At 35.4% G+C, this 72089-nt stretch overlaps 1 long non-coding RNA gene across 4 annotated transcripts; it reads left to right on the top strand.

Moving 5' to 3' along the window:
* Positions 1-44741: 44741 nt before the first annotated feature.
* LOC141378069 (uncharacterized) lies at positions 44742-45387 on the top strand. 4 transcript variants are annotated; one of them, XR_012391684.1, is made up of 3 exons: positions 44742-44925; positions 45084-45151; positions 45283-45387. It is a non-coding gene; the product is annotated as an uncharacterized lncRNA (long non-coding RNA). The 4 variants fall into 4 exon arrangements; XR_012391685.1 differs by having other exon boundaries at positions 44742-44981; XR_012391681.1 differs by lacking the exon at positions 45283-45387 and having other exon boundaries at positions 45084-45154.
* Positions 45388-72089: the final 26702 nt, after the last annotated feature.

The raw sequence follows: 72089 nt of genomic DNA, 5'->3' as shown, positions 1-72089 counted from the left end.
ATGTTTAACAGTGCATGAAATGTTGTCTAAAACAAAAAGAATGATGCATTTTAGTGGCTGGATCTGGTTTTATCACTTTCTGAATTCAACGTTGAAAATGAGCCGTTCAGAGCCAGCAGAGGTCAAAATAAGCAGTAATGCAAACTCAGTCAGAGACATAGATTTTCACTTGCAACTTGCTTTAACATGTTTAACAGTGCATGAAATGTTGTCTAAAACAAAAAGAATGATGCATTTTAGTGGCTGGATCTGGTTTTATCACATTCTGAATTGAACGTTAAAAATGAGCTGTTCTCAGCCAGCAGAGGTCAAAATAAGCAGTAATGTAAACTCAGTCAGAGACATAGATTTTCACTTGCAACTTTCCTAAACATATTTAACAGTGCATGAAATGTTGTTTAAAACAAAAAGAAAATGCTTTTTAGTGGCTGGATCTGGTTTTATCACATTCTGAATTGAACGTTGAAAATGAGCTTTTCAGAGCCAGCAGAGGTCAAAATAAGCAGTAATGCAAACTCAATCATAGACATAGATTTTCACTTGCAACTTTCTTAAACATGTTTAACAGTGCATAAATTGTTGTCTAAAACAAAAAGAATGATGCATTTTAGTGGCTGGATCTGGTTTTATCACTTTCTGAATTCAACGTTAAAAATGAGCTGTTCTCAGCCAGCAGAGGTCAAAATAAGCAGTAATGCAAACTCAGTCATAGACATAGATTTTCACTTGCAACTTGCTTTAACATGTTTAACAGTGCATGAAATGTTGTCTAAAACAAAAAGAAAATGCTTTTTAGTGGCTGGATCTGGTTTTATCACATTCTGAATTCAACGTTGAAAATGAGCTGTTCTCAGCCAGCAGAGGTCAAAATAAGCAGTAATGCAAACTCAGTCAGAGACATAGATTTTCACTTGCAACTTGCTTTAACATGTTTAACAGTGCATGAATTGTTGTCTAAAACAAAAAGAATGATGCATTTTAGTGGCTGGATCTGGTTTTATCACTTTCTGAATTCAACGTTAAAAATGAGCTGTTCTCAGCCAGCAGAGGTCAAAATAAGCAGTAATGCAAACTCTGTCAGAGACATAGATTTTCACTTGCAACTTGCTTTAACATGTTTAACAGTGCATGAAATGTTGTCTAAAACAAAAAGAATGATGCATTTTAGTGGCTGGATCTGGTTTTATCACTTTTTGAATTCAACGTTGAAAATGAGCCGTTCAGAGCCAGCAGAGGTCAAAATAAGCAGTAATGCAAACTCAATCAGAGACATAGATTTTCACTTGCAACTTGCTTTAACATGTTTAACAGTGCATGAAATGTTGTCTAAAACAAAAAGAATGATGCATTTTAGTGGCTGGATCTGGTTTTATCACAGTCTGAATTGAACGTTGAAAATGAGCTGTTCTCAGCCAGCAGAGGTCAAAATAAGCAGTAATGTAAACTCAGTCAGAGACATAGATTTTCAGTTGCAACTTTCCTAAACATGTTTAACAGTGCATGAAATGTTGTCTAAAACAAAAAGAATGATGCATTTTAGTGGCTGGATCTGGTTTTATCACATTCTGAATTGAACGTTGAAAATGAGCTGTTCTCAGGCAGCAGAGGTCAAAATAAGCAGTAATGCAAACTCAGTCAGAGACATAGATTTTCACTTGCAACTTGCTTTAACATGTTTAACAGTGCATGAAATGTTGTCTAAAACAAAAAGAATGATGCATTTTAGTGGCTGGATCTGGTTTTATCACTTTCTAAATTCAACGTTGAAAATGAGCCGTTCAGAGCCAGCAGAGGTCAAAATAAGCAGTAATGCAAACTCAGTCAGAGACATAGATTTTCACTTGCAACTTGCTTTAACATGTTTAACAGTGCATGAAATGTTGTCTAAAACAAAAAGAATGATGCATTTTAGTGGCTGGATCTGGTTTTATCACTTTCTGAATTCAACGTTAAAAATGAGCTGTTCTCAGCCAGCAGAGGTCAAAATAAGCAGTAATGCAAACTCAGTCATAGACATAGATTTTCACTTGCAACTTGCTTTAACATGTTTAACAGTGCATGAAATGTTGTCTAAAACAAAAAGAAAATGCTTTTTAGTGGCTGGATCTGGTTTTATCACATTCTGAATTCAACGTTGAAAATGAGCTGTTCTCAGCCAGCAGAGGTCAAAATAAGCAGTAATGCAAACTCAGTCAGAGACATAGATTTTCACTTGCAACTTGCTTTAACATGTTTAACAGTGCATGAATTGTTGTCTAAAACAAAAAGAATGATGCATTTTAGTGGCTGGATCTGGTTTTATCACTTTCTGAATTCAACGTTAAAAATGAGCTGTTCTCAGCCAGCAGAGGTCAAAATAAGCAGTAATGCAAACTCTGTCAGAGACATAGATTTTCACTTGCAACTTGCTTTAACATGTTTAACAGTGCATGAAATGTTGTCTAAAACAAAAAGAATGATGCATTTTAGTGGCTGGATCTGGTTTTATCACTTTTTGAATTCAACGTTGAAAATGAGCCGTTCAGAGCCAGCAGAGGTCAAAATAAGCAGTAATGCAAACTCAATCAGAGACATAGATTTTCACTTGCAACTTGCTTTAACATGTTTAACAGTGCATGAAATGTTGTCTAAAACAAAAAGAATGATGCATTTTAGTGGCTGGATCTGGTTTTATCACAGTCTGAATTGAACGTTGAAAATGAGCTGTTCTCAGCCAGCAGAGGTCAAAATAAGCAGTAATGTAAACTCAGTCAGAGACATAGATTTTCAGTTGCAACTTTCCTAAACATGTTTAACAGTGCATGAAATGTTGTCTAAAACAAAAAGAATGATGCATTTTAGTGGCTGGATCTGGTTTTATCACATTCTGAATTGAACGTTGAAAATGAGCTGTTCTCAGGCAGCAGAGGTCAAAATAAGCAGTAATGCAAACTCAGTCAGAGACATAGATTTTCACTTGCAACTTGCTTTAACATGTTTAACAGTGCATGAAATGTTGTCTAAAACAAAAAGAATGATGCATTTTAGTGGCTGGATCTGGTTTTATCACTTTCTAAATTCAACGTTGAAAATGAGCCGTTCAGAGCCAGCAGAGGTCAAAATAAGCAGTAATGCAAACTCAGTCAGAGACATAGATTTTCACTTGCAACTTGCTTTAACATGTTTAACAGTGCATGAAATGTTGTCTAAAACAAAAAGAATGATGCATTTTAGTGGCTGGATCTGGTTTTATCACATTCTGAATTGAACGTTGAAAATGAGCTGTTCTCAGCCAGCAGAGGTCAAAATAAGCAGTAATGTAAACTCAGTCAGAGACATAGATTTTCACTTGCAACTTTCCTAAACATATTTAACAGTGCATGAAATGTTGTTTAAAACAAAAAGAAAATGCTTTTTAGTGGCTGGATCTGGTTTTATCACATTCTGAATTGAACGTTGAAAATGAGCTTTTCAGAGCCAGCAGAGGTCAAAATAAGCAGTAATGCAAACTCAATCATAGACATAGATTTTCACTTGCAACTTTCTTAAACATATTTAACAGTGCATGAAATGTTGTCTAAAACAAAAAGAAAATGCTTTTTAGTGGCTGGATCTGGTTTTATCACATTCTGAATTGAACGTTGAAAATGAGCTTTTCAGAGCCAGCAGAGGTCAAAATAAGCAGTAATGCAAACTCAGTCATAGACATAGATTTTCACTTGCAACTTGCTTTAACATGTTTAACAGTGCATGAAATGTTGTCTAAAACAAAAAGAAAATGCTTTTTAGTGGCTGGATCTGGTTTTATCACATTCTGAATTGAACGTTGAAAATGAGCTTTTCAGAGCCAGCAGAGGTCAAAATAAGCAGTAATGCAAACTCAGTCAGAGACATAGATTTTCACTTGCAACTTTCTTAAACATATTTAACAGTGCATGAAATGTTGTCTAAAACAAAATGAAAATGCTTTTTAGTGGCTGGATCTGGTTTTATCACATTCTGAATTGAACGTTGAAAATGAGCTGTTCTCAGGCAGCAGAGGTCAAAATAAGCAGTAATGCAAACTCAGTCAGAGACATAGATTTTCACTTGCAACTTGCTTTAACATGTTTAACAGTGCATGAAATGTTGTCTAAAACAAAAAGAATGATGCATTTTAGTGGCTGGATCTGGTTCTATCACTTTCTGAATTCAACGGTGAAAATGAGCCGTTCAGATCCAGCAGAGGTCAAAATAAGCAGTAATGCAAACTCAGTCAGAGACATAGATTTTCACTTGCAACTTGCTTTAACATGTTTAACAGTGCATGAAATGTTGTCTAAAACAAAAAGAATGATGCATTTTAGTGGCTGGATCTGGTTTTATCACATTCTGAATTGAACGTTGAAAATGAGCTGTTCTCAGCCAGCAGAGGTCAAAATAAGCAGTAATGTAAACTCAGTCAGAGACATAGATTTTCACTTGCAACTTTCCTAAACATGTTTAACAGTGCATGAAATGTTGTCTAAAACAAAAAGAATGATGCATTTTAGTGGCTGGATCTGGTTTTATCACATTCTGAATTGAACGTTGAAAATGAGCTGTTCTCAGCCAGCAGAGGTCAAAATAAGCAGTAATGCAAACTCAGTCCGAGACATAGATTTTCACTTGCAACTTGCTTTAACATGTTTAACAGTGCATGAATTGTTGTCTAAAACAAAAAGAATGATGCATTTTAGTGGCTGGATCTGGTTTTATCACTTTCTGAATTCAACGTTGAAAATGAGCCGTTCAGAGCCAGCAGAGGTCAAAATAAGCAGTAATGCAAACTCAGTCAGAGACATAGATTTTCACTTGCAACTTGCTTTAACATGTTTAACAGTGCATGAAATGTTGTCTAAAACAAAAAGAATGATGCATTTTAGTGGCTGGATCTGGTTTTATCACATTCTGAATTGAACGTTGAAAATGAGCTGTTCTCAGCCAGCAGAGGTCAAAATAAGCAGTAATGTAAACTCAGTCAGAGACATAGATTTTCACTTGCAACTTTCCTAAACATATTTAACAGTGCATGAAATGTTGTTTAAAACAAAAAGAAAATGCTTTTTAGTGGCTGGATCTGGTTTTATCACATTCTGAATTGAACGTTGAAAATGAGCTTTTCAGAGCCAGCAGAGGTCAAAATAAGCAGTAATGCAAACTCAATCATAGACATAGATTTTCACTTGCAACTTTCTTAAACATATTTAACAGTGCATGAAATGTTGTCTAAAACAAAAAGAAAATGCTTTTTAGTGGCTGGATCTGGTTTTATCACATTCTGAATTGAACGTTGAAAATGAACTTTTCAGAGCCAGCAGAGGTCAAAATAAGCAGTAATGCAAACTCAGTCATAGACATAGATTTTCACTTGCAACTTTCTTAAACATATTTAACAGTGCATGAAATGTTGTCTAAAACAAAAAGAAAATGCTTTTTAGTGGCTGGATCTGGTTTTATCACATTCTGAATTGAACGTTGAAAATGAGCTTTTCAGAGCCAGCAGAGGTCAAAATAAGCAGTAATGTAAACTCAGTCATAGACATAGATTTTCACTTGCAACTTGCTTTAACATGTTTAACAGTGCATGAAATGTTGTCTAAAACAAAAAGAAAATGCTTTTTAGTGGCTGGATCTGGTTTTATCACATTCTGAATTGAACGTTGAAAATGAGCTTTTCAGAGCCAGCAGAGGTCAAAATAAGCAGTAATGCAAACTCAGTCAGAGACATAGATTTTCACTTGCAACTTTCTTAAACATATTTAACAGTGCATGAAATGTTGTCTAAAACAAAAAGAAAATGCTTTTTAGTGGCTGGATCTGGTTTTATCACATTCTGAATTGAACGTTGAAAATGAGCTGTTCTCAGGCAGCAGAGGTCAAAATAAGCAGTAATGCAAACTAAGTCAGACACATAGATTTTCACTTGCAACTTGCTTTAACATGTTTAACAGTGCATGAAATGTTGTCTAAAACAAAAAGAAAATGCTTTTTAGTTGCTGCATCTGTTTTTATCACATTCTTAATTGAACGTTGAAAATGAGCTTTTCAGAGCCAGCAGAGGTCAAAATAAGCAGTAATGCAAACTCAGTCATAGACATAGATTTTCACTTGCAACTTGCTTTAACATGTTTAACAGTGCATGAAATGTTGTCTAAAACAAAAAGAATGATGCAGTTTAGTCTCTGGATCTGGTTTTATCACTTTCTGAATTGAACGTTGAAAATGAGCTGTTCTCAGCCAGCAGAGGTCAAAATAAGCAGTAATGCAAACTCAGTCAGAGACATAGATTTTCACTTGCAACTTGCTTTAACATGTTTAACAGTGCATGAAATGTTGTCTAAAACAAAAAGAATGATGCATTTTAGTGGCTGGATCTGGTTTTATCACATTCTGAATTGAACGTTGAAAATGAGCTTTTCAGAGCCAGCAGAGGTCAATATAAGCAGTAATGCAAACTCAGTCAGAGACATAGATTTTCACTGGCAACTTTCTTAAACATATTTAACAGTGCATGAAATGTTGTCTAAAACAAAAAGAATTATGCTTTTTAGTGGCTGGATCTGTTTTTATCACTTTCTGTATTGGACCTTTAAAATGAGCTTTTCTCAGCCAGCAGAGAGTTCAAAATAAGCAGTAATGCAAACTCAGTCAGAGACATAGATTTTCACTTGCAAATTGTTTAAACATGTTTAACAGTGCATGAAATGTTGTCTAAAACAAAAAGAATTATGCTTTTTAGTGGCTGGATCTGTTTTTATCACTTTCTGTATTGGACGTTGAAAATGAGCTTTTCTCAGCCAGCAGAGAGGTCAAAATAAGTAGTAATGCAAGCTCAGTCAGAGACACAGATTTTCACTTGCAAATTGCTTAAACATGTTTAACAGTGCATGAAATGTTGTCTAAAACAAAAAGAATGATGCTTTGTAGTGGCTGGATCTGTTTTTATCACTTTCTGTATTGGACGTTGAAAATGAGCTTTTCTCAGCCAGCAGAGAGGTCAAAATAAGTAGTAATGCAAGCTCAGTCAGAGACATAGATTTTCACTTGCAACTTGCTTTAACATGTTTAACAGTGCATGAAATTTTGTCAAAAATAAAAAAAAATGCTTTTTAGTGGCTGAAGATGTTGTTATTACTTTCTGTATTGGACGTGGAATATGAGCTTTTCTCAGGCAGCAGAGAGGTCAAAATAAGCAGTAATGCAAACTCAGTCAGAGACATAGATTTTCACTTGCAACTTTCCTAAACATATTTAACAGTGCATGAAATGTTGTCTAAAACAAAATGCTTTTTAGTGGCTGGATCTGTTTTTATCACATTCTGAATTGAACGTTGAAAATGAGCTTTTCAGAGCCAGCAGAGGTCAAAATAAGCAGTAATGCAAACTCAGTCATAGACATAGATTTTCACTTGCAACTTGCTTTAACATGTTTATCAGTGCATGAAATGTTGTCTAAAACAAAAAGAATGATGCATTTTAGTGGCTGGATCTGGTTTTATCACTTTCTGAATTGAACGTTGAAAATGAGCTGTTCTCAGCCAGCAGAGGTCAAAATAAGCAGTAATGCAAACTCAGTCAGAGACATAGATTTTCACTTGCAACTTGCTTTAACATGTTTAACAGTGCATGAAATGTTGTCTAAAACAAAAAGAATAATGCATTTTAGTGGCTGGATCTGGTTTTATCACATTCTGAATTGAACGTTGAAAATGAGCTTTTCAGAGCCAGCAGAGGTCAAAATAAGCAGTAATGCAAACTCAGTCATAGACATAGATTTTCACTTGCAACTTTCTTAAACATATTTAACAGTGCATGAAATGTTGTCTAAAACAAAAAGAATGATGCATTTTAGTGGCTGGATCTGGTTTTATCACATTCTGAATTGAACGTTGAAAATGAGCTTTTCAGAGCCAGCAGAGGTCAAAATAAGCAGTAATGCAAACTCAGTCATAGACATATATTTTCACTCGCAACTTGTTTTAACATGTTTAACAGTGCATGAAATGTTGTCTAAAACAAAAAGAATTATGCATTTTAGTGGCTGGATCTGGTTTTATCACTTTCTGAATTCAACGTTGAAAATGAGCTGTTCTCAGCCAGCAGAGGTCAAAATAAGCAGTAATGCAAACTCAGTCATAGACATAGATTTTCACTTGCAACTTGCTTTAACATGTTTAACAGTGCATAAAATGTTGTCTAAAACAAAAAGAATAATGCATTTTAGTGGCTGGATCTGGTTTTATCACTTTCTGAATTCAACGTTAAAAATGAGCTGTTCTCAGCCAGCAGAGGTCAAAATAAGCAGTAATGCAAACTCAGTCATAGACATAGATTTTCACTTGCAACTTGCTTTAACATGTTTAACAGTGCATGAAATGTTGTCTAAAACAAAAAGAAAATGCTTTTTAGTGGCTGGATCTGGTTTCATCACATTCTGAATTGAACGTTGAAAATGAGCTGTTCTCAGCCAGCAGAGGTCAAAATAAGCAGTAATGCAAACTCAGTCAGAGACATAGATTTTCACTTGCAACTTGCTTTAACATGTTTAACAGTGCATGAATTGTTGTCTAAAACAAAAAGAATGATGCATTTTAGTGGCTGGATCTGGTTTTATCACTTTCTGAATTCAACGTTAAAAATGAGCTGTTCTCAGCCAGCAGAGGTCAAAATAAGCAGTAATGCAAACTCTGTCAGAGACATAGATTTTCACTTGCAACTTGCTTTAACATGTTTAACAGTGCATGAAATGTTGTCTAAAACAAAAAGAATGATGCATTTTAGTGGCTGGATCTGGTTTTATCACTTTCTGAATTCAACGTTGAAAATGAGCCGTTCAGAGCCAGCAGAGGTCAAAATAAGCAGTAATGCAAACTCAGTCAGAGACATAGATTTTCACTTGCAACTTTCCTAAACATATTTAACAGTGCATGAAATGTTGTTTAAAACAAAAAGAAAATGCTTTTTAGTGGCTGGATCTGGTTTTATCACATTCTGAATTGAACGTTGAAAATGAGCTTTTCAGAGTCAGCAGAGGTCAAAATAAGCAGTAATGCAAACTCAGTCATAGACATAGATTTTCACTTGCAACTTTCTTAAACATATTTAACAGTGCATGAAATGTTGTCTAAAACAAAAAGAAAATTCTTTTTAGTGGCTGGATCTGGTTTTATCACATTCTGAATTGAACGTTGAAAATGAGCTTTTCAGAGCCAGCAGAGGTCAAAATAAGCAGTAATGTAAACTCAGTCATAGACATAGATTTTCACTTGCAACTTGCTTTAACATGTTTAACAGTGCATGAAATGTTGTCTAAAACAAAAAAAAATGCTTTTTAGTGGCTGGATCTGGTTTTATCACATTCTGAATTGAACGTTGAAAATGAGCTGTTCTCAGCCAGCAGAGGTCAAAATAAGCAGTAATGCAAACTCAGTCAGAGACAGAGATTTTCACTTGCAACTTGCTTTAACATGTTTAACAGTGCATGAATTGTTGTCTAAAACAAAAAGAATGATGCATTTTAGTGGCTGGATCTGTTTTTATCACTTTCTGAATTCAACGTTAAAAATGAGCTGTTCTCAGCCAGCAGAGGTCAAAATAAGCAGTTTTGCAAACTCTGTCAGAGACATAGATTTTCACTTGCAACTTGCTTTAACATGTTTAACAGTGCATGAAATGTTGTCTAAAACAAAAAGAATGATGCATTTTAGTGGCTGGATCTGGTTTTATCACTTTCTGAATTCAACGTTGAAAATGAGCTGTTCTCGGCCAGCAGAGGTCAAAAAAAGCAGTAATGCAAACTCAGTCAGAGACATAGATTTTCACTTGCAACTTGCTTTAACATGTTTAACATTGCATGAATTGTTGTCTAAAACAAAAAGAATGATGCATTTTAGTGGCTGGATCTGGTTTTATCACTTTCTGAATTCAACGTTGAAAATGAGCCGTTCAGAGCCAGCAGAGGTCAAAATAAGCAGTAATGCAAACTCAGTCAGAGACATAGATTTTCACTTGCAACTTGCTTTAACATGTTTAACAGTGCATGAAATGTTGTCTAAAACAAAAAGAATGATGCATTTTAGTGGCTGGATCTGGTTTTATCACATTCTGAATTGAACGTTGAAAATGAGCTGTTCTCAGCCAGCAGAGGTCAAAATAAGCAGTAATGTAAACTCAGTCAGAGACATAGATTTTCACTTGCAACTTTCCTAAACATATTTAACAGTGCATGAAATGTTGTTTAAAACAAAAAGAAAATGCTTTTTAGTGGCTGGATCTGGTTTTATCACATTCTGAATTGAACGTTGAAAATGAGCTTTTCAGAGCCAGCAGAGGTCAAAATAAGCAGTAATGCAAACTCAGTCATAGACATAGATTTTCACTTGCAACTTGCTTTAACATGTTTAACAGTGCATGAAATGTTGTCTAAAACAAAAAGAAAATGCTTTTTAGTGGCTGGATCTGGTTTTATCACATTCTGAATTGAACGTTGAAAATGAGCTTTTCAGAGCCAGCAGAGGTCAAAATAAGCAGTAATGCAAACTCAGTCATAGACATAGATTTTCACTTGCAACTTGCTTTAACATGTTTAACAGTGCATGAAATGTTGTCTAAAACAAAAAGAAAATGCTTTTTAGTGGCTGGATCTGGTTTTATCACATTCTGAATTGAACGTTGAAAATGAGCTTTTCAGAGCCAGCAGAGGTCAAAATAAGCAGTAATGCAAACTCAGTCAGAGACATAGATTTTCACTTGCAACTTTCTTAAACATATTTAACAGTGCATGAAATGTTGTCTAAAACAAAAAGAAAATGCTTTTTAGTGGCTGGATCTGGTTTTATCACATTCTGAATTGAACGTTGAAAATGAGCTGTTCTCAGCCAGCAGAGGTCAAAATAAGCAGTAATGCAAACTCAGTCAGACACATAGATTTTCACTTGCAACTTGCTTTAACATGTTTAGCAGTGCATGAATTGTTGCCTAAAACAAAAAGAATGATGCATTTTAGTGGCTGGATCTGGTTTTATCACATTCTGAATTGAACGTTGAAAATGAGCTGTTCTCAGCCAGCAGAGGTCAAAATAAGCAGTAATGCAAACTCAGTCAGAGACATAGATTTTCACTTGCAACTTGCTTTGACATGTTTAACAGTGCATGAAATGTTGTCTAAAACAAAAAGAATGATGCATTTTAGTAGCTGGATCTGGTTTTATCACATTCTGAATTGAACGTTGAAAATGAGCTTTTCAGAGCCAGCAGAGGTCAAAATAATCAGTAATGCAAACTCAGTCAGAGACATAGATTTTCACTTGCAACTTGCTTTAACATGTTTAACAGTGCATGAAATGTTGTCTAAAACAAAAAGAAAATGCTTTTTAGTGGCTGGATCTGGTTTTATCACATTCTGAATTGAACGTTGAAAATGAGCTTTTCAGAGCCAGCAGAGGTCAAAATAAGCAGTAATGCAAACTCAGTCAGAGACATAGATTTTCACTTGCAACTTTCTTAAACATATTTAACAGTGCATGAAATGTTGTCTAAAACAAAAAGAAAATGCTTTTTAGTGGCTGGATCTGGTTTTATCACATTCTGAATTGAACGTTGAAAATGAGCTGTTCTCAGCCAGCAGAGGTCAAAATAAGCAGTAATGCAAACTCAGTCAGACACATAGATTTTCACTTGCAACTTGCTTTAACATGTTTAGCAGTGCATGAATTGTTGCCTAAAACAAAAAGAATGATGCATTTTAGTGGCTGGATCTGGTTTTATCACATTCTGAATTGAACGTTGAAAATGAGCTGTTCTCAGCCAGCAGAGGTCAAAATAAGCAGTAATGCAAACTCAGTCAGAGACATAGATTTTCACTTGCAACTTGCTTTGACATGTTTAACAGTGCATGAAATGTTGTCTAAAACAAAAAGAATGATGCATTTTAGTAGCTGGATCTGGTTTTATCACATTCTGAATTGAACGTTGAAAATGAGCTTTTCAGAGCCAGCAGAGGTCAAAATAATCAGTAATGCAAACTCAGTCAGAGACATAGATTTTCACTTGCAACTTTCTTAAACATATTTAACAGTGCATGAAATGTTGTCTAAAACAAAAAGAAAATGCTTTTTGGTGGCTGGATCTGGTTTTATCACATTCTGAATTGAACGTTGAAAATGAGCTTTTCAGAGCCAGCAGAGGTCAAAATAAGCAGTAATGCAAACTCAGTCATAGACATAGATTTTCACTTGCAACTTGCTTTAACATGTTTAACAGTGCATGAAATTTTGTCTAAAACAAAAAGAATGATGCATTTTAGTGGCTGGATCTGGTTTTATCACTTTCTGAATTCAACGTTGAAAATGAGCTGTTCTCAGCCAGCAGAGGTCAAAATAAGCAGTAATGCAAACTCAGTCAGAGACATAGATTTTCACTTGCAACTTGCTTTAACATGTTTAACAGTGCATGAAATGTTGTCTAAAACAAAAAGAATGATGCATTTTAGTGGCTGGATCTGGTTTTATCACTTTCTGAATTGAGCTGTTCAGAGCCAGCAGAGGTCAAAATAAGCAGTAATGCAAACTCAGTCAGAGACATAGATTTTCACTTGCAACTTGCTTTAACATGTTTAACAGTGCATGAAATGTTGTCTAAAACAAAAAGAAAATGCTTTTTAGTGGTTGGATCTGGTTTTATCACATTCTGAATTGAACGTTGAAAATGAGCTTTTCAGAGCCAGCAGAGGTCAAAATAAGCAGTAATGCAAACTCAGTCATAGACATATATTTTCACTTGTAACTTGCTTTAACATGTTTAACAGTGCATGAAATGTTTTCTAAAACAAAAAGAATGATGCATTTTAGTGGCTGGATCTGGTTTTATCACTTTCTGAATTGAACGTTGAAAATGAGCTGTTCTCAACCAGCAGAGGTCAAAATAAGCAGTAATGCAAACTCAGTCATAGACATAGATTTTCACTTGCAACTTGCTTTAACATGTTTAACAGTGCATGAAATGTTGTCTAAAACAAAAAGAATGATGCATTTTAGTGGCTGGATCTGGTTTTATCACTTTCTGAATTGAACGTTGAAAATGAGCTGTTCTCAGCCAGCAGAGGTCAAAATAAGCAGTAATGCAAACTCAGTCAGAGACATAGATTTTCACTTGCAACTTGCTTTAACATGTTTAACAGTGCAATAATTGTTGTCTAAAACAAAAAGAATGATGCATTTTAGTGGCTGGATCTGGTTTTATCACATTCTGAATTGAACGTTGAAAATGAGCTGTTCTCAGCCAGCAGAGGTCAAAATAAGCAGTAATGCAAACTCAGTCAAAGACATAGATTTTCACTTGCAACTTGCTTTAACATGTTTAACAGTGCATGAAATGTTGTCTAAAACAAAAAGAATGATGCATTTTAGTGGCTGGATCTGGTTTTATCACTTTCTGAATTGAACGTTGAAAATGAGCTGTTCTCAGCCAGCAGATGTCAAAATAAGAAGTAATGCAAACTCAGTCAGAGACATAGATTTTCACTTGCAACTTGCTTTAACATGTTTAACAGTGCATGAAATGTTGTCTAAAACAAAAAGAATGATGCATTTTAGTAGCTGGATCTGGTTTTATCACATTCTGAATTGAACGTTGAAAATGAGCTTTTCAGAGCCAGCAGAGGTCAAAATAATCAGTAATGCAAACTCAGTCAGAGACATAGATTTTCACTTGCAACTTGCTTTAACATGTTTAACAGTGCATGAAATGTTGTCTAAAACAAAAAGAAAATGCTTTTTAGTGGCTGGATCTGGTTTTATCACATTCTGAATTGAACGTTGAAAATGAGCTTTTCAGAGCCAGCAGAGGTCAAAATAAGCAGTAATGCAAACTCAGTCAGAGACATAGATTTTCACTTGCAACTTTCTTAAACATATTTAACAGTGCATGAAATGTTGTCTAAAACAAAAAGAAAATGCTTTTTAGTGGCTGGATCTGGTTTTATCACATTCTGAATTGAACGTTGAAAATGAGCTGTTCTCAGCCAGCAGAGGTCAAAATAAGCAGTAATGCAAACTCAGTCAGACACATAGATTTTCACTTGCAACTTGCTTTAACATGTTTAGCAGTGCATGAATTGTTGTCTAAAACAAAAAGAATGATGCATTTTAGTGGCTGGATCTGGTTTTATCACATTCTGAATTGAACGTTGAAAATGAGCTGTTCTCAGCCAGCAGAGGTCAAAATAAGCAGTAATGCAAACTCAGTCAGAGACATAGATTTTCACTTGCAACTTGCTTTGACATGTTTAACAGTGCATGAAATGTTGTCTAAAACAAAAAGAATGATGCATTTTAGTAGCTGGATCTGGTTTTATCACATTCTGAATTGAACGTTGAAAATGAGCTTTTCAGAGCCAGCAGAGGTCAAAATAATCAGTAATGCAAACTCAGTCAGAGACATAGATTTTCACTTGCAACTTTCTTAAACATATTTAACAGTGCATGAAATGTTGTCTAAAACAAAAAGAAAATGCTTTTTGGTGGCTGGATCTGGTTTTATCACATTCTGAATTGAACGTTGAAAATGAGCTTTTCAGAGCCAGCAGAGGTCAAAATAAGCAGTAATGCAAACTCAGTCATAGACATAGATTTTCACTTGCAACTTGCTTTAACATGTTTAACAGTGCATGAAATGTTGTCTAAAACAAAAAGAATGATGCATTTTAGTGGCTGGATCTGGTTTTATCACTTTCTGAATTGAGCTGTTCAGAGCCAGCAGAGGTCAAAATAAGCAGTAATGCAAACTCAGTCAGAGACATAGATTTTCACTTGCAACTTGCTTTAACATGTTTAACAGTGCATGAAATGTTGTCTAAAACAAAAAGAAAATGCTTTTTAGTGGTTGGATCTGGTTTTATCACATTCTGAATTGAACGTTGAAAATGAGCTTTTCAGAGCCAGCAGAGGTCAAAATAAGCAGTAATGCAAACTCAGTCATAGACATATATTTTCACTTGTAACTTGCTTTAACATGTTTAACAGTGCATGAAATGTTTTCTAAAACAAAAAGAATGATGCATTTTAGTGGCTGGATCTGGTTTTATCACTTTCTGAATTGAACGTTGAAAATGAGCTGTTCTCAACCAGCAGAGGTCAAAATAAGCAGTAATGCAAACTCAGTCATAGACATAGATTTTCACTTGCAACTTGCTTTAACATGTTTAACAGTGCATGAAATGTTGTCTAAAACAAAAAGAATGATGCATTTTAGTGGCTGGATCTGGTTTTATCACTTTCTGAATTGAACGTTGAAAATGAGCTGTTCTCAGCCAGCAGAGGTCAAAATAAGCAGTAATGCAAACTCAGTCAGAGACATAGATTTTCACTTGCAACTTGCTTTAACATGTTTAACAGTGCAATAATTGTTGTCTAAAACAAAAAGAATGATGCATTTTAGTGGCTGGATCTGGTTTTATCACATTCTGAATTGAACGTTGAAAATGAGCTGTTCTCAGCCAGCAGAGGTCAAAATAAGCAGTAATGCAAACTCAGTCAAAGACATAGATTTTCACTTGCAACTTGCTTTAACATGTTTAACAGTGCATGAAATGTTGTCTAAAACAAAAAGAATGATGCATTTTAGTGGCTGGATCTGGTTTTATCACTTTCTGAATTGAACGTTGAAAATGAGCTGTTCTCAGCCAGCAGATGTCAAAATAAGAAGTAATGCAAACTCAGTCAGAGACATAGATTTTCACTTGCAACTTTCTTAAACATATTTAACAGTGCATGAAATGTTATCTAAAACAAAAAGAAAATGCTTTTTAGTGGCTGGATCTGGTTTTATCACATTCTGAATTGAACGTTGAAAATGAGCTTTTTAGAGCCAGCAGAGGTCAAAATAAGCAGTAATGCAAACTCAGTCATAGACATAGATTTTCACTTGCAACTTGCTTTAACATGTTTAACAGTGCATGAAATGTTGTCTAAAACAAAAAGAAAATGCTTTTTAGTGGCTGGATCTGGTTTTATCACATTCTGAATTGAACGTTGAAAATGAGCTTTTCAGAGCCAGCAGAGGTCAAAATAAGCAGTAATGCAAACTCAGTCAGAGACATAGATTTTCACTTGCAACTTTCTTAAACATATTTAACAGTGCATGAAATGTTGTCTAAAACAAAAAGAAAATGCTTTTTAGTGGCTGGATCTGGTTTTATCACATTCTGAATTGAACGTTGAAAATGAGCTGTTCTCAGCCAGCAGAGGTCAAAATAAGCAGTAATGCAAACTCAGTCAGACACATAGATTTTCACTTGCAACTTGCTTTAACATGTTTAACAGTGCATGAATTGTTGCCTAAAACAAAAAGAATGATGCATTTTAGTGGCTGGATCTGGTTTTATCACATTCTGAATTGAACGTTGAAAATGAGCTGTTCTCAGCCAGCAGAGGTCAAAATAAGCAGTAATGCAAACTCAGTCAGAGACATAGATTTTCACTTGCAACTTGCTTTAACATGTTTAACAGTGCATGAAATGTTGTCTAAAACAAAAAGAATGATGCATTTTAGTGGCTGGATCTGTTTTTATCACTTTCTGAATTGAGCTGTTCAGAGCCAGCAGAGGTCAAAATAAGCAGTAATGCAAACTCAGTCAGAGACATAGATTTTCACTTGCAACTTGCTTTAACATGTTTAACAGTGCATGAAATGTTGTCTAAAACAAAAAGAATGATGCATTTTAGTGGCTGGATCTGGTTTTATCACATTCTGAATTGAACGTTGAAAATGAGCTGTTCTCAGCCAGCAGAGGTCAAAATAAGCAGTAATGCAAACTCAGTCATAGACATAGATTTTCACTTGCAACTTTCCTAAACATATTTAACAGTGCATGAAATGTTGTCTAAAACAAAAAGAAAATGCTTTTTAGTGGCTGGATCTGTTTTTATCACATTCTGAATTGAACGTTGAAAATGAGCTTTTCAGAGCCAGCAGAGGTCAAAATAAGCAGTAATGCAAACTCAGTCATAGACATAGATTTTCACTTGCAACTTGCTTTAACATGTTTAACAGTGCATGAAATGTTGTCTAAAACAAAAAGAATGATGCATTTTAGTGGCTGGATCTGGTTTTATCACATTCTGAATTGAACGTTGAAAATGAGCTTTTCAGAGCCAGCAGAGGTCAAAATAAGCAGTAATGCAAACTCAGTCAGAGACATAGATTTTCACTTGCAACTTTCTTAAACATATTTAACAGTGCATGAAATGTTGTCTAAAACAAAAAGAAAATGCTTTTTAGTGGCTGGATCTGGTTTTATCACATTCTGAATTGAACGTTGAAAATGAGCTTTTCAGAGCCAGCAGAGGTCAAAATAAGCAGTAATGCAAACTCAGTCATAGACATATATTTTCACTTGTAACTTGCTTTAACATGTTTAACAGTGCATGAAATGTTGTCTAAAACAAAAAGAATGATGCATTTTAGTGGCTGGATCTGGTTTTATCACATTCTGAATTGAACGTTGAAAATGAGCTTTTCAGAGCCAGCAGAGGTCAAAATAAGCAGTAATGCAAACTCAGTCAGAGAAATAGATTTTCACTTGCAACTTTCTGAAACATATTTAACAGTGCATGAAATGTTGTCTAAAACAAAAAGAAAATGCTTTTTAGTGGCTGGATCTGGTTTTATCACATTCTGAATTGAACGTTGAAAATGAGCTTTTCAGAGCCAGCAGAGGTCAAAATAAGCAGTAATGCAAACTCAGTCATAGACATATATTTTCACTTGTAACTTGCTTTAACATGTTTAACAGTGCATGAAATGTTGTCTAAAACAAAAAGAATGATGCATTTTAGTGGCTGGATCTGGTTTTATCACTTTCTGAATTGAACGTTGAAAATGAGCTGTTCTCACCCAGCAGAGGTCAAAATAAGCAGTAATGCAAACTCAGTCATAGACGTAGATTTTCACTTGCAACTTGCTTTAACATGTTTAACAGTGCATGAAATGTTGTCTAAAACAAAAAGAATGATGCATTTTAGTGGCTGGATCTGGTTTTATCACTTTCTGAATTGAACGTTGAAAATGAGCTGTTCTCAGCCAGCAGAGGTCAAAATAAGCAGTAATGCAAACTCAGTCATAGACATAGATTTTCACTTGCAACTTGCTTTAACATGTTTAACAGTGCATGAAATGTTGTCTAAAACAAAAAGAATGATGCATTTTAGTGGCTGGATCTGGTTTTATCACTTTCTGAATTGAACGTTGAAAATGAGCTGTTCTCAGCCAGCAGATGTCAAAATAAGCAGTAATGCAAACTCAGTCAGAGACATAGATTTTCACTTGCAACTTGCTTTAACATGTTTAACAGTGCATGAAATGTTGTCTAAAACAAAAAGAATGATGCATTTTAGTGGCTGGATCTGTTTTTATCACTTTCTGAATTGAGCTGTTCAGAGCCAGCAGAGGTCAAAATAAGCAGTAATGCAAACTCAGTCAGAGACATAGATTTTCACTTGCAACTTGCTTTAACATGTTTAACAGTGCATGAAATGTTGTCTAAAACAAAAAGAATGATGCATTTTAGTGGCTGGATCTGGTTTTATCACATTCTGAATTGAACGTTGAAAATGAGCTGTTCTCAGCCAGCAGAGGTCAAAATAAGCAGTAATGCAAACTCAGTCATAGACATAGATTTTCACTTGCAACTTTCCTAAACATATTTAACAGTGCATGAAATGTTGTCTAAAACAAAAAGAAAATGCTTTTTAGTGGCTGGATCTGTTTTTATCACATTCTGAATTGAACGTTGAAAATGAGCTTTTCAGAGCCAGCAGAGGTCAAAATAAGCAGTAATGCAAACTCAGTCATAGACATAGATTTTCACTTGCAACTTGCTTTAACATGTTTAACAGTGCATGAAATGTTGTCTAAAACAAAAAGAATGATGCATTTTAGTGGCTGGATCTGGTTTTATCACATTCTGAATTGAACGTTGAAAATGAGCTTTTCAGAGCCAGCAGAGGTCAAAATAAGCAGTAATGCAAACTCAGTCAGAGACATAGATTTTCACTTGCAACTTTCTTAAACATATTTAACAGTGCATGAAATGTTGTCTAAAACAAAAAGAAAATGCTTTTTAGTGGCTGGATCTGGTTTTATCACATTCTGAATTGAACGTTGAAAATGAGCTTTTCAGAGCCAGCAGAGGTCAAAATAAGCAGTAATGCAAACTCAGTCATAGACATATATTTTCACTTGTAACTTGCTTTAACATGTTTAACAGTGCATGAAATGTTGTCTAAAACAAAAAGAATGATGCATTTTAGTGGCTGGATCTGGTTTTATCACATTCTGAATTGAACGTTGAAAATGAGCTTTTCAGAGCCAGCAGAGGTCAAAATAAGCAGTAATGCAAACTCAGTCAGAGAAATAGATTTTCACTTGCAACTTTCTGAAACATATTTAACAGTGCATGAAATGTTGTCTAAAACAAAAAGAAAATGCTTTTTAGTGGCTGGATCTGGTTTTATCACATTCTGAATTGAACGTTGAAAATGAGCTTTTCAGAGCCAGCAGAGGTCAAAATAAGCAGTAATGCAAACTCAGTCATAGACATATATTTTCACTTGTAACTTGCTTTAACATGTTTAACAGTGCATGAAATGTTGTCTAAAACAAAAAGAATGATGCATTTTAGTGGCTGGATCTGGTTTTATCACTTTCTGAATTGAACGTTGAAAATGAGCTGTTCTCACCCAGCAGAGGTCAAAATAAGCAGTAATGCAAACTCAGTCATAGACGTAGATTTTCACTTGCAACTTGCTTTAACATGTTTAACAGTGCATGAAATGTTGTCTAAAACAAAAAGAATGATGCATTTTAGTGGCTGGATCTGGTTTTATCACTTTCTGAATTGAACGTTGAAAATGAGCTGTTCTCAGCCAGCAGAGGTCAAAATAAGCAGTAATGCAAACTCAGTCATAGACATAGATTTTCACTTGCAACTTGCTTTAACATGTTTAACAGTGCATGAAATGTTGTCTAAAACAAAAAGAATGATGCATTTTAGTGGCTGGATCTGGTTTTATCACTTTCTGAATTGAACGTTGAAAATGAGCTGTTCTCAGCCAGCAGATGTCAAAATAAGCAGTAATGCAAACTCAGTCAGAGACATAGATTTTCACTTGCAACTTGCTTTAACATGTTTAACAGTGCATGAAATGTTGTCTAAAACAAAAAGAATGATGCATTTTTGTGGCTGGATCTGGTTTTATCACATTCTGAATTGAACGTTGAAAATGAGCTTTTCAGAGCCAGCAGAGGTCAAAATAAGCAGTAATGCAAACTCAGTCAGAGACATAGATTTTCACTTGCAACTTTCTTAAACATATTTAACAGTGCATGAAATGTTGTCTAAAACAAAAAGAAAATGCTTTTTAGTAGCTGGATCTGGTTTTATCACATTCTGAATTGAACGTTGAAAATGAGCTTTTCAGAGCCAGCAGAGGTCAAAATAAGCAGTAATGCAAACTCAGTCATAGACATAGATTTTCACTTGCAACTTGCTTTAACATGTTTAACAGTGCATGAAATGTTGTCTAAAACAAAAAGAATGATGCATTTTAGTGGCTGGATCTGGTTTTATCACTTTCTGAATTCAACGTTGAAAATGAGCCGTTCAGAGCCAGCATAGGTCAAAATAAGCAGTAATGCAAACTCAGTCAGAGACATAGATTTTCACTTGCAACTTGCTTTAACATGTTTAACAGTGCATGAAATGTTGTCTAAAACAAAAAGAATGATGCATTTTAGTGGCTGGATCTGGTTTTATCACATTCTGAATTGAACGTTGAAAATGAGCTGTTCTCAGCCAGCAGAGGTCAAAATAAGCAGTAATGCAAACTCAGTCAGAGACATATATTTTCACTTGCAACTTTCCTAAACATATTTAACAGTGCATGAAATGTTGTCTAAATTAAAAAGAAAATGCTTTTTAGTGGCTGGATCTGGTTTTATCACATTCTGAATTGAACGTTGAAAATTAGCTTTTCAGAGCCAGCAGAGGTCAAAATAAGCAGTAATGCAAACTCAGTCAGAGACATAGATTTTCACTTGCAACTTTCTTAAACATATTTAACAGTGCATGAAATGTTGTCTAAAACAAAAAGAAAATGCTTTTTAGTGGCTGGATCTGGTTTTATCACATTCTGAACTGAAAGTTGAAAATGAGCTTTTCAGAGCCAGCAGAGGTCAAAATAAGCAGTAATGCAAACTCAGTCATAGACATAGATTTTCACTTGCAACTTGCTTTAACATGTTTAACAGTGCATGAAATGTTGTCTAAAACAAAAAGAAAATGCTTTTTAGTGGCTGGATCTGGTTTTATCACATTCTGAATTGAACGTTGAAAATGAGCTGTTCTCAGCCAGCAGAGGTCAAAATAAGCAGTAATGCAAACTCAGTAAGAGACATAGATTTTCACTTGCAACTTGCTTTAACATGTTTAACAGTGCATGAAATGTTGTCTAAAACAAAAAGAATGATGCATTTTAGTGGCTGGATTTGGTTTTATCACATTCTGAATTGAACATTGAAAATGAGCTGTTCTCAGCCAGCAGAGGTCAAAATAAGCAGTAATGCAAACTCAGTCAGAGACATAGATTTTCACTTGCAACTTGCTTTAACATGTTTAACAGTGCATGAAATGTTGTCTAAAACAAAAAGAATGATGCATTTTAATAGCTGGATCTGATTTTATCACATTCCGAATTGAAGGTTGAAAATGAGCTTTTCAGAGCCAGCAGAGGTCAAAATAAGCAGTAATGCAAACTCAGTCAGAGACATAGATTTTCACTTGCAACTTGCTTTAACATGTTTAACAGTGCATGAAATGTTGTCTAAAACAAAAAGAAAATGCTTTTTAGTGGCTGGATCTGGTTTTATCACATTCTGAATTGAACGTTGAAAATGAGCTGTTCTCAGCCAGCAGAGGTCAAAATAAGCAGTAATGCAAACTCAGTCAGAGACATAGATTTTCACTTGCAACTTGCTTTAACATGTTTAACAGTGCATGAAATGTTGTCTAAAACAAAAAGAATGATGCATTTTAGTAGCTGGATCTGGTTTTATCACATTCTGAATTGAACGTTGAAAATGAGCTTTTCAGAGTCAGCAGAGGTCAAAATAAGCAGTAATGCAAACTCAGTCAGAGACATAGATTTTCACTTGCAACTTTCTTAAACATATTTAACAGTGCATGAAATGTTGTCTAAAACAAAAAGGAAATGCTTTTTAGTGGCTGGATCTGGTTTTATCACATTCTGAATTGAACGTTGAAAATGAGCATTTCAGAGCCAGCAGAGGTCAAAATAAGCAGTAATGCAAACTCAGTCATAGACATAGATTTTCACTTGCAACTTGCTTTAACATGTTTAACAGTGCATGAAATGTTGTCTAAAACAAAAAGAATGATGCATTTTGGTGGCTGGATCTGGTTTTATCACTTTCTGAATTGAGCTGTTCAGAGCTAGCAGAGGTCAAAATAAGCAGTAATGCAAACTCAGTCAGAGACATAGATTTTCACTTGCAACTTTCCTAAACATATTTAACAGTGCATGAAATGTTGTCTAAAACAAAAAAATAATGCTTTTTAGTGGCTGGATCTGTTTTTATCACATTCTGAATTGAACGTTGAAAATTAGCTTTTCAGAGCCAGCAGAGATCAAAATAAGCAGTAATGCAAACTCAGTCATAGACATAGATTTTCACTTGCAACTTGCTTTAACATGTTTAACTGTGCATGAAATGTTGTCTAAAACAAAAAGAATGATGCATTTTAGTGGCTGGATCTGGTTTTATCACTTTCTGAATTGAACGTTGAAAATGAGCTGTTCTCAGCCAGCAGAGGTCAAAATAAGCAGTAATGCAAACTCAGTCAGAGACATAGATTTTCACTTGCAACTTGCTTTAACATGTTTAACAGTGCATGAAATGTTGTCTAAAACAAAAAGAATGATGCATTTTAGTAGCTGGATCTGGTTTTATCAAATTCTGAATTGAACGTTGAAAATGAGCTTTTCAGAGCCAGCAGAGGTCAAAATAAGCAGTAATGCAAACTCAGTCAGAGACATAGATTTTCACTTGCAACTTTCTTAAACATATTTAACAGTGCATGAAATGTTGTCTAAAACAAAAAGAAAATGCTTTTTAGTAGCTGGATCTGGTTTTATCACATTCTGAATTGAACGTTGAAAATGAGGTTTTCAGAGCCAGCAGAGGTCAAAATAAGCAGTAATGCAAACTCAGTCATAGACATAGATTTTCACTTGCAACTTGCTTTAACATGTTTAACAGTGCATGAAATGTTGTCTAAAACAAAAAGAATGATGCATTTTAGTGGCTGGATCTGGTTTTATCACTTTCTGAATTCAACGTTGAAAATGAGCCGTTCAGAGCCAGCAGTGGTCAAAATAAGCAGTAATGCAAACTCAGTCAGAGACATAGATTTTCACTTGCAACTTGCTTTAACATGTTTAACAGTGCATGAAATGTTGTCTAAAACAAAAAGAATGATGCATTTTAGTGGCTGGATCTGGTTTTATCACATTCTGAATTGAACGTTGAAAATGAGCTGTTCTCAGCCAGCAGAGGTCAAAATAAGCAGTAATGCAAACTCAGTCAGAGACATAGATTTTCACTTGCAACTTTCCTAAACATATTTAACAGTGCATGAAATGTTGTCTAAAACAAAAAGAAAATGCTTTTTAGTGGCTGGATCTGGTGTTATCACATTCTGAATTGAACGTTGAAAATGAGCTTTTCAGAGCCAGCAGAGGTCAAAATAAGCAGTAATGCAAACTCAGTCAGAGACATAGATTTTCACTTGCAACTTTCTTTAACATATTTAACAGTGCATGAAATGTTGTCTAAAACAAAAAGAAAATGCTTTTTAGTGGCTGGATCTGGTTTTATCACATTCTGAATTGAACGTTGAAAATGAGCTTTTCAGAGCCAGCAGAGGTCAAAATAAGCAGTAATGCAAACTCAGTCATAGACATAGATTTTCACTTGCAACTTGCTTTAACATGTTTAACAGTGCATGAAATGTTGTCTAAAACAAAAAGAAAATGCTTTTTAGTGGCTGGATCTGGTTTTATCACATTCTGAATTGAACGTTGAAAATGAGCTTTTCAGAGTCAGCAAAGGTCAAAATAAGCAGTAATGCAAACTCAGTCAGAGACATAGATTTTCACTTGCAACTTGCTTTAACATGTTTAACAGTGCATGAATTGTTGTCTAAAACAAAAAGAATGATGCATTTTAGTGGCTGGATCTGGTTTTATCACATTCTGTATTGAACGTTGAAAATGAGCTGTTCTCAGCCAGCAGAGGTCAAAATAAGCAGTAATGCAAACTCAGTCAGAGACATAGATTTTCACTTGCAACTTTCTTAAACATATTTAACAGTGCATGAAATGTTGTCTAAAACAAAAAGAAAATGCTTTTTAGTGGCTGGGACTGGTTTTATCACATTCTGAATTGAACGTTGAAAATGAGCTTTTCAGAGCCAGCAGAGGTCAAAATAAGCAGTAATGCAAACTCAGTCAGAGACATAGATTTTCACTTGCAACTTTCTTAAACATATTTAACAGTGCATGAAATGTTGTCTAAAACAAAAAGAATGATGCATTTTAGTGGCTGGATCTGGTTTTATCACTTTCTGAATTCAACGTTGAAAATGAGCTTTTCAGAGTCAGCAAAGGTCAAAATAAGCAGTAATGCAAACTCAGTCAGAGACATAGATTTTCACTTGCAACTTGCTTTAACATGTTTAACAGTGCATGAATTGTTGTCTAAAACAAAAAAAATGATGCATTTTAGTGGCTGGATCTGGTTTTATCACATTCTGAATTGAACGTTGAAAATGAGCTGTTCTCAGCCAGTAGAGGTCAAAATAAGCAGTAATGCAAACTCAGTCAGAGACATAGATTTTCACTTGCAACTTTCTTAAACATATTTAACAGTGCATGAAATGTTGTCTAAAACAAAAAGAAAATGCTTTTTGGTGGCTGGATCTGGTTTTATCACATTCTGAATTGAACGTTGAAAATGAGCTTTTCAGAGCCAGCAGAGGTCAAAATAAGCAGTAATGCAAACTCAGTCATAGACATAGATTTTCACTTGCAACTTGCTTTAACATGTTTAACAGTGCATGAAATGTTGTCTAAAACAAAAAGAATGATGCATTTTAGTGGCTGGATCTGGTTTTATCACTTTCTGAATACAACGTTGAAAATGAGCTGTTCTCAGCCAGCAGAGGTCAAAATAAGCAGTAATGCAAACTCAGTCATAGACATAGATTTTCACTTGCAACTTGCTTTAACATGTTTAACAGTGAATTAAATGTTGTCTAAAACAAAAAGAATGATGCATTTTAGTGGCTGGATCTGGTTTTATCACTTTCTGAATTCAACGTTGAAAATGAGCTGTTCTCAGCCAGCAGAGGTCAAAATAAGCAGTAATGCAAACTCAGTCAGAGACATAGATTTTCACTTGCAACTTGCTTTAACATGTTTAACAGTGCATGAATTGTTGTCTAAAACAAAAAGAATGATGCATTTTAGTGGCTGGATCTGGTTTTATCACATTCTGAATTGAACGTTGAAAATGAGCTGTTCTCAGCCAGCAGAGGTCAAAATAAGCAGTAATGCAAACTCAGTCAGAGACATAGATTTTCACTTGCAACTTGCTTTAACATGTTTAACAGTGCATGAAATGTTGTCTAAAACAAAAAGAATGATGCATTTTAGTGGCTGGATCTGGTTTTATCACATTCTGAATTGAACGTTGAAAATGAGCTTTTCAGAGCCAGCAGAGGTCAAAATAAGCAGTAATGCAAACTCAGTCAGAGACATAGATTTTCACTTGCAACTTTCTTAAACATATTTAACAGTGCATGAAATGTTGTCTAAAACAAAAAGAATAATGCATTTTAGTGGCTGGATCTGGTTTTATCACATTCTGAATTGAACGTTGAAAATGAGCTGTTCTCAGCCAGCAGAGGTCAAAATAAGCAGTAATGCAAACTCAGTCAGAGACATAGATTTTCACTTGCAACTTGCTTTAACATGTTTAACAGTGCATGAAATGTTGTCTAAAACAAAAAGAATGATGCATTTTAGTGGCTGGATCTGGTTTTATCACTTTCTGAATTCAACGTTGAAAATGAGCTTTTCAGAGTCAGCAAAGGTCAAAATAAGCAGTAATGCAAACTCAGTCAGAGACATAGATTTTCACTTGCAACTTGCTTTAACATGTTTAACAGTGCATGAATTGTTGTCTAAAACAAAAAGAATGATGCATTTTAGTGGCTGGATCTGGTTTTATCACATTCTGAATTGAACGTTGAAAATGAGCTGTTCTCAGCCAGTAGAGGTCAAAATAAGCAGTAATGCAAACTCAGTCAGAGACATAGATTTTCACTTGCAACTTGCTTTAACATGTTTAACAGTGCATGAAATGTTGTCTAAAACAAAAAGAATGATGCATTTTAGTGGCTGGATCTGGTTTTATCACATTCTGAATTGAACGTTGAAAATGAGCTTTTCAGAGCCAGCAGAGGTCAAAATAAGCAGTAATGCAAACTCAGTCATAGACATATAATTTTACTTGCAACTTGCTTTAACATGTTTAACAGTGCATGAAATGTTGTCTAAAACAAAAAGAAAATGCATTTTAGTGGCTGGATCTGGTTTTATCACTTTCTGAATTCAACATTGAAAATGAGCTGTTCTCAGCCAGCAGAGGTCAAAATAAGCAGTAATGCAAACTCAGTCATAGACATAGATTTTCACTTGCAACTTGCTTTAACATGTTTAACAGTGCATGAAATGTTGTCTAAAACAAAAAGAATGATGCATTTTAGTGGCTGGATCTGGTTTTATCACTTTCTGAATTCAACGTTGAAAATGAGCTGTTTTCAGCCAGCAGAGGTCAAAATAAGCAGTAATGCAAACTCAGTCAGAGACATAGATTTTCACTTGCAACTTGCTTTAACATGTTTAACAGTGCATGAAATGTTGTCTAAAACAAAAAGAATGATGCATTTTAGTGGCTGGATCTGGTTTTATCACTTTCTGAATTGAGCTGTTCAGAGCCAGCAGAGGTCAAAATAAGCAGTAATGCAAACTCAGTCAGAGACATAGATTTTCACTTGCAACTTGCTTTAACGTGTTTAACAGTGCATGAAATGTTGTCTAAAACAAAAAGAATGATGCATTTTAGTGGCTGGATCTGGTTTTATCACTTTCTGAATTCAACGTTGAAAATGAGCTGTTCTCAGCCAGCAGAGGTCAAAATAAGCAGTAATGCAAACTCAGTCATAGACATAGATTTTTTACTTGCAACTTGCTTTAACATGTTTAACAGTGCATGAAATGTTGTCTAAAACAAAAAGAATGATGCATTTTAGTGGCTGGATCTGGTTTTATCACTTTCTGAATTCAACGTTGAAAATAAGCTGTTCTCAGCCAGCAGAGGTCAAAATAAGCAGTAATGCAAACTCAGTCAGAGACATAGATTTTCACTTGCAACTTGCTTTAACATGTTTAACAGTGCATGAAATGTTGTCTAAAACAAAAAGAATGATGCATTTTAGTGGCTGGATCTGGTTTTATCACTTTCTGAATTGAGCTGTTCAGAGCCAGCAGAGGTCAAAATAAGCAGTAATGCAAACTCGGTCAGAGACATAGATTTTCACTTGCAACTTGCTTTAACATGTTTAACAGTGCATGAAATGTTGTCTAAAACAAAAAGAATGATGCATTTTAGTGGCTGGATCTGGTTTTATCACATTCTGAATTGAACGTTGAAAATGAGCTTTTCAGAGCCAGCAGAGGTCAAAATAAGCAGTAATGCAAACTCAGTCAGAGACATAGATTTTCACTTGCAACTTTCTTAAACATATTTAACAGTGCATGAAATGTTGTCTAAAACAAAAAGAAAATGCTTTTTAGCAGCTGGATCTGGTTTTAACACATTCTGAATTGAACGTTGAAAATGAGCTTTTCAGAGCCAGCAGAGGTCAAAATAAGCAGTAATGCAAACTCAGTCATAGACATAGATTTTCACTTGCAACTTGCTTTAACATGTTTAACAGTGCATGAAATGTTGTCTAAAACAAAAAGAATGATGCATTTTAGTGGCTGGATCTGGTTTTATCACTTTCTGAATTCAACGTTGAAAATGAGCCGTTCAGAGCCAGCAGAGGTCAAAATAAGCAGTAATGCAAACTCAGTCAGAGACATAGATTTTCACTTGCAACTTTCTTAAACATATTTAACAGTGCATGAAATGTTGTCTAAAACAAAAAGAAAATGCTTTTTAGTGGCTGGATCTGGTTTTATCACATTCTGAATTGAACGTTGAAAATGAGCTTTTCAGAGCCAGCAGAGGTCAAAATAAGCAGTAATGCAAACTCAGTCATAGACATATAATTTTACTTGCAACTTGCTTTAACATGTTTAACAGTGCATGAAATGTTGTCTAAAACAAAAAGAATGATGCATTTTAGTGGCTGGATCTGGTTTTATCACATTCTGAATTGAACGTTGAAAATGAGCTTTTCAGAGCCAGCAGAGGTCAAAATAAGCAGTAATGCAAACTCAGTCAGAGACATAGATTTTCACTTGCAACTTTCTTAAACATATTTAACAGTGCATGAAATGTTGTCTAAAACAAAAAGAAAATGCTTTTTAGTGGCTGGATCTGGTTTTATCACATTCTGAATTGAACGTTGAAAATGAGCTTTTCAGAGCCAGCAGAGGTCAAAATAAGCAGTAATGCAAACTCAGTCATAGACATATAATTTTACTTGCAACTTGCTTTAACATGTTTAACAGTGCATGAAATGTTGTCTAAAACAAAAAGAATGATGCATTTTAGTGGCTGGATCTGGTTTTATCACTTTCTGAATTGAGCTGTTCAGAGCCAGCAGAGGTCAAAATAAGCAGTAATGCAAACTTAGTCAGAGACATAGATTTTCACTTGCAACTTGCTTTAACATGTTTAACAGTGCATGAAATGTTGTCTAAAACAAAAAGAAAATGCTTTTTAGTGGCTGGATCTGGTTTTATCACTTTCTGAATACAACGTTGAAAATGAGCTGTTCTCAGCCAGCAGAGGTCAAAATAAGCAGTAATGCAAACTCAGTCATAGACATAGATTTTCACTTGCAACTTGCTTTAACATGTTTAACAGTGCATGAAATGTTGTCTAAAACAAAAAGAATGATGCATTTTAGTGGCTGGATCTGGTTTTATCACTTTCTGAATTCAACGTTGAAAATGAGCTGTTCTCAGCCAGCAGAGGTCAAAATAAGCAGTAATGCAAACTCAGTCAGAGACATAGATTTTCACTTGCAACTTGCTTTAACATGTTTAACAGTGCAAAAATTGTTGTCTAAAACAAAAAGAATGATGCATTTTAGTGGCTGGATCTGGTTTTATCACATTCTGAATTGAACGTTGAAAATAAGCTGTTCTCAGCCAGCAGAGGTCAAAATAAGCAGTAATGCAAACTCAGTCAGAGACATAGATTTTCACTTGCAACTTGCTTTAACATGTTTAACAGTGCATGAAATGTTGTCTAAAACAAAAAGAATGATGCATTTTAGTGGCTGGATCTGGTTTTATCACATTCTGAATTGAACGTTGAAAATGAGCTTTTCAGAGCCAGCAGAGGTCAAAATAAGCAGTAATGCAAACTCAGTCAGAGACATAGATTTTCACTTGCAACTTTCTTAAACATATTTAACAGTGCATGAAATGTTGTCTAAAACAAAAAGAAAATGCTTTTTAGTGGCTGGATCTGTTTTTATCACATTCTGAATTGAACGTTGAAAATGAGCTTTTCAGAGCCAGCAGAGGTCAAAATAAGCAGTAATGCAAACTCAGTCATAGACATATATTTTCACTTGCAACTTGCTTTAACATGTTTAACAGTGCATGAAATGTTGTCTAAAACAAAAAGAAAATGCATTTTAGTGGCTGGATCTGGTTTTATCACTTTCTGAATTCAACATTGAAAATGAGCTGTTCTCAGCCAGCAGAGGTCAAAATAAGCAGTAATGCAAACTCAGTCATAGACATAGATTTTCACTTGCAACTTGCTTTAACATGTTTAACAGTGCATGAAATGTTGTCTAAAACAAAAAGAATGATGCATTTTAGTGGCTGGATCTGGTTTTATCACTTTCTGAATTCAACGTTGAAAATGAGCTGTTTTCAGCCAGCAGAGAACAAAATAAGCAGTAATGCAAACTCAGTCAGAGACATAGATTTTCACTTGCAACTTGCTTTAACATGTTTAACAGTGCATGAAATGTTGTCTAAAACAAAAAGAATGATGCATTTTAGTGGCTGGATCTGGTTTTATCACTTTCTGAATTGAGCTGTTCAGAGCCAGCAGAGGTCAAAATAAGCAGTAATGCAAACTCAGTCAGAGACATAGATTTTCACTTGCAACTTGCTTTAACGTGTTTAACAGTGCATGAAATGTTGTCTAAAACAAAAAGAATGATGCATTTTAGTGGCTGGATCTGGTTTTATCACTTTCTGAATTCAACGTTGAAAATGAGCTGTTCTCAGCCAGCAGAGGTCAAAATAAGCAGTAATGCAAACTCAGTCATAGACATAGATTTTTACTTGCAACTTGCTTTAACATGTTTAACAGTGCATGAAATGTTGTCTAAAACAAAAAGAATGATGCATTTTAGTGGCTGGATCTGGTTTTATCACTTTCTGAATTCAACGTTGAAAATAAGCTGTTCTCAGCCAGCAGAGGTCAAAATAAGCAGTAATGCAAACTCAGTCAGAGACATAGATTTTCACTTGCAACTTGCTTTAACATGTTTAACAGTGCATGAAATGTTGTCTAAAACAAAAAGAATGATGCATTTTAGTGGCTGGATCTGGTTTTATCACTTTCTGAATTGAGCTGTTCAGAGCCAGCAGAGGTCAAAATAAGCTGTAATGCAAACTCAGTCAGAGACATAGATTTTCACTTGCAACTTGCTTTAACATGTTTAACAGTGCATGAAATGTTGTCTAAAACAAAAAGAATGATGCATTTTAGTGGCTGGATCTGGTTTTATCACATTCTGAATTGAACGTTGAAAATGAGCTTTTCAGAGCCAGCAGAGGTCAAAATAAGCAGTAATGCAAACTCAGTCAGAGACATAGATTTTCACTTGCAACTTTCTTAAACATATTTAACAGTGCATGAAATGTTGTCTAAAACAAAAAGAAAATGCTTTTTAGCAGCTGGATCTGGTTTTAACACATTCTGAATTGAACGTTGAAAATGAGCTTTTCAGAGCCAGCAGAGGTCAAAATAAGCAGTAATGCAAACTCAGTCATAGACATAGATTTTCACTTGCAACTTGCTTTAACATGTTTAACAGTGCATGAAATGTTGTCTAAAACAAAAAGAATGATGCATTTTAGTGGCTGGATCTGGTTTTATCACTTTCTGAATTCAACGTTGAAAATGAGCCGTTCAGAGCCAGCAGAGGTCAAAATAAGCAGTAATGCAAACTCAGTCAGAGACTTAGATTTTCACTTGCAACTTGCTTTAACATGTTTAACAGTGCATGAAATGTTGTCTAAAACAAAAAGAATGATGCATTTTAGTGGCTGGATCTGTTTTTATCACATTCTGAATTGAACGTTGAAAATGAGCTTTTCAGAGCCAGCAGAGGTCAAAATAAGCAGTAATGCAAACTCAGTCATAGACATATATTTTCACTTGCAACTTGCTTTAACATGTTTAACAGTGCATGAAATGTTGTCTAAAACAAAAAGAATGATGCATTTTAGTGGCTGGATCTGGTTTTATCACTTTCTGAATTCAACGTTGAAAATGAGCTGTTCTCAGCCAGCAGAGGTCAAAATAAGCAGTAATGCAAACTCAGACAGAGACATAGATTTTCACTTGCAACTTGCTTTAACATGTTTAACAGTGCAAGAATTGTTGTCTAAAACAAAAAGAATGATGCATTTTAGTGGCTGGATCTGGTTTTATCACATTCTGAATTGAACGTTGAAAATGAGCTGTTCTCAGCCAGCAGAGGTCAAAATAAGCAGTAATGCAAACTCAGTCAGAGACATAGATTTTCACTTAAAACTTGCTTTAACATGTTTAACAGTGCATGAAATGTTGTCTTAAACAAAAAGAATGATGCATTTTAGTAGCTGGATCTGGTTTTATCACATTCTGAATTGAACGTTGAAAATGAGCTTTTCAGAGCCAGCAGAGGTCAAAATAAGCAGTAATGCAAACTCAGTCATAGACATAGATTTTCACTTGCAACTTGCTTTAACATGTTTAACAGTGCATGAAATGTTGTCTAAAACAAAAAGAATGATGCATTTTAGTGGCTGGATCTGGTTTTATCACTTTCTGAATTCAACGTTGAAAATGAGCTGTTCTCAGCCAGCAGAGGTCAAAATAAGGAGTAATGCAAACTCAGTCAGAGACATTGATTTTCACTTGCAACTTGCTTTAACATGTTTAACAGTGCATGAAATGTTGTCTAAAACAAAAAGAATGATGCATTTTAGTGGCTAGATCTGGTTTTATCACTTTCTGAATTGAGCTGTTCAGAGCCAGCAGAGGTCAAAATAAGCAGTAATGCAAACTCAGTCAGAGACATAGATTTTCACTTGCAACTTGCTTTAACATGTTTAACAGTGCATGAAATGTTGTCTAAAACAAAAAGAATGATGCATTTTAGTGGCTGGATCTGGTTTTATCACTTTCTGAATTGAGCTGTTCAGAGCCAGCAGAGGTCAAAATAAGCAGTAATGCAAACTCAGTCAGATACATAGATTTTCACTTGCAACTTTTTTAAACATATTTAACAGTGCATGAAATGTTGTCTAAAACAAAAAGAAAATGCTTTTTAGTAGCTGGATCTGGTTTTATCACATTCTGAATTGAACGTTGAAAATGAGCTTTTCAGAGCCAGCAGAGGTCAAAATAAGCAGTAATGCAAACTCAGTCATAGACATAGATTTTCACTTGCAACTTGCTTTAACATGTTTAACAGTGCATGAAATGTTGTCTAAAACAAAAAGAAAATGCTTTTTAGTGGCTGGATCTGGTTTTATCACATTCTGAATTGAACGTTGAAAATGAGCTTTTCAGAGTCAGCAAAGGTCAAAATAAGCAGTAATGCAAACTCAGTCATAGACATAGATTTTCACTTGCAACTTGCTTTAACATGTTTAACAGTGCATGAATTGTTGTCTAAAACAAAAAGAATGATGCATTTTAGTGGCTGGATCTGGTTTTATCACATTCTGAATTGAACGTTTTAAATGAGCTGTTCTCAGCCAGCAGAGGTCAAAATAAGCAGTAATGCAAACTCAGTCAGAGACATAGATTTTCACTTGCAACTTGCTTTAACATGGTTAACAGTGCATGAAATGTTGTCTAAAACAAAAAGAATGATGCATTTTAGTGGCTGGATCTGGTTTTATCACATTCTGAATTGAACGTTGAAAATGAGCTTTTCAGAGCCAGCAGAGGTCAAAATAAGCAGTAATGCAAACTCAGTCAGAGACATAGATTTTCACTTGCAACTTTCTTGAACATATTTAACAGTGCATGAAATGTTGTCTAAAACAAAAAGAATAATGCATTTTAGTGGCTGGATCTGGTTTTATCACATTCTGAATTGAACGTTGAAAATGAGCTGTTCTCAGCCAGCAGAGGTCAAAATAAGCAGTAATTCAAACTCAGTCAGAGACATAGATTTTCACTTGCAACTTGCTTTAACATGTTTAACAGTGCATGAAATGTTGTCTAAAACAAAAAGAATGATGCATTTTAGTGGCTGGATCTGGTTTTATCACTTTCTGAATTCAACGTTGAAAATGAGCTTTTCAGAGTCAGCAAAGGTCAAAATAAGCAGTAATGCAAACTCAGTCAGAGACATAGATTTTCACTTGCAACTTGCTTTAACATGTTTAACAGTGCATGAATTGTTGTCTAAAACAAAAAGAATGATGCATTTTAGTGGCTGGATCTGGTTTTATCACATTCTGAATTGAACGTTGAAAATGAGCTGTTCTCAGCCAGTAGAGGTCAAAATAAGCAGTAATGCAAACTCAGTCAGAGACATAGATTTTCACTTGCAACTTGCTTTAACATGTTTAACAGTGCATGAAATGTTGCCTAAAACAAAAAGAATGATGCATTTTAGTGGCTGGATCTGGTTTTATCACATTCTGAATTGAACGTTAAAAATGAGCTTTTCAGAGCCAGCAGAGGTCAAAATAAGCAGTAATGCAAACTCAGTCATAGACATAGATTTTCACTTGCAACTTGCTTTAACATGTTTAACAGTGCATGAAATGTTGTCTAAAACAAAAAGAATGATGCATTTTAGTGGCTGGATCTGGTTTTATCACTTTCTGAATTCAACGTTGAAAATGAGCTGTTCTCAGCCAGCAGAGGTCAAAATAAGGAGTAATGCAAACTCAGTCAGAGACATAGATTTTCACTTGCAACTTGCTTTAACATGTTTAACAGTGCATGAAATGTTGTCTAAAACAAAAAGAATGATGCATTTTAGTGGCTAGATCTGGTTTTATCACTTTCTGAATTGAGCTGTTCAGAGCCAGCAGAGGTCAAAATAAGCAGTAATGCAAACTCAGTCAGATACATAGATTTTCACTTGCAACTTTCTTAAACATATTTAACAGTGCATGAAATGTTGTCTAAAACAACAAGAAAATGCTTTTTAGTAGCTGGATCTGGTTTTATCACATTCTGAATTGAACGTTGAAAATGAGCTTTTCAGAGCCAGCAGAGGTCAAAATAAGCAGTAATGCAAACTCAGTCATAGACATAGATTTTCACTTGCAACTTGCTTTAACATGTTTAACAGTGCATGAAATGTTGTCTAAAACAAAAAGAATGATGCATTTTAGTGGCTGGATCTGGTTTTATCACTTTCTGAACTCAACGTTGAAAATGAGCCGTTCAGAGCCAGCAGAGGTCAAAATAAGCAGTAATGCAAACTCAGTCAGAGACATAGATTTTCACTTGCAACTTGCTTTAACATGTTTAACAGTGCATGAAATGTTGTCTAAAACAAAAAGAATGATGCATTTTAGTGGCTGGATCTGGTTTTATCACATTCTGAATTGAACGTTGAAAATGAGCTGTTCTCAGCCAGCAGAGGTCAAAATAAGCAGTAATGCAAACTCAGTCACAGACATAGATTTTCACTTGCAACTTTCCTAAACATATTTAACAGTGCATGAAATGTTGTCTAAAACAAAAAGAAAATGCTTTTTAGTGGCTGGATCTGGTTTTATCACATTCTGAATTGAACGTTGAAAATGAGCTTTTCAGAGCCAGCAGAGGTCAAAATAAGCAGTAATGCAAACTCAGTCATAGACATAGATTTTCACTTGCAACTTGCTTTAACATGTTTAACAGTGCATGAAATGTTGTCTAAAACAAAAAGAAAATGCTTTTTAGTGGCTGGATCTGGTTTCATCACATTCTGAATTGAACGTTGAAAATGAGCTTTTCAGAGCCAGCAGAGGTCAAAATAAGCAGTAATGCAAACTCAGTCAGAGACATAGATTTTCACTTGCAACTTGCTTTAACATGTTTAACAGTGCATGAAATGTTGTCTAAAACAAAAAGAATGATGCATTTTAGTGGCTGGATCTGGTTTTATCACTTTCTGAATTGAGCTGTTCAGAGCCAGCAGAGGTCAAAATAAGCAGTAATGCAAACTCAGTCAGATACATAGATTTTCACTTGCAACTTTTTTAAACATATTTAACAGTGCATGAAATGTTGTCTAAAACAAAAAGAAAATGCTTTTTAGTAGCTGGATCTGGTTTTATCACATTCTGAATTGAACGTTGAAAATGAGCTTTTCAGAGCCAGCAGAGGTCAAAATAAGCAGTAATGCAAACTCAGTCATAGACATAGATTTTCACTTGCAACTTGCTTTAACATGTTTAACAGTGCATGAAATGTTGTCTAAAACAAAAAGAATGATGCATTTTAGTGGCTGGATCTGGTTTTATCACTTTCTGAATTGAACGTTGAAAATGAGCTGTTCTCAGCCAGCAGAGGTCAAAATAAGCAGTAATGCAAACTCAGTCAGAGACATAGATTTTCACTTGCAACTTGCTTTAACATGTTTAACAGTGCATGAAATGTTGTCTAAAACAAAAAGAATGATGCATTTTAGTGGCTAGATCTGGTTTTATCACATTCTGAATTGAACGTTGAAAATGAGCTTTTCAGAGCCAGCAGAGGTCAAAATAAGCAGTAATGTAAACTCAGTCAGAGACATAGATTTTCACTTGCAACTTTCTTTAACATATTTAACAGTGCATGAAATGTTGTCTAAAACAAAAAGAAAATGCTTTTTAGTGGCTGGATCTGGTTTTATCACATTCTGAATTGAACGTTGAAAATGAGCTTTTCAGAGCCAGCAGAGGTCAAAATAAGCAGTAATGCAAACTCAGTCATAGACATAGATTTTCACTTGCAACTTGCTTTAACATGTTTAACAGTGCATGAAATGTTGTCTAAAACAAAAAGAAAATGCTTTTTAGTGGCTGGATCTGGTTTTATCACATTCTGAATTGAACGTTGAAAATGAGCTTTTCAGAGTCAGCAAAGGTCAAAATAAGCAGTAATGCAAACTCAGTCATAGACATAGATTTTCACTTGCAACTTGCTTTAACATGTTTAACAGTGCATGAATTGTTGTCTAAAACAAAAAGAATGATGCATTTTAGTGGCTGGATCTGGTTTTATCACATTCTGAATTGAACGTTGAAAATGAGCTGTTCTCAGCCAGCAGAGGTCAAAATAAGCAGTAATGCAAACTCAGTCAGAGACATAGATTTTCACTTGCAACTTGCTTTAACATGGTTAACAGTGCATGAAATGTTGTCTAAAACAAAAAGAATGATGCATTTTAGTGGCTGGATCTGGTTTTATCACATTCTGAATTGAACGTTGAAAATGAGCTTTTCAGAGCCAGCAGAGGTCAAAATAAGCAGTAATGCAAACTCAGTCAGAGACATAGATTTTCACTTGCAACTTTCTTAAACATATTTAACAGTGCATGAAATGTTGTCTAAAACAAAAAGAATAATGCATTTTAGTGGCTGGATCTGGTTTTATCACATTCTGAATTGAACGTTGAAAATGAGCTGTTCTCAGCCAGCAGAGGTCAAAATAAGCAGTAATGCAAACTCAGTCAGAGACATAGATTTTCACTTGCAACTTGCTTTAACATGTTTAACAGTGCATGAAATGTTGTCTAAAACAAAAAGAATGATGCATTTTAGTGGCTGGATCTGGTTTTATCACTTTCTGAATTCAACGTTGAAAATGAGCTTTTTAGAGTCAGCAAAGGTCAAAATAAGCAGTAATGCAAACTCAGTCAGAGACATAGATTTTCACTTGCAACTTGCTTTAACATGTTTAACAGTGCATGAATTGTTGTCTAAAACAAAAAGAATGATGCATTTTAGTGGCTGGATCTGGTTTTATCACATTCTGAATTGAACGTTGAAAATGAGCTGTTCTCAGCCAGTAGAGGTCAAAATAAGCAGTAATGCAAACTCAGTCAGAGACATAGATTTTCACTTGCAACTTGCTTTAACATGTTTAACAGTGCATGAAATGTTGCCTAAAACAAAAAGAATGATGCATTTTAGTGGCTGGATCTGGTTTTATCACATTCTGAATTGAACGTTGAAAATGAGCTTTTCAGAGCCAGCAGAGGTCAAAATAAGCAGTAATGCGAACTCAGTCAGAGACATAGATTTTCACTTGCAACTTTCTTAAACATATTTAACAGTGCATGAAATGTTGTCTAAAACAAAAAGAAAATGCTTTTTAGTGGCTGGATCTGGTTTTATCACATTCTGAATTAACGTTGAAAATGAGCTTTTCAGAGCCAGCAGAGGTCAAAATAAGCAGTAATGCAAACTCAGTCATAGACATAGATTTTCACTTGCAACTTGCTTTAACATGTTTAACAGTGCATGAATTGTTGTCTAAAACAAAAAGAATGATGCATTTTAGTGGCTGGATCTGGTTTTATCACATTCTGAATTGAACGTTGAAAATGAGCTGTTCTCAGCCAGTAGAGGTCAAAATAAGCAGTAATGCAAACTCAGTCAGAGACATAGATTTTCACTTGCAACTTTCTTAAACATATTTAACAGTGCATGAAATGTTGTCTAAAACAAAAAGAAAATGCTTTTTAGTGGCTGGATCTGGTTTTATCACATTCTGAATTGAACGTTGAAAATGAGCTTTTCAGAGCCAGCAGAGGTCAAAATAAGCAGTAATGCAAACTCAGTCATAGACATATAATTTTACTTGCAACTTGCTTTAACATGTTTAACAGTGCATGAAATGTTGTCTAAAACAAAAAGAATGATGCATTTTAGTGGCTGGATCTGGTTTTATCACATTCTGAATTGAACGTTGAAAATGAGCTTTTCAGAGCCAGCAGAGGTCAAAATAAGCAGTAATGCAAACTCAGTCAGAGACATAGATTTTCACTTGCAACTTTCTTAAACATATTTAACAGTGCATGAAATGTTGTCTAAAACAAAAAGAAAATGCTTTTTAGTGGCTGGATCTGGTTTTATCACAGTCTGAATTGAACGTTGAAAATGAGCTTTTCAGAGCCAGCAGAGGTCAAAATAAGCAGTAATGCAAACTCAGTCATAGACATATAATTTTACTTGCAACTTGCTTTAACATGTTTAACAGTGCATGAAATGTTGTCTAAAACAAAAAGAATGATGCATTTTAGTGGCTGGATCTGGTTTTATCACTTTCTGAATTGAGCTGTTCAGAGCCAGCAGAGGTCAAAATAAGCAGTAATGCAAACTTAGTCAGAGACATAGATTTTCACTTGCAACTTGCTTTAACATGTTTAACAGTGCATGAAATGTTGTCTAAAACAAAAAGAAAATGCATTTTAGTGGCTGGATCTGGTTTTATCACTTTCTGAATACAACGTTGAAAATGAGCTGTTCTCAGCCAGCAGAGGTCAAAATAAGCAGTAATGCAAACTCAGTCATAGACATAGATTTTCACTTGCAACTTGCTTTAACATGTTTAACAGTGCATGAAATGTTGTCTAAAACAAAAAGAATGATGCATTTTAGTGGCTGGATCTGGTTTTATCACTTTCTGAATTCAACGTTGAAAATGAGCTGTTCTCAGCCAGCAGAGGTCAAAATAAGCAGTAATGCAAACTCAGTCAGAGACATAGATTTTCACTTGCAACTTGCTTTAACATGTTTAACAGTGCAAAAATTGTTGTCTAAAACAAAAAGAATGATGCATTTTAGTGGCTGGATCTGGTTTTATCACATTCTGAATTGAACGTTGAAAATAAGCTGTTCTCAGCCAGCAGAGGTCAAAATAAGCAGTAATGCAAACTCAGTCAGAGACATAGATTTTCACTTGCAACTTGCTTTAACATGTTTAACAGTGCATGAAATGTTGTCTAAAACAAAAAGAATGATGCATTTTAGTGGCTGGATCTGGTTTTATCACATTCTGAATTGAACGTTGAAAATGAGCTTTTCAGAGCCAGCAGAGGTCAAAATAAGCAGTAATGCAAACTCAGTCAGAGACATAGATTTTCACTTGCAACTTTCTTAAACATATTTAACAGTGCATGAAATGTTGTCTAAAACAAAAAGAAAATGCTTTTTAGTGGCTGGATCTGTTTTTATCACATTCTGAATTGAACGTTGAAAATGAGCTTTTCAGAGCCAGCAGAGGTCAAAATAAGCAGTAATGCAAACTCAGTCATAGACATATATTTTCACTTGCAACTTGCTTTAACTTGTTTAACAGTGCATGAAATGTTGTCTAAAACAAAAAGAAAATGCATTTTAGTGGCTGGATCTGGTTTTATCACTTTCTGAATTCAACGTTGAAAATGAGCTGTTCTCAGCCAGCAGAGGTCAAAATAAGCAGTAATGCAAACTCAGTCATAGACATAGATTTTCACTTGCAACTTGCTTTAACATGTTTAACAGTGCATGAAATGTTGTCTAAAACAAAAAGAATGATGCATTTTAGTGGCTGGATCTGGTTTTATCACTTTCTGAATTCAACGTTGAAAATGAGCTGTTCTCAGCCAGTAGAGGTCAAAATAAGCAGTAATGCAAACTCAGTCAGAGACATAGATTTTCACTTGCAACTTTCTTAAACATATTTAACAGTGCATGAAATGTTGTCTAAAACAAAAAGAAAATGCTTTTTAGTAGCTGGATCTGGTTTTATCACATTCTGAATTGAACGTTGAAAATGAGCTTTTCAGAGCCAGCAGAGGTCAAAATAAGCAGTAATGCAAACTCAGTCATAGACATAGATTTTCACTTGCAACTTGCTTTAACATGTTTAACAGTGCATGAAATGTTGTCTAAAACAAAAAGAATGATGCATTTTAGTGGCTGGATCTGGTTTTATCACTTTCTGAATTCAACGTTGAAAATGAGCCGTTCAGAGCCAGCAGAGGTCAAAATAAGCAGTAATGCAAACTCAGTCAGAGACATAGATTTTCACTTGCAACTTGCTTTAACATGTTTAACAGTGCATGAAATGTTGTCTAAAACAAAAAGAATGATGCATTTTAGTGGCTGGATCTGGTTTTATCACATTCTGAATTGAACGTTGAAAATGAGCTGTTCTCAGCCAGCAGAGGTCAAAATAAGCAGTAATGCAAACTCAGTCACAGACATAGATTTTCACTTGCAACTTTCCTAAACATATTTAACAGTGCATGAAATGTTGTCTAAAACAAAAAGAAAATGCTTTTTAGTGGCTGGATCTGGTTTTATCACATTCTGAATTGAACGTTGAAAATGAGCTTTTCAGAGCCAGCAGAGGTCAAAATAAGCAGTAATGCAAACTCAGTCATAGACATATATTTTCACTTGCAACTTGCTTTAACATGTTTAACAGTGCATGAAATGTTGTCTAAAACAAAAAGAAAATGCTTTTTAGTGGCTGGATCTGGTTTTATCACATTCTGAATTGAACGTTGAAAATGAGCTTTTCAGAGCCAGCAGAGGTCAAAATAAGCAGTAATGCAAACTCAGTCAGAGACATAGATTTTCACTTGCAACTTGCTTTAACATGTTTAACAGTGCATGAATTGTTGTCTAAAACAAAAAGAATGATGCATTTTAGTGGCTGGATCTGGTTTTATAACTTTCTGAATTGAGCTGTTCAGAGCCAGCAGAGGTCAAAATAAGCAGTAATGCAAACTCAGTCATAGACATAAATTTTCACTTGCAACTTGCTTTAACATATTTAACAGTGCATGAAATGTTGTCTAAAACAAAAAGAAAATGCTTTTTAGTGGCTGGATCTGGTTTTATCACAATCTGAATTGAACGTTGAAAATGAGCTTTTCAGAGCCAGCAGAGGTCAAAATAAGCAGTAATGCAAACTCAGTCATAGACATATAATTTTACTTGCAACTTGCTTTAACATGTTTAACAGTGCATGAAATGTTGTCTAAAACAAAAAGAATGATGCATTTTAGTGGCTGGATCTGGTTTTATCACTTTCTGAATTCAACATTGAAAATGAGCCATTCAGAGCCAGCAGAGGTCAAAATAAGCAGTAATGCAAACTCAGTCAGAGACATAGATTTTCACTTGCAACTTGCTTTAACATATTTAACAGTGCATGAAATGTTGTCTAAAACAAAAAGAATGATGCATTTTAGTGGCTGGATCTGGTTTTATCACATTCTGAATTGAACGTTGAAAATGAGCTTTTCAGAGCCAGCAGAGGTCAAAATAAGCAGTAATGCAAACTCAGTCATAGACATAGATTTTCACTTGCAACTTGCTTTAACATGTTTAACAGTGCATGAAATGTTGTCTAAAACAAAAAGAATGATGCATTTTAGTGGCTGGATCTGGTTTTATTACTTTCTGAATTGAACGTTGAAAATTAGCTGTTCTCAGCCAGCAGAGGTCAAAATAAGCAGTAATGCAAACTCAGTCATAGACATATATTTTCACTTGCAACTTGCTTTAACATGTTTAACAGTGCATGAAATGTTGTCTAAAACAAAAAGAAAATGCTTTTTAGTGGCTGGATCTGGTTTTATCACATTCTGAATTGAACGTTGAAAATGAGCTTTTCAGAGCCAGCAGAGGTCAAAATAAGCAGTAATGCAAACTCAGTCAGAGACATAGATTTTCACTTGCAACTTGCTTTAACATGTTTAACAGTGCATGAATTGTTGTCTAAAACAAAAAGAATGATGCATTTTAGTGGCTGGATCTGGTTTTATCACATTCTGAATTGAACGTTGAAAATGAGCTGTTCTCAGCCAGCAGAGGTCAAAATAAGCAGTAATGCAAACTCAGTCAGAGACATAGATTTTCACTTGCAACTTGCTTTAACATGTTTAACAGTGCATGAAATGTTGTCTAAAACAAAAAGAATGATGCATTTTAGTGGCTGGATCTGGTTTTATCACTTTCTGAATTGAGCTGTTCAGAGCCAGCAGAGGTCAAAATAAGCAGTAATGCAAACTCAGTCATAGACATAGATTTTCACTTGCAACTTGCTTTAACATGTTTAACAGTGCATGAAATGTTGTCTAAAACAAAAAGAATGATGCATTTTAGTGGCTGGATCTGGTTTTATCACTTTCTGAATTCAACGTTGAAAATGAGCCGTTCAGAGCCAGCAGAGGTCAAAATAAGCAGTAATGCAAACTCAGTCAGAGACATAGATTTTCACTTGCAACTTGCTTTAACATATTTAACAGTGCATGAAATGTTGTCTAAAACAAAAAGAATGATGCATTTTAGTGGCTGGATCTGGTTTTATCACATTCTGAATTGAACGTTGAAAATGAGCTTTTCAGAGCCAGCAGAGGTCAAAATAAGCAGTAATGCAAACTCAGTCATAGACATAGATTTTCACTTGCAACTTGCTTTAACATGTTTAACAGTGCATGAAATGTTGTCTAAAACAAAAAGAATGATGCATTTTAGTGGCTGGATCTGGTTTTATTACTTTCTGAATTGAACGTTGAAAATTAGCTGTTCTCAGCCAGCAGAGGTCAAAATAAGCAGTAATGCAAACTCAGTCATAGACATATATTTTCACTTGCAACTTGCTTTAACATGTTTAACAGTGCATGAAATGTTGTCTAAAACAAAAAGAAAATGCTTTTTAGTGGCTGGATCTGGTTTTATCACATTCTGAATTGAACGTTGAAAATGAGCTTTTCAGAGCCAGCAGAGGTCAAAATAAGCAGTAATGCAAACTCAGTCAGAGACATAGATTTTCACTTGCAACTTGCTTTAACATGTTTAACAGTGCATGAATTGTTGTCTAAAACAAAAAGAATGATGCATTTTAGTGGCTGGATCTGGTTTTATCACATTCTGAATTGAACGTTGAAAATGAGCTGTTCTCAGCCAGCAGAGGTCAAAATAAGCAGTAATGCAAACTCAGTCAGAGACATAGATTTTCACTTGCAACTTGCTTTAACATGTTTAACAGTGCATGAAATGTTGTCTAAAACAAAAAGAATGATGCATTTTAGTGGCTGGATCTGGTTTTATCACTTTCTGAATTGAGCTGTTCAGAGCCAGCAGAGGTCAAAATAAGCAGTAATGCAAACTCAGTCATAGACATAGATTTTCACTTGCAACTTGCTTTAACATGTTTAACAGTGCATGAAATGTTGTCTAAAACAAAAAGAATGATGCATTTTAGTGGCTGGATCTGGTTTTATCACTTTCTGAATTCAACGTTGAAAATGAGCCGTTCAGAGCCAGCAGAGGTCAAAATAAGCAGTAATGCAAACTCAGTCAGAGACATAGATTTTCACTTGCAACTTGCTTTAACATATTTAACAGTGCATGAAATGTTGTCTAAAACAAAAAGAATGATGCATTTTAGTGGCTGGATCTGGTTTTATCACATTCTGAATTGAACGTTGAAAATGAGCTTTTCAGAGCCAGCAGAGGTCAAAATAAGCAGTAATGCAAACTCAGTCATAGACATAGATTTTCACTTGCAACTTGCTTTAACATGTTTAACAGTGCATGAAATGTTGTCTAAAACAAAAAGAATGATGCATTTTAGTGGCTGGATCTGGTTTTATCACATTCTGAATTGAACGTTGAAAATGAGCTTTTCAGAGCCAGCAGAGGTCAAAATAAGCAGTAATGCAAACTCAGTCAGAGACATAGATTTTCACTTGCAACTTTCGTAAACATATTTAACAGTGCATGCAATGTTGTCTAAAACAAAAAGAAAATGCTTTTTAGTGGTTGGATCTGGTTTTATCACATTCTGAATTGAACGTTGAAAATGAGCTTTTCAGAGCTAGCAGAGGTCAAAATAAGCAGTAATGCAAACTCAGTCATAGACATATATTTTTACTTGCAACTTGCTTTAACATGTTTAACAGTGCATGAAATGTTGTCTAAAACAAAAAGAATGATGCATTTTAGTGGCTGGATCTGGTTTTATCATATTCTGAATTGAACGTTGAAAATGAGCTGTTCTCAGCCAGCAGAGGTCAAAATAAGCAGTAATGCAAACTCAGTCATAGACATAGATTTTCACTTGCAACTTGCTTTAACATGTTTAACAGTGCATGAAATGTTGTCTAAAACGCATGCTCGAGTGACGTCACTGGCGTCACTGTCTCCGTTCGGTCACACACTGTGTGCTTGAAGTTTGGACTTGCTATTTACTCGCAATTTAAATCTTAATCATTAAATTCTTCCTCATTCGCTAAGTATTTGTCTCTCCTACTTAGGGTGACCAAACCCTTAATACATTTATACAAACAAAGCTGCTTTAAAAACGGTCTGTCCCTCGAGCATCCGCCTGTTGTTTGTAGCTTTAGCCTGCTAGCGCCGCTGGTCAGCTAAAGCTACCGACCTCTTTAACCATACACTTTTGACTTACTGGCTTTGCTCTTTTAACCCGTAAAATGTCGCTTCCGTCTCTGTCCTTGTGTGCAGGAGAAGCATCGATGGAGGCGTTGGAGCTGGAGCTGGAAGAAGTGGAGTCCCAGATCCGCGCGCTGGTGGTAAGACGGTCGCGGCTACGGGAACGACTTCTCGTCGTATCTAATGCTAAGGCCGTCTCATCACCTAAGGTACGTGGAAATTACAACCACATCATTCCCTCTACCTCAACCCCGCGTCCTTCTCTGTCCAGGCCCAGCGCACCCGGGGCGCGGCTCAGCCAGGCGTCGTTCACGCCGACACCCGGCTACCACGGCGCCTGGGTGCAGCCGCGCAAGGTGCTTCCCAGATCCCGGGGCAGAATGCTCCGCCTGTGTTCGAGATCTCCACGGAGAACCGCTTCTCCCCTCTCCGCGAGTCGGGTCCCGATGTGGCCATCATCGGTGACTCGATCGTTCGTCACGTCCGTGCCGCCTCCTCAAAAGGTAATAAAGTACGTACTTTCTGCTTTCCTGGTGCCCGTGTGAAAAATATTTCTACACAGATTCCAACCATCCTGGGCGCTGCCGAGAGCCCTGGTGCCGTTGTCCTCCACGTGGGGACAAACGACACCGGGCTCCGGCAGTCGGAGATCCTGAAGAAGGACTTCAGGAGCCTGATCGAGACGGTTCGACGCACCTCGCCCGCCACGCAGATCATCGTTTCTGGGCCGCTTCCTACCTACCGCCGAGGAAATGAAAGGTTCAGTAGACTTTTAGCTTTGAATGAATGGCTAATAACATGGTGTAAAGAACAGAAATTGCTCTTTGCTAATAACTGGAATCTTTTCTGGGAGCGTCCTAGGCTCTTCCGTCCTGACGGCCTGCACCCCAGTCGAGCCGGAGCTGAACTCCTGTCGGACAACATCTCCAGACTACTTCGCACCATCTGACTAGCAGGTAAAAATTCACAAAATTCACACTATAGCCACCTAGACTCTTGTTCACCCCACTTAAACATCAGTAACGCATATCTGGCGAATCCTATAGAGACTGTGTCTGTTCCTCGTATTATTAGATTAAGAAATAAACGTACTGTGTGCTCCAGGAAAAATCTAGTAAGAATCAAACCAGAAAAACCAGTAGAAAGTGAAAATACAAATTTCGTAAAACTTGGTCTTCTAAACATCAGGTCACTTGCACCTAAAGCACTTATCATTAATGAAATAATAACAGAAAACAATCTTAATGCACTCTGTCTCACTGAAACCTGGCTGAAACAAAATGACTATATTAGCTTAAATGAAGCAACTCCTCCAGGATTCTTATATAAACATGAGGCTCGTCAAACTGGTCGTGGTGGTGGAGTTGCATCAATCTTTAGTGATTTCCTTAATATTAAACAGAGAAACGGACTTATGTTTAGCTCCTTTGAAGTATTATCGCTTAATGTTCAGCTTCCAGATACTATACAAAAACCTATGTTATCTCTCGCTTTAATCACCATATATAGACCCCCAGGACCCTATGTCAAATTTCTAAAAGAATTTTCTGATTTTATTTCTGACTTACTAGTCAAAACTGATAAAATGCTAATTGTAGGTGACTTTAACATCCACATAGATGACGCTAATGATACATTAGGGCTCGCGTTTATGGATTTAATACACTCACTTGGGATAAAGCAAAACGTTGTGGGTCCAACCCATCGCTTAAAGCATACATTAGATCTAATTCTGTCTTATGGAATCGAGGTTATTGACGTAGACATTATACCACAAAGTGATGATATTACAGATCACTACCTCTTACTATATAAGCTATGTTTACCTGAAATCAGCAAACCCGCTCCAATACTTCGCCCTAGTAGAACTATTGTTCCGTCAACTAAAGATGAATTTATAAATAACTTACCTGATCTCTCTCTATTTCGTAATGCACCCGCAAACTCAAATGATCTTGATGTAGTAACCAGCAGTATGGATGCCATCTTTACTAGCACACTAAATACTGTGGCACCCATCAAATTAAAAAAGGCTAGAGAGATTAAAACTATACCATGGTATAATAGTCATACTCGTGCGCTCAAAACAGCAACCCGCGCCCTGGAACGTAAATGGAAAAAAACTAATTTAGAGGTCTTTAGAATTGCGTACAAAGACAGTATGTCCAGCTATAGGAGGGCTCAAAAATCTGCCAGGACCGAGCACCTGCGCAAACTGATAGAAAATAATCATAACAATCCTAGATTTTTATTTAACACCATCTCTAAATTAGCAAATAATCGGTCATCCTTGGAACAAACTACTCCACCGCAAATTAGTAGTGATGACTTCATGAATTTTTTCAGTACTAAAATAGAAGGCTTTAGACAGAAAATAGGAGATGCCAAACTTTCTGCACCGGCTTATACTCCAAATCCTGTAAATATTTCATTAAATCATAATAATAACCTACACTGCTTCAAAATCATAGAACATGAAGAGTTAGTGAAAATTATAAATAGCTCTAAACCAGCTACGTGTATGCTGGACTCAATTCCAACAAAATTACTGAAAGAGCTGCTACCTGCTATAGGAGAACCTCTTCTTAACATTATCAACTCTTCTTTATCTATAGGCCATGTTCCAAACTCTTACAAGCTAGCTGTTATTAAGCCTATTATTAAGAAACCGCAACTAGACACCAACAACTTAGCTAACTATAGGCCTATTTCAAATCTTCCATTTATGTCTAAAATACTAGAAAAAGTTGTTTCCACTCAATTATGCTCTTATCTGCAGACGAACAATATTTTTGAAGTGTTTCAGTCAGGTTTCAGGGCTCACCACAGTACAGAAACCGCCTTAGTGAAAATAACCAACGATTTACTCTTAGCTGCTGACCGAGGGTGCGTCTCGCTATTAGTTTTACTCGATCTTAGTGCGGCATTTGATACCATTGACCACAATATCCTCATAAATCGTTTAAAGTCTACAGGTGTCCAGGGACAGGCTCTACAATGGTTTAAGTCATACTTAACTGACCGCTACCAGTTTGTGAATCTTAATGGACAGCCTTCACAAATCTGCCCAGTAAAGTATGGGGTGCCTCAAGGATCAGTTTTAGGCCCTTTACTGTTTACAATTTACATGCTACCTATGGGAGACATTATTAGAAGACATGGGATCAGCTTTCACTGCTATGCAGATGATACTCAATTATATATTTCCACTAAACCTGACGAGACGTCTGAACTTTCGAAACTAACTGAGTGTATCAAAGACATCAAAGACTGGATGACCAACAATTTTCTTCTCTTAAACTCAGACAAAACAGAATTATTACTTATTGGGCCTAAATCTTGCACACAGCAGATCTCGCAACTCAATTTACAATTAGAGGGATACAAAGTTAGTTTTAGCTCTACTATAAAAGATCTGGGTGTCATATTAGACAGCAATCTAACTTTTAAAAACCATATATCCCATGTCACAAAAACTGCCTTCTTTCATCTGAGAAATATCGCTAAATTACGAAATATGCTATCCATCTCAGATGCAGAAAAGCTAGTCCATGCTTTTATGACTTCGAGACTGGATTACTGTAATGCTCTATTTGCTGGCTGCCCAGCATCCTCTATTAACAAACTTCAATTAGTACAAAATGCAGCAGCCAGAGTTCTGACCAGGTCTAGAAAATATGATCATATAACCCCAATTTTATTCTCCTTACACTGGCTGCCTGTTAAATTTCGTATTGAATTTAAAATATTACTTCTCACGTATAAAGCTCTAAATAATCTAGCTCCTGTTTATCTAACCAACCTTCTGTCTCGCTACGAACCAACTCGCTCCTTAAGATCTCAAAATTCAGGGCTTCTGGTAGTACCTAGAATAGCAAAATCAAGTAAAGGAGGTCGAGCCTTCTCTTTCATGGCTCCTACACTCTGGAATAGCCTTCCTGATAACGTCCGAGGCTCAGACACACTCTCCCAGTTCAAAACTAGATTAAAGACCTATCTGTTTAGTAAAGCATACACTCAGTGCATCACCTAGCGGGTTCCACACTGGCTTCTACATCTTGCTTATATACACTATGAACAGCAGCTACGCTAATTATTCTCTTTATTCTCTATTTTCACCTGGGGATACTCATCCCGAGGTCCTCAGATTAGGCGGAGTCACTGATTGGATCCAAGACCAGCGACGAGATGATCCCAAGGATTCCATATCCGGGACCAGGCCATATCCTGAGCTGCTGCTGCGCTGATGGTCGTGGGGAGTGGAGAACATGTGTCTGATTCCAGCGACGCTCCAGGGACAGACGAGTCTTCATTGAGGCCATCTTCCAGCATAAACCACGGCGAATGAAGTTCTGCACAAGACTTTTGGCCAGCGGAGAAATTAAAATGGTCGTGCCCAACTGAGTCTGGTTCTCTCAAGGTCTTTTTTCTTCACTCCCATCAGGTGAAGTTTTTTTTTCCCTCTCCGCTGTCGCCACTGCCTCGCATGGTTCAGGATTGGTAGAGCTACGCATCGATGAATTTGCTCTTCAGTGTTTGAACTCTCAGTAATGATTAAATCACACTGAACAGAGCTAAACTGAACTGAACTGAACTTAAACACTAAAACCTGAACCACACTGTTCCAGTTACTGAACCACACTGTTCCAGTTACTATGACCATTTATGTGAAGCTGCTTTGACACAATCTACATTGTAAAAGCGCTATACAAATAAAGCTGAATTGAATTGAATTGAACAAAAAGAATGATGCATTTTAGTGGCTGGATCTGGTTTTATCACTTTCTGAATTCAACGTTGAAAATGAGCTGTTCTCAGCCAGCAGAGGTCAAAATAAGCAGTAATGCAAACTCAGTCAGAGACATAGATTTTCACTTGCAACTTGCTTTAACATGTTTAACAGTGCATGAAATGTTGTCTAAAACAAAAAGAATGATGCATTTTAGTGGCTGGATCTGGTTTTATCACTTTCTGAATTGAGCTGTTCAGAGCCAGCAGAGGTCAAAATAAGCAGTAATGCAAATTCAGTCAGAGACATAGATTTTCACTTGCAACTTTCTTAAACATATTTAACAGTGCATGAAATGTTGTCTAAAACAAAAAGAAAATGCTTTTTAGTAGCTGGATCTGGTTTTATCACATTCTGAATTGAACGTTGAAAATGAGCTTTTCAGAGCCAGCAGAGGTCAAAATAAGCAGTAATGCAAACTCAGTCATAGACATAGATTTTCACTTGCAACTTGCTTTAACATGTTTAACAGTGCATGAAATGTTGTCTAAAACAAAAAGAATGATGCATTTTAGTGGCTGGATCTGGTTTTATCACTTTCTGAATTCAACGTTGAAAATGAGCCGTTCAGAGCCAGCAGAGGTCAAAATAAACAGTAATGCAAACTCAGTCAGAGACATAGATTTTCACTTGCAACTTGCTTTAACATGTTTAAAAGTGCATGAAATGTTGTCTAAAACAAAAAGAATGATGCATTTTAGTGGCTGGATCTGGTTTTATCACATTCTGAATTGAACGTTGAAAATGAGCTTTTCAGAGCCAGCAGAGGTCAAAATAAGCAGTAATGCAAACTCAGTCAGAGACATAGATTTTCACTTGCAACTTTCTTAAACATATTTAACAGTGCATGAAATGTTGTCTAAAACAAAAAGAATGATGCATTTTAGTGGCTGGATCTGGTTTTATCACTTTCTGAATTCAACGTTGAAAATGAGCCGTTCAGAGCCAGCAGAGGTCAAAATAAGCAGTAATGCAAACTCAGTCAGAGACAAAGATTTTCACTTGCAACTTGCTTTAACATGTTTAACAGTGCATGAAATGTTGTCTAAAACAAAAAGAATGATGCATTTTAGTGGCTGGATCTGGTTTTATCACTTTCTGAATTCAACGTTGAAAATGAGCTGTTCTCAGCCAGCAGAGGTCAAAATAAGCAGTAATGCAAACTCAGTCATAGACATATATTTTCACTTGCAACTTGCTTTAACATGTTTAACAGTGCATGAAATGTTGTCTAAAACAAAAAGAATGATGCATTTTAGTGGCTGGATCTGGTTTTATCACTTTCTGAATTCAACGTTGAAAATGAGCTGTTCTCAGCCAGCAGAGGTCAAAATAAGCAGTAATGCAAACTCAGTCAGAGACATAGATTTTCACTTGCAACTTGCTTTAACATGTTTAACAGTGCAAGAATTGTTGTCTAAAACAAAAAGAATGATGCATTTTAGTGGCTGGATCTGGTTTTATCACATTCTGAATTGAATGTTGAAAATGAGCTGTTCTCAGCCAGCAGAGGTCAAAATAAGCAGTAATGCAAACTCAGTCAAAGACATAGATTTTCACTTGCAACTTGCTTTAACATGTTTTACAGTGCATGAAATGTTGTCTAAAACAAAAAGAATGATGCATTTTAGTAGCTGGATCTGGTTTTATCACATTCTGAATTGAACGTTGAAAATGAGCTTTTCAGAGCCAGCAGAGGTCAAAATAAGCAGTAATGCAAACTCAGTCAGAGACATAGATTTTCACTTGCAACTTTCTTAAACATATTTAACAGTGCATGAAATGTTGTCTAAAACAAAAAGAAAATGCTTTTTAGTGGCTGGATCTGTTTTTATCACATTCTGAATTGAACGTTGAAAATGAGCTTTTCAGAGCCAGCAGAGGTCAAAATAAGCAGTAATGCAAACTCAGTCATAGACATATATTTTCACTTGCAACTTGCTTTAACATGTTTAACAGTGCATGAAATGTTGTCTAAAACAAAAAGAAAATGCATTTTAGTGGCTGGATCTGGTTTTATCACTTTCTGAATTCAACGTTGAAAATGAGCTGTTCTCAGCCAGCAGAGGTCAAAATAAGCAGTAATGCAAACTCAGTCATAGACATAGATTTTCACTTGCAACTTGCTTTAACATGTTTAACAGTGCATGAAATGTTGTCTAAAACAAAAAGAATGATGCATTTTAGTGGCTGGATCTGGTTTTATAACTTTCTGAATTCAACGTTGAAAATGAGCTGTTCTCAGCCAGCAGAGGTCAAAATAAGCAGTAATGCAAACTCAGACAGAGACATAGATTTTCACTTGCAACTTGCTTTAACATGTTTAACAGTGCAAGAATTGTTGTCTAAAACAAAAAGAATGATGCATTTTAGTGGCTGGATCTGGTTTTATCACATTCTGAATTGAACATTGAAAATGAGCTGTTCAGAGCCAGCAGAGGTCAAAATAAGCAGTAATGCAAACTCAGTCAGAGACATAGATTTTCACTTGCAACTTGCTTTAACATGTTTAACAGTGCATGAAATGTTGTCTAAAACAAAAAGATAATGCTTTTTAGTGGCTGGAACTGGTTTTATCACATTCTGAATTGAACGTTGAAAATGAGCTTTTCAGAGCCAGCAGAGGTCAAAATAAGCAGTGATGCAAACTCAGTCATAGACATAGATTTTCACTTGCAACTTTCTTAAACATATTTAACAGTGCATGAAATGTTGTCTAAAACAAAAAGAAAATGCTTTTTAGTGGCTGGAACTGGTTTTATCACATTCTGAATTGAACGTTGAAAATTTGCTTTTCAGAGCCAGCAGAGGTCAAAATAAGCAGTAATGCAAACTCAGTCAGAGACATAGATTTTCACTTGCAACTTGCTTTAACATGTTTAACAGTGCATGAAATGTTGTCTAAAACAAAAAGAAAATGCATTTTAGTGGCTGGATCTGGTTTTATCACTTTCTGAATTCAACGTTGAAAATGAGCTGTTCTCAGCCAGCAGAGGTCAAAATAAGCAGTAATGCAAACTCAGTCATAGACATAGATTTTCACTTGCAACTTGCTTTAACATGTTTAACAGTGCATGAAATGTTGTCTAAAACAAAAAGAATGATGCATTTTAGTGGCTGGATCTGGTTTTATAACTTTCTGAATTCAACGTTGAAAATGAGCTGTTCTCAGCCAGCAGAGGTCAAAATAAGCAGTAATGCAAACTCAGACAGAGACATAGATTTTCACTTGCAACTTGCTTTAACATGTTTAACAGTGCATGAAATGTTGTCTAAAACAAAAAGAATGATGCATTTTAGTGGCTGGATCTGGTTTTATAACTTTCTGAATTCAACGTTGAAAATGAGCTGTTCTCAGCCAGCAGAGGTCAAAATAAGCAGTAATGCAAACTCAGACAGAGACATAGATTTTCACTTGCAACTTGCTTTAACATGTTTAACAGTGCAAGAATTGTTGTCTAAAACAAAAAGAATGATGCATTTTAGTGGCTGGATCTGGTTTTATCACATTCTGAATTGAACGTTGAAAATGAGCTGTTCAGAGCCAGCAGAGGTCAAAATAAGCAGTAATGCAAACTCAGTCAGAGACATAGATTTTCACTTGCAACTTGCTTTAACATGTTTAACAGTGCATGAAATGTTGTCTAAAACAAAAAGAATGATGCATTTTAGTAGCTGGATCTGGTTTTATCACATTCTGAATTGAACGCTGAAAATGAGCTTTTCAGAGCCAGCAGAGGTCAAAATAAGCAGTAATGCAAACTCAGTCAGAGACATAGATTTTCACTTGCAACTTTCTTAAACATATTTAACAGTGCATGAAATGTTGTCTAAAACAAAAAGAAAATGCTTTTTAGTGGCTGGATCTGGTTTTATCACTTTCTGAATTGAGCTGTTCAGAGCCAGCAGAGGTCAAAATAGGCAGTAATGCAAACTCAGTCAGATACATAGATTTTCACTTGCAACTTTCTTAAACATATTTAACAGTGCATGAAATGTTGTCTAAAACAAAAAGAAAATGCTTTTTAGTAGCTGGATCTGGTTTTATCACATTCTGAATTGAACGTTGAAAATGAGCTTTTCAGAGCCAGCAGAGGTCAAAATAAGCAGTAATGCAAACTCAGTCATAGACATAGATTTTCACTTGCAACTTGCTTTAACATGTTTAACAGTGCATGAAATGTTGTCTAAAACAAAAAGAATGATGCATTTTAGTGGCTGCATCTGGTTTTATCACTTTCTGAATTCAACGTTGAAAATGAGCCGTTCAGAGCCAGCAGAGGTCAAAATAAGCAGTAATGCAAACTCAGTCAGAGACATAGATTTTCACTTGCAACTTGCTTTAACATGTTTAACAGTGCATGAAATGTTGTCTAAAACAAAAAGAATGATGCATTTTAGTGGCTGGATCTGGTTTTATCACATTCTGAATTGAACGTTGAAAATGAGCTGTTCTCAGCCAGCAGAGGTCAAAATAAGCAGTAATGCAAACTCAGTCAGAGACATAGATTTTTACTTGCAACTTTCCTAAACATGTTTAACAGTGCATGAATTGTTGTCTAAAACAAAAAAGAATGATGCATTTTATGGCTGGATCTCTTTTTATCACTTTCTGAATTGGACGTTGAAAATGAGCTTATCTCAGCCAGCAGAGAGGTCAAATCACAGTAATGCAAACTCAGTCAGAGACATAGATTTTCACTTGCAACTTGCTTTAACATGTTTAACAGTGCATGAATTGTTGTCTAAAACAAAAAAGAATGATGCATTTTATGGCTGGATCTGATTTTATCACTTTCTGAATTGAACGTTGAAAATGAGCTTATCTCAGCCAGCAGAGAGGTCAAATCACAGTAATGCAAACTCAGTCAGAGACATAGATTTTCACTTGCAACTTGCTTTAACATGTTTAACAGTGCATGAAATGTTGTCTAAAACAAAAAGAAAATGCTTTTTAGTAGCTGGATCTGGTTTTATCACATTCTGAATTGAACGTTGAAAATGAGCTTTTCAGAGCCAGCAGAGGTCTTAAATAAGCAGTAATGCAAACTCAGTCAGAGACATAGATTTTTACTTGCAACTTTCTTAATCATATTTAACAGTGCATGAAATGTTGTCTAAAACAAAAAGAAAATGCTTTTTAGTAGCTGGATCTGGTTTTATCACATTCTGAATTGAACGTTGAAAATGAGCTTTTCAGAGCCAGCAGAGGTCAAAATAAGCAGTAATGCAAACTCAGTCATAGACATAGATTTTCACTTGCAACTTGCTTTAACATGTTTAACAGTGCATGAATTGTTGTCTAAAACAAAAAAGAATGATGCATTTTATGGCTGGATCTGTTTTTATCACTTTCTGAATTGGACGTTGAAAATGAGCTTATCTCAGCCAGCAGAGAGGTCAAATCACAGTAATGCAAACTCAGTCAGAGACATAGATTTTCACTTGCAACTTGCTTTAACATGTTTAACAGTGCATGAAATGTTGTCTAAAACAAAAAGAATAATGCATTTTAGTGGCTGGATCTGTTTTTATCACATTCTGAATTGAACGTTGAAAATGAGCTTTTCAGAGCCAGCAGAGGTCAAAATAAGCAGTAATGCAAACTCAGTCAGAGACATAGATTTTCACTTGCAACTTTCTTAAACATATTTAACAGTGCATGAATTGTTGTCTAAAACAAAAAGAATGATGCATTTTAGTGGCTGGATCTGTTTTTATCACTTTCTGAATTGGACGTTGAAAATGAGCTTATCTCAGCCAGCAGAGAGGTCAAATCACAGTAATGCAAACTCAGTCAGAGACATAGATTTTCACTTGCAACTTGCTTTAACATGTTTAACAGTGCATGAAATGTTGTCTAAAACAAAAAGAATAATGCATTTTAGTGGCTGGATCTGTTTTTATCACATTCTGAATTCAACGTTGAAAATGAGCTTTTCAGAGCCAGCAGAGGTCAAAATAAGCAGTAATGCAAACTCAGTCAGAGACATAGATTTTCACTTGCAACTTTCTTAAACATATTTAACAGTGCATGAATTGTTGTCTAAAACAAAAAGAATGATGCATTTTAGTGGCTGGATCTGTTTTTATCACTTTCTGAATTGGACGTTGAAAATGAGCTTATCTCAGCCAGCAGAGAGGTCAAATCACAGTAATGCAAACTCAGTCAGAGACATAGATTTTCACTTGCAACTTGCTTTAACATGTTTAACAGTGCATGAATTGTTGTCTAAAACAAAAAAGAATGATGCATTTTATGGCTGGATCTCTTTTTATCACTTTCTGAATTGGACGTTGAAAATGAGCTTATCTCAGCCAGCAGAGAGGTCAAATCACAGTAATGCAAACTCAGTCAGAGACATAGATTTTCACTTGCAACTTGCTTTAACATGTTTAACAGTGCATGAAATGTTGTCTAAAACAAAAAGATAATGCTTTTTAGTGGCTGGAACTGGTTTTATAACATTCTGAATTGAACGTTGAAAATGAGCTTTTCAGAGCCAGCAGAGGTCAAAATAAGCAGTAATGCAAACTCAGTCATAGACATAGATTTTCACTTGCAACTTGCTTTAACATGTTTAACAGTGCATGAAATGTTATCTAAAACAAAAAGAATAATGCATTTTAGTGGCTGGATCTGGTTTTATCACTTTCTGAATTCAACGTTGAAAATGAGCTGTTCTCAGCCAGCAGAGGTCAAAATAAGCAGTAATGCAAACTCAGTCAGAGACATAGATTTTCACTTGCAACTTGCTTTAACATGTTTAACAGTGCATGAATTGTTGTCTAAAACAAAAAGAAAATGCTTTTTAGTGGCTGGAAATGGTTTTATCACATTCTGAATTGAACGTTGAAAATGAGCTTTTCAGAGCCAGCAGAGGTCTTAAATAAGCAGTAATGCAAACTCAGTCAGAGACATAGATTTTTACTTGCAACTTTCTTAATCATATTTAACAGTGCATGAAATGTTGTCTAAAACAAAAAGAAAATGCTTTTTAGTAGCTGGATCTGGTTTTATCACATTCTGAATTGAACGTTGAAAATGAGCTTTTCAGAGCCAGCAGAGGTCAAAATAAGCAGTAATGCAAACTCAGTCATAGACATAGATTTTCACTTGCAACTTGCTTTAACATGTTTAACAGTGCATGAATTGTTGTCTAAAACAAAAAAGAATGATGCATTTTATGGCTGGATCTGTTTTTATCACTTTCTGAATTGGACGTTGAAAATGAGCTTATCTCAGCCAGCAGAGAGGTCAAATCACAGTAATGCAAACTCAGTCAGAGACATAGATTTTCACTTGCAACTTGCTTTAACATGTTTAACAGTGCATGAAATGTTGTCTAAAACAAAAAGAATAATGCATTTTAGTGGCTGGATCTGTTTTTATCACATTCTGAATTGAACGTTGAAAATGAGCTTTTCAGAGCCAGCAGAGGTCAAAATAAGCAGTAATGCAAACTCAGTCAGAGACATAGATTTTCACTTGCAACTTTCTTAAACATATTTAACAGTGCATGAATTGTTGTCTAAAACAAAAAGAATGATGCATTTTAGTGGCTGGATCTGTTTTTATCACTTTCTGAATTGGACGTTGAAAATGAGCTTATCTCAGCCAGCAGAGAGGTCAAATCACAGTAATGCAAACTCAGTCAGAGACATAGATTTTCACTTGCAACTTGCTTTAACATGTTTAACAGTGCATGAATTGTTGTCTAAAACAAAAAAGAATGATGCATTTTATGGCTGGATCTCTTTTTATCACTTTCTGAATTGGACGTTGAAAATGAGCTTATCTCAGCCAGCAGAGAGGTCAAATCACAGTAATGCAAACTCAGTCAGAGACATAGATTTTCACTTGCAACTTGCTTTAACATGTTTAACAGTGCATGAAATGTTGTCTAAAACAAAAAGATAATGCTTTTTAGTGGCTGGAACTGGTTTTATCACATTCTGAATTGAACGTTGAAAATGAGCTTTTCAGAGCCAGCAGAGGTCAAAATAAGCAGTAATGCAAACTCAGTCATAGACATAGATTTTCACTTGCAACTTGCTTTAACATGTTTAACAGTGCATGAAATGTTATCTAAAACAAAAAGAATAATGCATTTTAGTGGCTGGATCTGGTTTTATCACTTTCTGAATTCAACGTTGAAAATGAGCTGTTCTCAGCCAGCAGAGGTCAAAATAAGCAGTAATGCAAACTCAGTCAGAGACATAGATTTTCACTTGCAACTTGCTTTAACATGTTTAACAGTGCATGAATTGTTGTCTAAAACAAAAAGAAAATGCTTTTTAGTGGCTGGAAATGGTTTTATCACATTCTGAATTGAACGTTGAAAATGAGCTTTTCAGAGCCAGCAGAGGTCAAAATAAGCAGTAATGCAAACTCAGTCAGAGACATAGATTTTCACTTGCAACTTGCTTTAACATGTTTAACAGTGCATGAAATGTTGTCTAAAACAAAAAGATAATGCTTTTTAGTGGCTGGAACTGGTTTTATCACATTCTGAATTGAACGTTGAAAATGAGCTTTTCAGAGCCAGCAGAGGTCAAAATAAGCAGTAATGCAAACTCAGTCATAGACATAGATTTTCACTTGCAACTTGCTTTAACATGTTTAACAGTGCATGAAATGTTGTCTAAAACAAAAAGAAAATGCTTTTTAGAGGCTGGAACTGGTTTTATCACATTCTGAATTGAACGTTGAAAATGAGCTTTTCAGAGCCAGCAGAGGTCAAAATAAGCAGTAATGCAAACTCAGTCAGAGACAAAGATTTTCACTTGCAACTTGCTTTAACATGTTTAACAGTGCATGAAATGTTGTCTAAAACAAAAAGAAAATGCTTTTTAGTGGCTGGATCTGGTTTTATCACATTCTGAATTGAACGTTGAAAATGAGCTTTTCAGAGCCAGCAGAGGTCAAAATAAGCAGTGATGCAAACTCAGTCATAGACATAGATTTTCACTTGCAACTTTCTTAAACATATTTAACAGTGCATGAAATGTTGTCTAAAACAAAAAGAAAATGCTTTTTAGTGGCTGGAACTGGTTTTATCACATTCTGAATTGAACGTTGAAAATGAGCTTTTCAGAGCCAGCAGAGGTCAAAATAAGCACTAATGCAAACTCAGTCAGAGACATAGATTTTTACTTGCAACTTTCTTAAACATATTTAACAGTGCATGAAATGTTGTCTAAAACAAAAAGAAAATACTTTTTAGTAGCTGGATCTGGTTTTATCACATTCTGAATTGAACGTTGAAAATGAGCTTTTCAGAGCCAGCAGAGGTCAAAATAAGCAGTAATGCAAACTCAGTCATAGACATAGATTTTCACTTGCAACTTGCTTTAACGTGTTTAACAGTGCATGAATTGTTGTCTAAAACAAAAAAAGAATGATGCATTTTATGGCTGGATCTGTCTTTATCACTTTCTGAATTGGACGTTGAAAATGAGCTTATCTCAGCCAGCAGAAGGGTCAAATCACAGTAATGCAAACTCAGTCAGAGACATAGGTTTTCACTTGCAACTTGCTTTAACATGTTTAACAGTGCATGAAATGTTGTCTAAAACAAAAAGAATAATGCATTTTAGTGGCTGGATCTGTTTTTATCACATTCTGAATTGAACGTTGAAAATGAGCTTTTCAGAGCCAGCAGAGGTCAAAATAAGCAGTAATGCAAACTCAGTCAGAGACAGATTTTCACTTGCAACTTTCTTAAACATATTTAACAGTGCATGAAATGTTGTCTAAAACAAAAAGAATGATGCATTTTAGTGGCTGGATCTGTTTTTATCACTTTCTGAATTGGACGTTGAAAATGAGCTTATCTCAGCCAGCAGAGAGGTCAAATCACAGTAATGCAAACTCAGTCAGAGACATAGATTTTCACTTGCAACTTGCTTTAACATGTTTAACAGTGCATGAATTGTTGTCTAAAACAAAAAAGAATGATGCATTTTATGGCTGGATCTGTTTTTATCACTTTCTGAATTGGACGTTGAAAATGAGCTTATCTCAGCCAGCAGAGAGGTCAAATCACAGTAATGCAAACTCAGTCAGAGACATAGATTTTCACTTGCAACTTGCTTTAACATGTTTAACAGTGCATGAATTGTTGTCTAAAACAAAAAAGAATGATGCATTTTATGGCTGGATCTGTTTTTATCACTTTCTGAATTGGACGTTGAAAATGAGCTTATCTCAGCCAGCAGAGAGGTCAAATCACAGGAATGCAAACTCAGTCAGAGACATAGATTTTCACTTGCAACTTGCTTTAACATGTTTAACAGTGCATGAAATGTTGTCTAAAACAAAAAGATAATGCTTTTTAGTGGCTGGAACTGGTTTTATCACATTCTGAATTGAACGTTGAAAATGAGCTTTTCAGAGCCAGCAGAGGTCAAAATAAGCAGTAATGCAAACTCAGTCATAGACATAGATTTTCACTTGCAACTTGCTTTAACATGTTTAACAGTGCATGAAATGTTGTCTAAAACAAAAAGAATGATGCATTTTAGTGGCTGGATCTGGTTTTATCACTTTCTGAATTCAACGTTGAAAATGAGCTGTTCTCAGCCAGCAGAGGTCAAAATAAGCAGTAATGCAAACTCAGTCAGAGACATAGATTTTCACTTGCAACTTGCTTTAACATGTTTAACAGTGCATGAATTGTTGTCTAAAACAAAAAGAATGATGCATTTTAGTGGCTTGATCTGGTTTTATCACATTCTGAATTGAACGTTGAAAATGAGCTTTTCAGAGCCAGCAGAGGTCAAAATAAGCAGTAATGCAAACTCAGTCATAGACATAGATTTTCACTTGCAACTTGCTTTAACATGTTTAACAGTGCATGAAATGTTGTCTAAAACAAAAAGAAAATGCTTTCTAGTGGCTGGAACTGGTTTTATCACATTCTGAATTGAGCGTTGAAAATGAGCTTTTCAGAGCCAGCAGAGGTCAAAATAAGCAGTAATGTAAACTCAGTCAGAGACATAGATTTTCACTTGCAACTTTCTTAAACATATTTAACAGTGCATGAAATGTTGTCTAAAACAAAAAGAAAATGCTTTCTAGTGGCCTGGAACTGGTTTTATCACATTCTGAATTGAGCGTTGAAAATGAGCTTTTCAGAGCCAGCAGAGGTAAAAATAAGCAGTAATGCAAACTCAGTCAGAGACATAGATTTTCACTTGCAACTTTCTTAAACATATTTAACAGTGCATGAAATGTTGTCTAAAACAAAAAGAAAATGCTTTTTAGTGGCTGGGACTGGTTTTATCACATTCTGAATTGAACGTTGAAAATGAGCTTTTCAGAGCCAGCAGAGGTCAAAATAAGCAGTAATGCAAACTCAGTCAGAGACATAGATTTTCACTTGCAACTTGCTTTAACATGTTTAACAGTGCATGAAATGTTGTCTAAAACAAAAAGAAAATGCTTTTTAGTGGCTGGATCTGGTTTTATCACATTCTGAATTGAACGTTGAAAATTGATGCATTTTAGTGGCTGGATCTGGTTTTATCACATTCTGAATTAAACGTTGAAAATGAGCTTTTCAGAGCCAGCAGAGGTCAAAATAAGCAGTAATGCAAACTCAGTCGTAGACATAGATTTTCACTTGCAACTTGCTTTAACATGTTTAACAGTGCATGACATGTTGTCTAATACAAAAAGAAAATGCTTTTTAGTGGCTGGAACTGGTTTTATCACATTCTGAATTGAACGTTGAAAATGAGCTGTTCTCAGCCAGCAGAGGTCAAAATAAGCAGTAATGCAAACTCAGTCAGAGACAAAGATTTTCACTTGCAACTTGCTTTAACATGTTTAACAGTGCATGAAATGTTGTCTAAAACAAAAAGAAAATGCTTTTTAGTGGCTGGATCTGGTTTTATCACATTCTGAATTGAACGTTGAAAATGAGCTTTTCAGAGCCAGCAGAGGTCAAAATAAGCAGTAATGCAAACTCAGTCATAGACATAGATTTTCACTTGCAACTTGCTTTAACATGTTTAACAGTGCATGAAATGTTATCTAAAACAAAAAGAATAATGCATTTTAGTGGCTGGATCTGGTTTTATCACTTTCTGAATTCAACGTTGAAAATGAGCTGTTCTCAGCCAGCAGAGGTCAAAATAAGCAGTAATGCAAACTCAGTCAGAGACATAGATTTTCACTTGCAACTTGCTTTAACATGTTTAACAGTGCATGAATTGTTGTCTAAAACAAAAAGAAAATGCTTTTTAGTGGCTGGAACTGGTTTTGTCACATTCTGAATTGAGCGTTGAAAATGAGCTTTTCAGAGCCAGCAGAGGTCAAAATAAGCAGTAATGCAAACTCAGTCAGAGACATAGATTTTCACTTGTAACTTTCTTAAACATAATTAACAGTGCATGAAATGTTGTCTAAAACAAAAAGAAAATGCTTTCTAGTGGCTGGAACTGGTTTTATCACATTCTGAATTGAGCGTTGAAAATGAGCTTTTCAGAGCCAGCAGAGGTCAAAATAAGCAGTAATGCAAACTCAGTCAGAGACATAGATTTTCACTTGCAACTTTCTTAAACATATTTAACAGTGCATGAAATGTTGTCTAAAACAAAAAGAAAATGCTTTTTAGTGGCTGGGACTGGTTTTATCACATTCTGAATTGAACGTTGAAAATGAGCTTTTCAGAGCCAGCAGAGGTCAAAATAAGCAGTAATGCAAACTCAGTCAGAGACATAGATTTTCACTTGCAACTTGCTTTAACATGTTTAACAGTGCATGAAATGTTGTCTAAAACAAAAAGAAAATGCTTTTTAGTGGCTGGATCTGTTTTTATCACATTCTGAATTGAACATTGAAAATTGATGCATTTTAGTGGCTGGATCTGGTTTTATCACATTCTGAATTGAACGTTGAAAATGAGCTTTTCAGAGCCAGCAGAGGTCAAAATAAGCACTAACGCAAACTCAGTCATAGACATAGATTTTCACTTGCAACTTGCTTTAACATGTTTAACAGTGCATGAAATGTTATCTAAAACAAAAAGAATAATGCATTTTAGTGGCTGGATCTGGTTTTATCACTTTCTGAATTCAACGTTGAAAATGAGCTGTTCTCAGCCAGCAGAGGTCAAAATAAGCAGTAATGCAAACTCAGTCAGAGACATAGATTTTCACTTGCAACTTGCTTTAACATGTTTAACAGTGCATGAATTGTTGTCTAAAACAAAAAGAAAATGCTTTTTAGTGGCTGGAACTGGTTTTATCACATTCTGAATTGAACGTTGAAAATGAGCTTTTCAGAGCCAGCAGAGGTCAAAATAAGCAGTGATGCAAACTCAGTCATAGACATAGATTTTCACTTGCAACTTTCTTAAACATATTTAACAGTGCATGAAATGTTGTCTAAAACAAAAAGAAAATGCTTTTTAGTGGCTGGAACTGGTTTTATCACATTCTGAATTGAACGTTGAAAATGAGCTTTTCAGAGCCAGCAGAGGTCAAAATAAGTAGTAATGCAAACTCAGTCATAGACATAGATTTTCACTTGCAACTTGCTTTAACATGTTTAACAGTGCATGAAATGTTATCTAAAACAAAAAGAATAATGCATTTTAGTGGCTGGATCTGGTTTTATCACTTTCTGAATTCAACGTTGAAAATGAGCTGTTCTCAGCCAGCAGAGGTCAAAATAAGCAGTAATGCAAACTCAGTCAGAGACATAGATTTTCACTTGCAACTTGCTTTAACATGTTTAACAGTGCATGAATTGTTGTCTAAAACAAAAAGAAAATGCTTTTTAGTGGCTGGAACTGGTTTTATCACATTCTGAATTGAACGTTGAAAATGAGCTTTTCAGAGCCAGCAGAGGTCAAAATAAGCAGTGATGCAAACTCAGTCATAGACATAGATTTTCACTTGCAACTTTCTTAAACATATTTAACAGTGCATGAAATGTTGTCTAAAACAAAAAGAAAATGCTTTTTAGTGGCTGGATCTGGTTTTATCACATTCTGAATTGAACGTTGAAAATGAGCTTTTCAGAGCCAGCAGAGGTCAAAATAAGCAGTGATGCAAACTCAGTCATAGACATAGATTTTCACTTGCAACTTTCTTAAACATATTTAACAGTGCATGAAATGTTGTCTAAAACAAAAAGAAAATGCTTTTTAGTGGCTGGAACTGGTTTTATCACATTCTGAATTGAACGTTGAAAATGAGCTTTTCAGAGCCAGCAGAGGTCAAAATAAGCAGTAATGCAAACTCAGTCAGAGACATAGATTTTTACTTGCAACTTTCTTAAACATATTTAACAGTGCATGAAATGTTGTCTAAAACAAAAAGAAAATGCTTTTTCGTAGCTGGATCTGGTTTTATCACATTCTGAATTGAACGTTGAAAATGAGCTTTTCAGAGCCAGCAGAGGTCAAAATAAGCAGTAATGCAAACTCAGTCATAGACATAGATTTTCACTTGCAACTTGCTTTAACATGTTTAACAGTGCATGAATTGTTGTCTAAAACAAAAAAGATTGATGCATTTTATGGCTGGATCTGTTTTTATCACTTTCTGAATTGGACGTTGAAAATGAGCTTATCTCAGCCAGCAGAAGGGTCAAATCACAGTAATGCAAACTCAGTCAGAGACATAGATTTTCACTTGCAACTTGCTTTAACATGTTTAACAGTGCATGAAATGTTGTCTAAAACAAAAAGAATAATGCATTTTAGTGGCTGGATCTGTTTTTATCACATTCTGAATTGAACGTTGAAAATGAGCTTTTCAGAGCCAGCAGAGGTCAAAATAAGCAGTAATGCAAACTCAGTCAGAGACAGATTTTCACTTGCAACTTTCTTAAACATGTTTAACAGTGCATGAAATGTTGTCTAAAACAAAAAAAATGATGCATTTTAGTGGCTGGATCTGTTTTTATCACTTTCTGAATTGGACGTTGAAAATGAGCTTATCTCAGCCAGCAGAGAGGTCAAATCACAGTAATGCAAACTCAGTCAGAGACATAGATTTTCACTTGCAACTTGCATTAACATGTTTAACAGTGCATGAATTGTTGTCTAAAACAAAAAAGAATGATGCATTTTATGGCTGGATCTGTTTTTATCACTTTCTGAATTGGACGTTGAAAATGAGCTTATCTCAGCCAGCAGAGAGGTCAAATCACAGTAATGCAAACTCAGTCAGAGACATAGATTTTCACTTGCAACTTGCTTTAACATGTTTAACAGTGCATGAAATGTTGTCTAAAACAAAAAGAAAATGCTTTTTAGTGGCTGGATCTGGTTTTTATCACATTCTGAATTGAACGTTGAAAATGAGCTTTTCAGAGCCAGCAGAGGTCTTAAATAAGCAGTAATGCAAACTCAGTCAGAGACATAGATTTTTACTTGCAACTTTCTTAAACATATTTAACAGTGCATGAAATGTTGTCTAAAACAAAAAGAAAATGCTTTTTAGTAGCTGGATCTGGTTTTATTACATTCTGAATTGAACGTTGAAAATGAGCTTTTCAGAGCCAGCAGAGGTCAAAATAAGCAGTAATGCAAACTCAGTCATAGACATAGATTTTCACTTGCAACTTGCTTTAACATGTTTAACAGTGCATGAATTGTTGTCTAAAACAAAAAAGAATGATGCATTTTATGGCTGGATCTGTTTTTATGACTTTCTGAATTGGACGTTGAAAATGAGCTTATCTCAGCCAGCAGAGAGGTCAAATCACAGTAATGCAAACTCAGTCAGAGACAAAGATTTTCACTTGCAACTTGCTTTAACATGTTTAACAGTGCATGAATTGTTGTCTAAAACAAAAAAGAATGATGCATTTTATGGCTGGATCTGTTTTTATCACTTTCTGAATTGGACGTTGAAAATGAGCTTATCTCAGCCAGCAGAGAGGTCAAATCACAGTAATGCAAACTCAGTCAGAGACATAGATTTTCACTTGCAACTTGCTTTAACATGTTTAACAGTGCATGAATTGTTGTCTAAAACAAAAAAGAATGATGCATTTTATGGCTGGATCTGTTTTTATCACTTTCTGAATTGGACGTTAAAAATGAGCTTATCTCAGCCAGCAGAGAGGTCAAATCACAGTAATGCAAACTCAGTCAGAGACATAGATTTTCACTTGCAACTTGCTTTAACATGTTTAACAGTGCATGAATTGTTGTCTAAAACAAAAAAGAATGATGCATTTTATGGCTGGATCTCTTTTTATCACTTTCTGAATTGAACGTTGAAAATGAGCTTATCTCAGCCAGCAGAGAGGTCAAATCACAGTAATGCAAACTCAGTCAGAGACATAGATTTTCACTTGCAACTTGCTTTAACATGTTTAACAGTGCATGAAATGTTGTCTCAAACAAAAAGAAAATGCTTTTTAGTGGCTGGATCTGGTTTTATCACATTCTGAATTGAACGTTGAAAATGAGCTTTTCAGAGCCAGCAGAGGTCTTAAATAAGCAGTAATGCAAACTCAGTCAGAGACATAGATTTTTACTTGCAACTTTCTTAAACATATTTAACAGTGCATGAAATGTTGTCTAAAACAAAAAGAAAATGCTTTTTAGTAGCTGGATCTGGTTTTATCACATTCTGAATTGAACGTTGAAAATGAGCTTTTCAGAGCCAGCAGAGGTCAAAATAAGCAGTAATGCAAACTCAGTCATAGACATAGATTTTCACTTGCAACTTGCTTTAACATGTTTAACAGTGCATGAATTGTTGTCTAAAACAAAAAAGAATGATGCATTTTATGGCTGGATCTGTTTTTATCACTTTCTGAATTGGACGTTGAAAATGAGCTTATCTCAGCCAGCAGAGAGGTCAAATCACAGTAATGCAAACTCAGTCAGAGACATAGATTTTCACTTGCAACTTGCTTTAACATGTTTAACAGTGCATGAAATGTTGTCTAAAACAAAAAGAATAATGCATTTTAGTGGCTGGATCTGTTTTTATCACATTCTGAATTGAACGTTGAAAATGAGCTTTTCAGAGCCAGCAGAGGTCAAAATAAGCAGTAATGCAAACTCAGTCAGAGACATAGATTTTCACTTGCAACTTTCTTAAACATATTTAACAGTGCATGAATTGTTGTCTAAAACAAAAAGAATGATGCATTTTAGTGGCTGGATCTGTTTTTATCACTTTCTGAATTGGACGTTGAAAATGAGCTCATCTCAGCCAGCAGAGAGGTCAAATCACAGTAATGCAAACTCAGTCAGAGACATAGATTTTCACTTGCAACTTGCTTTAACATGTTTAACAGTGCATGAAATGTTGTCTAAAACAAAAAGATAATGCTTTTTAGTGGCTGGAACTGGTTTTATCACATTCTGAATTGAACGTTGAAAATGAGCTTTTCAGAGCCAGCAGAGGTCAAAATAAGCAGTAATGCAAAATCAGTCTTAGACATAGATTTTCACTTGCAACTTTCTTTAACATGTTTAACAGTGCATGAAATGTTGTCTAAAACAAAAAGAAAATGCTTTTTAGTGGCTGGAACTGGTTTTATCACATTCTGAATTGAACGTTGAAAATGAGCTTTTCAGAGCCAGCAGAGGTCAAAATAAGCAGTAATGCAAACTCAGTCAGAGACAAAGATTTTCACTTGCAACTTGCTTTAACATGTTTAACAGTGCATGAAATGTTGTCTAAAACAAAAAGAAAATGCTTTTTAGTGGCTGGATCTGGTTTTATCACATTCTGAATTGAACGTTGAAAATGAGCTGTTCTCAGCCAGCAGAGGTCAAAATAAGCAGTAATGCAAACTCAGTCAGAGACATAGATTTTCACTTGCAACTTGCTTTAACATGTTTAACAGTGCATGAATTGTTGTCTAAAACAAAAAGAAAATGCTTTTTAGTGGCTGGAACTGGTTTTATCACATTCTGAATTGAACGTTGAAAATGAGCTTTTCAGAGCCAGCAGAGGTCAAAATAAGCAGTGATGCAAACTCAGTCATAGCCATAGATTTTCACTTGCAACTTTCTTAAACATATTTAACAGTGCATGAAATGTTGTCTAAAACAAAAAGAAAATGCTTTTTAGTGGCTGGATCTGGTTTTATCACATTCTGAATTGAACGTTGAAAATGAGCTTTTCAGAGCCAGCAGAGGTCAAAATAAGCAGTGATGCAAACTCAGTCATAGACATATATTTTCACTTGCAACTTGCTTTAACATGTTTAACAGTGCATGAAATGTTGTCTAAAACAAAAAAGATTGATGCATTTTATGGCTGGATCTGTTTTTATCACTTTCTGAATTGGACGTTGAAAATGAGCTTATCTCAGCCAGCAGAAGGGTCAAATCACAGTAATGCAAACTCAGTCAGAGACATAGATTTTCACTTGCAACTTGCTTTAACATGTTTAACAGTGCATGAAATGTTGTTTAAAACAAAAAGAATAATGCATTTTAGTGGCTGGATCTGTTTTTATCACATTCTGAATTGAACGTTGAAAATGAGCTTTTCAGAGCCAGCAGAGGTCAAAATAAGCAGTAATGCAAACTCAGTCAGAGACAGATTTTCACTTGCAACTTTCTTAATCATGTTTAACAGTGCATAAATTGTTGTCTAAAACAAAAAAGAATGATGCATTTTATGGCTGGATCTGTTTTTATCACATTCTGAATTGAACGTTGAAAATGAGCTTTTCAGAGCCAGCAGAGGTCAAAATAAGCAGTAATGCAAACTCAGTCAGAGACAGATTTTCACTTGCAACTTTCTTAAACATGTTTAACAGTGCATGAAATGTTGTCTAAAACAAAAAGAATGATGCATTTTAGTGGCTGGATCTGTTTTTATCACTTTCTGAATTGGACGTTGAAAATGAGCTTATCTCAGCCAGCAGAGAGGTCAAATCACAGTAATGCAAACTCAGTCAGAGACATAGATTTTCACTTGCAACTTGCATTAACATGTTTAACAGTGCATGAATTGTTGTCTAAAACAAAAAAGAATGATGCATTTTATGGCTGGATCTGTTTTTATCACTTTCTGAATTGGACGTTGAAAATGAGCTTATCTCAGCCAGCAGAGAGGTCAAATCACAGTAATGCAAACTCAGTCATAGACATAGATTTTCACTTGCAACTTGCTTTAACATGTTTAACAGTGCATAAATTGTTGTCTAAAACAAAAAAGAATGATGCATTTTATGGCTGGATCTGTTTTTATCACTTTCTGAATTGAACGTTGAAAATGAGCTTATCTCAGCCAGCAGAGAGGTCAAATCACAGTAATGCAAACTCAGTCAGAGACATAGATTTTCACTTGCAACTTGCTTTAACATGTTTAACAGTGCATGAAATGTTGTCTAAAACAAAAAGAAAATGCTTTTTAGTGGCTGGATCTGGTTTTTATCACATTCTGAATTGAACGTTGAAAATGAGCTTTTCAGAGCCAGCAGAGGTCTTAAATAAGCAGTAATGCAAACTCAGTCAGAGACATAGATTTTTACTTGCAACTTTCTTAAACATATTTAACAGTGCATGAAATGTTGTCTAAAACAAAAAGAAAATGCTTTTTAGTAGCTGGATCTGGTTTTATTACATTCTGAATTGAACGTTGAAAATGAGCTTTTCAGAGCCAGCAGAGGTCAAAATAAGCAGTAATGCAAACTCAGTCATAGACATAGATTTTCACTTGCAACTTGCTTTAACATGTTTAACAGTGCATGAATTGTTGTCTAAAACAAAAAAGAATGATGCATTTTATGGCTGGATCTGTTTTTATGACTTTCTGAATTGGACGTTGAAAATGAGCTTATCTCAGCCAGCAGAGAGGTCAAATCACAGTAATGCAAACTCAGTCAGAGACAAAGATTTTCACTTGCAACTTGCTTTAACATGTTTAACAGTGCATGAATTGTTGTCTAAAACAAAAAAGAATGATGCATTTTATGGCTGGATCTGTTTTTATCACTTTCTGAATTGGACGTTGAAAATGAGCTTATCTCAGCCAGCAGAGAGGTCAAATCACAGTAATGCAAACTCAGTCAGAGACATAGATTTTCACTTGCAACTTGCTTTAACATGTTTAACAGTGCATGAATTGTTGTCTAAAACAAAAAAGAATGATGCATTTTATGGCTGGATCTGTTTTTATCACTTTCTGAATTGGACGTTAAAAATGAGCTTATCTCAGCCAGCAGAGAGGTCAAATCACAGTAATGCAAACTCAGTCAGAGACATAGATTTTCACTTGCAACTTGCTTTAACATGTTTAACAGTGCATGAATTGTTGTCTAAAACAAAAAAGAATGATGCATTTTATGGCTGGATCTCTTTTTATCACTTTCTGAATTGAACGTTGAAAATGAGCTTATCTCAGCCAGCAGAGAGGTCAAATCACAGTAATGCAAACTCAGTCAGAGACATAGATTTTCACTTGCAACTTGCTTTAACATGTTTAACAGTGCATGAAATGTTGTCTCAAACAAAAAGAAAATGCTTTTTAGTGGCTGGATCTGGTTTTATCACATTCTGAATTGAACGTTGAAAATGAGCTTTTCAGAGCCAGCAGAGGTCTTAAATAAGCAGTAATGCAAACTCAGTCAGAGACATAGATTTTTACTTGCAACTTTCTTAAACATATTTAACAGTGCATGAAATGTTGTCTAAAACAAAAAGAAAATGCTTTTTAGTAGCTGGATCTGGTTTTATCACATTCTGAATTGAACGTTGAAAATGAGCTTTTCAGAGCCAGCAGAGGTCAAAATAAGCAGTAATGCAAACTCAGTCATAGACATAGATTTTCACTTGCAACTTGCTTTAACATGTTTAACAGTGCATGAATTGTTGTCTAAAACAAAAAAGAATGATGCATTTTATGGCTGGATCTGTTTTTATCACTTTCTGAATTGGACGTTGAAAATGAGCTTATCTCAGCCAGCAGAGAGGTCAAATCACAGTAATGCAAACTCAGTCAGAGACATAGATTTTCACTTGCAACTTGCTTTAACATGTTTAACAGTGCATGAAATGTTGTCTAAAACAAAAAGAATAATGCATTTTAGTGGCTGGATCTGTTTTTATCACATTCTGAATTGAACGTTGAAAATGAGCTTTTCAGAGCCAGCAGAGGTCAAAATAAGCAGTAATGCAAACTCAGTCAGAGACATAGATTTTCACTTGCAACTTTCTTAAACATATTTAACAGTGCATGAATTGTTGTCTAAAACAAAAAGAATGATGCATTTTAGTGGCTGGATCTGTTTTTATCACTTTCTGAATTGGACGTTGAAAATGAGCTCATCTCAGCCAGCAGAGAGGTCAAATCACAGTAATGCAAACTCAGTCAGAGACATAGATTTTCACTTGCAACTTGCTTTAACATGTTTAACAGTGCATGAAATGTTGTCTAAAACAAAAAGATAATGCTTTTTAGTGGCTGGAACTGGTTTTATCACATTCTGAATTGAACGTTGAAAATGAGCTTTTCAGAGCCAGCAGAGGTCAAAATAAGCAGTAATGCAAAATCAGTCTTAGACATAGATTTTCACTTGCAACTTTCTTTAACATGTTTAACAGTGCATGAAATGTTGTCTAAAACAAAAAGAAAATGCTTTTTAGTGGCTGGAACTGGTTTTATCACATTCTGAATTGAACGTTGAAAATGAGCTTTTCAGAGCCAGCAGAGGTCAAAATAAGCAGTAATGCAAACTCAGTCAGAGACAAAGATTTTCACTTGCAACTTGCTTTAACATGTTTAACAGTGCATGAAATGTTGTCTAAAACAAAAAGAAAATGCTTTTTAGTGGCTGGATCTGGTTTTATCACATTCTGAATTGAACGTTGAAAATGAGCTGTTCTCAGCCAGCAGAGGTCAAAATAAGCAGTAATGCAAACTCAGTCAGAGACATAGATTTTCACTTGCAACTTGCTTTAACATGTTTAACAGTGCATGAATTGTTGTCTAAAACAAAAAGAAAATGCTTTTTAGTGGCTGGAACTGGTTTTATCACATTCTGAATTGAACGTTGAAAATGAGCTTTTCAGAGCCAGCAGAGGTCAAAATAAGCAGTGATGCAAACTCAGTCATAGCCATAGATTTTCACTTGCAACTTTCTTAAACATATTTAACAGTGCATGAAATGTTGTCTAAAACAAAAAGAAAATGCTTTTTAGTGGCTGGATCTGGTTTTATCACATTCTGAATTGAACGTTGAAAATGAGCTTTTCAGAGCCAGCAGAGGTCAAAATAAGCAGTGATGCAAACTCAGTCATAGACATAGATTTTCACTTGCAACTTTCTTAAACATATTTAACAGTGCA

The sequence above is a fragment of the Danio rerio genome, chromosome 16 (assembly GCF_049306965.1).
Source record: "Danio rerio strain Tuebingen ecotype United States chromosome 16, GRCz12tu, whole genome shotgun sequence".
Lineage (NCBI taxonomy): Eukaryota > Metazoa > Chordata > Actinopteri > Cypriniformes > Danionidae > Danio > Danio rerio.
Note: the sequence above shows the minus strand (reverse complement) of the source record. Positions and strands in the feature narration are given on the sequence as shown.